We start from the raw sequence: 72,089 nt of genomic DNA, 5'->3' as shown, positions 1-72,089 counted from the left end.
CAGCAGACCCAGGTATGGCATAAGATCTCTTGGAGGAGGTCGCCATTAACCCCACCACAGAGCCACCAGAACTTGCACAGGACTGGGGAAACAGACTCTTGGAGGGCACACTCAGAAGCTTGAGCACACCAGGACCCAGGAGAGCAAGGAGCAGTGATCCCACAAGGGACTGACCCAGACTCGCCCGTGAGTGTCCAGGAGCCTCTGGTGGAGGCATGGGCCAGCGGTGGCCTGCTGCAGAGTTGGGGGCACTGAGTGTAGCAGGGCCTGCAAGGGACTTTTTGAAAGAGGTCACCATTATCTTCACTACCTCCACCATAGTTTGAAAGTGAAAGTGAAGTCGCTCAGTCGTGTCTGACTCTTTGTGACCCATGGACTGTAGGCCACCAGGCTCCTCTGTCCATGGGATTTCCCAGGCAAGAATACTGGAGTGGGTTGCCATTTCCTTCTCCACCACCATAGTTTGGCCTCAGCTAAATAACAAGGAGGGAACACAGCCCCACCCATTAACAGAACATTGGATTCAAGATTTACTGAGCATGGCCCTGCCCATCAGAACAAGACCCAGTTTCCCCGTCAGTCAGTCTCTCCCATCAGGAAGCTTCCATAAGCCTCTTATCCTTCTCCATCAGAGTGCAGACAGACTAAAAACCACAATCAAAGAAAACTAGCCAATCTTATCACAAGGACACAGCCCTGTCTAACTCAATGAAACTATGAGCCATGCCATGTAGGACCACACAGAACAGAAGGGTCATGCTGGAGAGTTCTGGCAAAACGTGGTCCACTGGAGAAGGGAATGGCAAATCACTTCAGTATTCTTGCCTTGAGAACCCCATGAACAGTATGAAAAGACAAAAAATTAGGACACTGAAAGATGAACTTGTGAGGTCAGTAGGTGCCCAGTATACTACTGGAGATCAGTGGAGAAATAACTCCAGAAAGAATGAAGAGATGGAGCCAAAGCAAAAACAGCACCCAGTTGTGGATGTGACTGGTGACCAAAGTAAAGTCCAGTGCTGTATACGTGAATATTGCATAGGAAACGGGAATGTTAGGTCCACAAATCAAGGGAAATTGGAAGTGGTCAAGGAGATGGCAAGAGTGAACATTGACATTTTAGGAATCAGTGAACTAAAAGGGATTGGAATGGGTGAATTTAACAAAGATGACCACTATATCTACTACTGTGGGCAAGAATTCCTTAGAAGAAATGGAGGAGCCATTATAGCCAAGAAAAGAGTCTGAAATGCAGTACTTGGATGCTATCTCAAAAATGGCGGAATGATCTCTGTTTGTTTCCAAGGCAAACCATTCAACATCACAGTTATCCAAGTCTATGCCCCTGATCAACAATTCTGAAGAAGCTGAAGTTGAACCATTCTACGAAGACCTATAAGACCATTTGGAACTAACACCCCCAAAAGATGTCCTTTTCATTATAGGGGACTGGAATGCAAGAGTAGGAAGTCAAGAAATACCTGGAGTAACAGGCAAATTTGGCCTTGGAGTAAAATATGAAGCAGAGCAAAGGCTAATAGAGTTTTGCCAAGAGAATGCACTGGTCATAGCAAACACCTTCTTCCAACAACAGAAGAGAAGCTTCTACACATGGACATCACCAGATGGTCAAACCAAAATCAGACTGATTATATTCTTTGCAGCCAAAGATGGAGAAGCTCTATACAGTCAGCAAAAACAAGACCGGGAGCTGACTATGGCTCAGACTATGAACTTCTTATCACCTAATTCAGACTTAAATTGAAGAAAGTAGGGAAAACCACTAGATCATTCAGGTATGAACTAAATCAAATCCCTTATGATTATACAGTGGAAGTGACAAATAGATTCAAGGGATTAGATCTGATAGACAGAGTGCCTGAAGAACTATGGACAGAGGTTCATGATTTTGCACAGGAGACAGGGAGCAAGACCATCCCCAAGAAAAAGAAATAAAAAAAGGAAAAATGTTTGTCTGAGGAGGCCTTACAAATAGCTGTGAAAATAAGAAAATCAAAAGGCAATGGAGACAAGGAAAGATATAAGCATCTGAATGCAGAGTTCCAAAGAATAGCAAGGAGAGGTGAGAAAGCCTTCCTCAGTGATCAATGCAAAGAAATAGAGGAAAACAACAGAATGGGAAAGACTAGAGGTCTCTTCAAGTAAATTAGAGATACCAAGGGAACATTCATGCAAAAATTTGCACAATAAAGGACAGAAATGTTATGGACCTAACAGAAGCAGAAGATATTAAGAAGAGGTGGCAAGAATACATAAAACTACAAAGAAAGATCTTCACAACCCAGATAATCACAATGGTGTGATCACTCACCTAGAGCCAGACATCCTGGAATGTGAAGTCAAATGAGCCTTAGAAAGCATCACTAAAGCTAGTGAAGGTGATGGAATTCCAGTTGAGCTATTTCAAATCCTGAAAGATGATGCTGTGAAAATGCTGCACTCAATATGCCAGCAAATTTAGAAAACTCAGCAGTGGCCACAGGACTGGAAAAGGTCAGTTTTCATTCCAATCCCAAAGAAAGGCAATGCCAAAGAATGCTCAAACTACCACACAATTGCACTCATCTCACACGCTAGTAAAGTAATGCTCAAAATTCTCCAAGCCAGGCTTCAGCAATATATGAACCGTGAACTTCCAGATGTTCAAGGTGGATTTAGAAAAGGCAGAAGAACCAAAGATTAAATTGCCAACATCCATTGGATCATTGAAAAACCAAGAGAGTTCCAGAAAAATATCTATTTCTGCATTATTGACTATGTCAAAGACTTTGACTGTGTGGATTACCACAAACTGTGGAAAATTCTGAAAGAGATGGGAATACCAGGCCACCTGACCTGTTTCTTGAGAAATCTGTATGCAGGTCAGGAAGCAACAGTTAGAACTGGACATGGAACAACAGACTGGTCCCAAACAGGAAAAGGAGTACATCAAGGCTGTGTATTGTCACACTGCTTATTTAACTTATATGCAGAGTACATCATAAGAAATGCTGGACTGGATGAAGCACAAGCTGGAATCAAGATTGCCAGGAGGAATATCAATAACCTCAGATACGCAGATGATACCGCCCTTCTGGCAGAAACTGAACCTCTAAAGAGCCTCTTGATCAAAGTGAAAGAGGAGAGTGAGAAAGTTGGCTTAAAACTCAACATTCAGAAAACTAAAATCATGGTATATCCGGTCCCATTGCTTCATGGCAAGTAGATGGGGAAACAGTGGAAACAGTGACTGACTATTTTGGGGGCCTCCAAAATCACTGCAGATGGTGACAGCAGATATGAAATTAAAAAAACACTTGCTCCTTGGAAGAAAAGTTATGATCAACCTAGATAGTATATTAAAAAGCAGGGACATTACTTTGCCAACTAAAGTTTGTCTAGTTAAAGTTATGCATTTTCCAGTAGTCATGTATGGATGTGAGAGTTGGACTATAAAGAAAGCTGAGGGCAGAAGAATGGATGCTTTTGAACTGTGGTGTTGGAGAAGACTCTTGAGAATCTCTTGTACTGCAAGGAGATCCAACCAGTCCATCCCAAAGATGAATCAGTCCTAAATATTCGTTGGAAGGAATGATGCTGAAGCTGAAACTCCAATACTTTGGCCACCTGATTCAAAGAACTGCTTCATTGGGAAAGACCTTGATGCTGGGGAAGATTGAAGCCGGGAGAATTGGACGACAGAGGATAAGATGGTTGGATGGCACACTAACTTGATGGACATGAGCTTGAGTAAACTCCATGAGTTGGTGAAGGACAAGGAAGCCTGGTGTGCTGCAGTCCATGGAGTCTTAAAGAGTTGGACACTATTGAGCGAGTGAACTGAACTGAAGTATAATTTCCCATCATCATCATCATCATGATTGCTAGTATCAAGACTTTTCCCCAAACTTTTACATCTATATGTTCACTATTCTACAATAAAATCAAATGCTTGAAACAACCATGAAATTGATAAAAAATTTCTACTACATTTCTTGTGAAATATTTTGGGATAATATTATTAATAATCAATCCAATGGGGGGAAAAAAGAGAGTTGAATATCATGATCAGAAAAGCAGATGGCCTCAACACAGTGCAACTTGAAGTTGAACTTTATTAAAAATACGTCTTAAGTGTTGTCCTTTGAATAGCAGACAAATGTGTGCAGAAAATATTTATATTTTCATTTGTTAATCTTTAAAATTTTTATTTTATGTTGGACTAGAGCTGTTTAGCAATGCTGTGCTAGTTTTGGGTATACACCAAAGTGATTCCGTGATACATATATATATATATGTGTGTGCATGCATGCTAAGTCACTTCAGTGTTGTCCAACTCTTTGTGACCGTAGGCGTGGTAGCCCACAAGACTCCTCTGTGCATGGGACTCTCCAGACAAGACTACTGGAGCATGTGGCCATGCCCTCCTCCAGGGGATCTTCCAGACCCAGGGATCAAACCTGTGTCTCTATGTCTCCTGCATCTGCAGGTGGGTTCTTTACCACCAGCGCCACCCGGGAAGCCAATATATACATTTACATGTGCCTATTCTTTTACAAACTCATGTGCACAGTGCTATATTCAAAAGAGATAACCAGCAGTGACCTACCATACAACACAGAGAACTCTGCTCTATATTCTTCAAAAACCTAAATAGGGAAATGGATTAGAAATGGTCTTTCTAGAGCATTCTTTTTGTGGATTTTTCAAAGACTCAGTCTCTAGAAGATATCAATTTGAATCAATCACTCTAATAAAATACAGACATCAAGGTGGGAACTGTTCAATCAACATAATATTATTATAATCATTTATCATTTCATTTTAGAATGACTCAGAATAGATTTTTGTAATCTTGACATTGTTGACATTTGGGGTGATAGAGCTTTATGTTGGGGTGACTGTCCTGTGCATCGCAGGATGTTCAGCAGCAGCTTCGACCTGGACTCAGGAGTCACCAGGAGCAACCCCTTCCGGGGCTAGTCGTGACAGCCCAAACCTTTCCACACATCGGGGAACGTCACTGAAAGCATCTTACCATCACCTGTGGAGAGCCAGTTGACAATGAAGAAGTGACTGAGAAGAACAGTAGAGGCTTCTATAACATAGAGCAAGAAAAATCTCTGAAAAATGGTTTATATTTAAGAAACTGACCTGCCAGAAGCTGTGGCTGAATATGACTTGGGATAAAAGAAATGTGCTAATTATGTGCAGTCAGTATTCTGAAGCCATTTTTGAGAACCACCTGAAATACACGTACAGGCTAAAATAAGAAAAGCAGGCAGACAAATCTCCAGAAAAAGTAAAATGGTGAATGTATTTTTAAAAGATGAAAGTCAAAGCTTTAGTCTCTCCTGTCTGACTCTTTGTGACCCCATGGACCATAGCCCACCAGGCTCCTCTGTCCACGGAATTCTCCAGGCCAGGATACTGGAGTGGGTGGCCATTCCCTTCTCCAGGGGATCTTCCCAACCCAGGGATCGCAACAGGGTCTCCTGCATTACAGGTAGATTCTTGACCATCAGAGCCACCGGGGAAGCCTAAAAAAGATGAGTGATTCTATATTTTAGTGAAAATAGTCTTAATCAGACACTTTATTTCAACACGTGTTTAAATATTGTCCTTCTTAGATTACAAATATAAAGTTATCACATAGAGATTTTGCCTATCTCTGTAATCATATTTTGACTTTCTTTTAAAAGATCAAATCCATATGTACACTAAATAGGTTATCATCACTTTTCTCAATGATCCAAACAGTAATTATGACTAAAAACTAACCTTAATGAAACACCTGGTGTCTTTAAGAGCCTGAAACAATTTACATAGGCGTTTTAAGCAATTTCAGCTCATTTCAGGTACATAAATTTCCCAGTTGGTGAGATTTATTTATGTTAAGCACGACTTTCACCTAAAATGCTGTGAAGGTGGGCAGTGGGGCAGTGTGAACTCCCTACTTAATCTTTCTCTCTTTTTCGCCCGTGCTTTGTCTTCATTGCCGCACTCAGGCCTTCTCTAGTCATGGCGAGTGGGAGCTACTCTGTAGTTGTGGTGAGAGGGCTCCTCGTTGCCCTGGCTTCTTTCGTTGTGGAGCTCAGCCTCTAGGGCGCGTGACTAGAGTGGTGGTGGCTCCCCAGCCGGAGCACAGGCTCAGAAGTTGTGCTGCATGGGCTTAGTTGCCCCGTGGCATATGGAAGTTTCCCAGACCAGGGATTGGACCCCTGTCCCCTGTACTGTCAGGCACCACTGGACCACCAGGGAAGGTCACTACTTAATCTTTAGTCTGGAAAAACAATGTAAAATGACAGCCACATCTGTACCATCAATATGAAAATGTTGAAACAAATTCCCAAAATTCAAACTATTTTCTTTGGCTATTTTTTTTTTTTTAGCTTTCCTTTTTGTAAAATGGGAAAATCCATTCTAAAAATTCACTCCCATTTGAGTTATGGGTAGAGCAGTAGCCAGCACCAACCCATTTTGAGATTACGCTCACCTGCACAGCCTAGAATTTAGTGCAGAATTAAGACTTCTCCCTGGCTTCTCTGACAGTTCAGTGGGTGAAGAATTTGCCCGCCAATGCAGAAGTCACAGGAGATGCCGGTTCGACCCCTGAGTCAGGAAGATCCCCTAGAGGAGGAAATGGCAACCCACTCCAGTGTTCTTGTCTGGGCAACGCCAAGGACAGAAGAGCCTGGTGGGCTCCAGTCCATGGGGTCCCAAAGAGTCAGACACGCCGGGGCAACTAAACACAGCACCTGTGTGCCACAGAGCCAGGCCCTGCCCCAGGCTGCCCTGCCCTCTTGGTGTAGACTTAGACTCACTCTTCTCTATCTGTCTACACCTGTCTCAATCCACTTTGAACATTGACCAGGGACCACCTAGCCACCATTTCAACCAGATATCCCTGACTGCACTCTTAGGAATCTTAGTAACGAAAGATTCTTACAGGTTTTAAAGGAGGCTAGGAAGTTTCCCTTAATTGTATTACTTTGGGAAATACCAGATGATATTAAGAAAAAGAAATTCCTTTCCAGGAAATAGAAAGTGAACTCTGTTTCAATGAGTGTAAAACTGACAATTCACGGTACAAAAACACTGATGACTCAAAATATGTAAAAAAAATTCAGACATAACATTTTCCAACATTGTGTAATAAAGCATATGGAATGCATTGACCAAAATCGCCATCAAAGAAAACACGCAAATGAGCTTAAGAAGCAGACGTTTCTACATCAGGAAAAGGATTACGGCATACAACCGGCAACCTAGTGAACAGAACTCTGATAAAAGTGGACAGACTCTTTGAGACACATGGTACTTTCAGTCCATCCATCTAAAGTATAGATCTGTACTTTTAATTAAAATATGCCTCCAAAAGCCAGCACACATGGCTTAGCATGCTTAGTATTAAGCTGGCCTTGGCCTGGGTCATAATTTACATAGGTGGTTCAAGATCTTGCCTCATTAATGAAAAACACACTCAGGTCACTGGAAGGAAAATTGAGAACAATTTCTATCATGCCAGTTAAGCCCAGGATTAATTTTACTGTAGAACTTCATGTTGTGTTAGCCAAAGGAAGTTTGTAGGTGAATAGATTAGAGCTAACACACGTATGCCTCTAATAATAGTACATGTATTAAGTATCTTAGTAATCCTATTTTATAGTTTTTGATCTGATTTCTGCTTAGACCTGGAGACAAATATTTTCTTTCTCTTCCTGAGGAAGGCAAGGAAGTAGTGAATACCAGAATAGATAGAATCATACAAAGTGAAAGTGAAGTCGCTCAGTCATGTCCAATTCTTCGCATCCCTATGGACTGTACCTGCCAGGTTCCTCCATCCATGGGATTTTCCAGGCAAGATTACTGGAGTGGGTTGCCATTTACAACTATACATTAAATCTTAATGAAACCACTAAGGAGTCTGTTTCCTTGAGTCCATTTTACAGATGAATGCTCAAATAGTAAAGGCACGTTGAGTGACCTCTATTTATTTTTTATTTTGGCTGCATTGGGTCTTCTTTGCTGTTTCTCGGGCTTCCGCTGGTGGTGGGGAGAGGGGACTACTCTAGCTATAGTGCACAGGCTTCTCATTGCTGTGATGTCTCTTGTTGCAGAGCACAGGCTCTAGGTGCACGGGCTCAGGAGTTGTGGCGCGTGGGCTGCATTGCTCTGCAGCATGTGGGATCTTCCTAGATCAAAGATCAAACCCATGCCCCCCTTGCATTAGCAGGCAGATTCTTATCCACTGCCCCACCAGGGAAGTCCCTGTGTGTGCGTGCTAAGTCGCTTAAGTCATGTCCGACTCTGTGAGACCCCATGGACTGTAGCCTGCCACGCTCCTCTGTCCATGGGATTCTCCAGACAAGAGTACTGCAGTGGGTTGCCATGCCCTCCTCCGGGGATCTTCCAGACCCAAGGATCAAACCTGTGTGTCTTATATCTCCCGCATTAGCAGGCAAGTTCTTTACCACTAGTGACACCTGGCCATGGAAAGTCCCTGAATGACCTTTGATTGTATTGCTGAGGTCACGCCAAGAACTTTGTGTGTGTGTCACCTGATTTCATCCTTACATAATTCTGAGAGATTATGTTTAATATGACAGCTGTGGGTTGGATTGTGACCCACCAAATTCACATGTTGAAGTCTTAACCACTGCCCTTCAATCATGACCTCGTTTGGAAATAGGGTCAATGCTGATGTAACTTGTTATCATGAAGTCACACTGCAGGAGGGTGAACCCCTCATCCCATAGAATTGCTGTCCTTATCAGAAGGTGGGGAAACTTCCCAACTGCCGCAGTGGCAAAGAACCTGCCTGCCAATGCAGAGGACCCAAGATAAGCAGGTTCAATCCCTGGGTCAAGAAGATCCCCTGGAGGCAGAAATGGCAACCCATTCCAGTATTCTTGCCTGAAAAGTTCCATGGACAGAGGAGCCTGGCAGGCTACAGTCCATGGGGTTACAAAGGGTTGGCTGAGCCTAAGCATATACATACATCATTAAGAGACAACGGGACACAGAAGAATACACACAGGGAGAACAGCATGTCAAAAAGGCAGAGATCTGGGTGATGGGTTTGTAAGCCCAGGGACACACTGATTGCCAGAAAATCGCCAGAAATGTGGACCCACAAGGGAGAGGCATGGAACAGATGTGAACTCAGAAGGAAGTAACCTTGCCGGCACCCTAATCTCAGACTTGTAGCATCTGGAACTGGGAGACAAGAGACATTTGTTGCTGTTGCTGCTTTAAATTTTTTTATTGGAATATAGCTGATTTACAATGTTTGTTAATTTCTGCTGTACAGCAAAATGAATCAGTTATACATATACACACATCCACAGTTTTTCAGATTCTTTTCCCATATAGATCATTATAGGAGTATTGAGTAGAACTTCTTCTGCTATACAGTGGGTCCTTATTAGTTGTCTCTTTTGTGTGTGTGTGTGTGTGTGTGTGTATATATATATATATATAGTATATATTATGTATAAACATAATAAAACATAAAAAATCATTAGATTATATATATATATATATATATATATATATATATATATATATATAACATTTTAAGACCTTGATGCTGGGAAGCTTGAGGGCAAGAGAAGAAGTGGGTGACAGAGGACGAGATGGTTGGGTGGCATCACCGACTCAACGGGCATGAGACTAAGCAAACTCCAGGAGATGGTGAAGGACAGGAAGCCTGGTGTGCTACAGTCCATGGGGTCGCAAACAGTCAGACACGACTCAGAAGCTGAGCAACCACAACCAAGTCCAGAGGCCAGTCATTTCAGCAGGAGTTCACCATTCTTGTCCTCCCCAACTCTCTCAACAGGCTTCTTTCTGCCTGACTCTGTCCACTCTCCTTGTCTTAGGAATCAGGGATTCAGAGTCACGAGTCTTTCCTCCCAGACCTGGAAGCTGGAGAGGGAACACTGGGGTCAGAGGTGTTCTGGTCAGGGAACTCTTCTGCTACATGCCACGTGGAAGCTCACTCTGCACAAAATATCTCTTACTGCACAGGAACTAAGAGCAGGGATTCCCCCTCCCACAGCCTTGCACCCATCTAAACCCCTACTCATCCCTCTGGGCTAGTATTGACCCATCTTTCACTAAGTCATGCTCCTTTGTCTACTCTGAACTGACTGGGGAGCTTAACCTGTGCCCTGCAAAGTTTCCACTTCACAAGGAACACGGGGAGGGGCAGCGGATAGGTTGTGAGCAATAGTACACTTTCTCTATATTGTATACACATAAGAGAGGGTGATGCATAAGATTATTGTTGTTTAGTTGCTAAGTTGTGCCCAACTCTTTGCAACCCCAGGGACTGTACTCCACCAGGCTCCTCTGTCCCTGGGATTTCCCAGAATACTGGAGCTGGTTGACATTTCCCTTTCCAGGGGATCTTCCAGATCCAGGGATCTAATCTGCCTCTCATGCATTGGCAGGAGGATTCTTTATTGCTGAGCCACCAGGAAAGCCTGATGAATAAGGTTAACCCAAGTCTTTTCAATGTCCTTTATCAAAACTGCTCTACAAACACCAGTAAACAGCTCAGCATTGGTAACCAGTCTGAATGATCAGCAGTTTTTGCTAACTCTTCCTGTCAAGCTTAAGTAGCTTTTGCTATCCAGCTATTCCTAGAGACCTGTAAAATCCAGTGGTCAGTCCTCTCCTCTGCATTTATTTCTGCTTTCCTTGCGGTGACATTTGCCCTTCCCTTCAATTTCCTTCTCACTGTACTCCTGTTACTGAAAGTGGGTTCTGGCTGCTTGCTGCTCTAAAACCAACACTGGAGAGACAAGGCTGGTGGAAAGGAAAGTTTGCTTCATTTCGGAGGCTGGCAACCTTGGAGGGAGAAGGGATGGGTCAGGACCACTGGCCCAGTGTGGGTGAGCGGCGGTGGAGATGGGCACCAGGCCGTGGGAGGACCAGCTCCCACTGCTAGGGATCCATAGGCAAGAGCTTTTCAAGGGGCGTTTCGGGGGTATAGGAAGGTGGCTACATGCAGAAACAGCACAGTCAGCTCTGACAGTCTTAAAGCTGGACATAAGTGGTCTAATCAGTGTCATTTTGACTGTTTTCAGTACAATGAGTCTTCAGTACAGGGTTGGTTTGCTCCCATTTTCTTGAGGCCATTTCTCAGAGTTGAGGCAGCTTATATCATGACTATAGTCTGGTCATCATGTAGATAGTTTCCTACCCCTGATGGGGGTTTCAGTATCTATAAGATAGGCATAGGATATGGCTCTGAATATTATATACAGATCATGAGGAGGAAATGAAGCTTCTTGATTTTGCTTAATGACTTCTGCTGTTCAGTGGCTCAGTCATGTCCAACTCTTTGCAGCCCCATGGACTGCAGCACGCCAGGTTTCCCTGTCCTTCACCAGCTCCCAGAGCTTGCTCAAACTCATGTCCATTGAGCCAGTGGTGTCATCCAACCCTCTCATCCTCTGTCACCCCCATCTCCTCTAATGGTTTTGTCTTGTTTGCTTTCCTTTGCTTCTGCATTTTCTCACTTCTCTGGTTAAACTTACTCTTTGTTTAAAGTGTTTCTACAGACAAAAGGCAGGTGAAAGGCATGGTGGTGGTGGTTGTGGGCCCTGGGGGAGGCATAAGTTCCTGATCCTTTTTACTCCTATTATCTGTCTGTAGCCTCTTCCTCTGCTGTTCACCCAATTCCTACTTGGATGAGCTGGTGTTGGAATGCTTTTCCCAATATCAGCAACCCTCATTTTCTCACTGCTTTTGTTGTTGATTATGTGATATTTTTTTTTTCTTAGCCCTAACCTTCTAATCAACCATCTGTGGCCAAGAATTTTTTCTGTTTGAGTAGAGGGGTGCCATTCTTGAATCCCTGGTCTTCCTGATAACTGCATCTCTGCAATGCTCCCCTTTTCCTTTATTTACTGCTAAGACTAGTGTATACGATGCTTAAAATAAAGATACTGACATCCTGAATGTGTCTTCAGTGGCAAACAGATCCTTGAAGAAAAAAGAACATTTTCACAGACATCTGATTGGATGGCCTCATCCACTTGATGTTATGGGGCAAATTGTGAATGAATTAACTATAGCATATTGCAAGGCTATTGTGCCTACATCATGATGGAGTTGCAGCGCTGTTTTCTGGCAGGTCATGCTGTAACCATCAAGTCCATTCCACAGTTTCTGGAAAGACATGGCCTTGAACTAGAGCGAAGCCAGAGCATCACTGACACGGGAGCGTCCTCAGAGAAGGCGCATGATTAAAAGTGCTCTGTGTGAGGAGGTGGGGTCGCGCAGAACTGCTGGTCGGGAGCATAGCTCTGTCTCTGATTGGCCATGTGATCTCTGAGCTCTAGTCTTCTTTACATCTGGAAAATAAAAGAGCTTGGATGAGACTGTTTCTAAAGTCCCTCAACGTGGCTGGAAAAAATCAATTTCAAATTGTCAAAACCTGTTTTTCACATGGTTTTTAAAATCCCGCCAAGGAATAATAGAATAAATATGATAAAGAAGAAAAGCCCCCAACAGATGACAGATAGTATAGAATCACTTAGACATGTTAGGTATTTCTATTTAACAAAAGTAAGTAAGAGGTCTTATACCAGGAGAAGAAAGGAACTACTCTTAGCTCTGCTTTCACTGATGAGGAGAAAAGCATCCAGAAAGTTTGGGGGATAATGGGACTGTGCTGTATGAAGCAGAAAAATGACTTCATAAATTGTGAAATGAAAACCTATGGGGAAATTGCCACCTAGATGGATTTTGAATGTGTAAGTTGTCTGACGTCAAGGCATTGGTCTGCAGGATGAATTTGATCAGTGCCATGCGTGCCAAGTCACTTCAGTCATGTCCAACCCTTTGTGACCCCGTGGACCATACCCACCAGACTCCTCTGCCCATGGATTCTCCAGGTAAGAATATTGGAGTTACTATGCCCTCTTCCAGGGGATCTTCCTGACCCAGGGATTGAACCCGCATCTCTTACATCTCCTGATTTGGCAGGCAGGTTCTTTACCACTAGTGCCAACTGGGAAGCCCAATTTGATTAGTATAGGACGCTAAGAGAAACTTTCATCTCTCTTAGAAATCCCATCCAACCACCCCAAGGCCATTTTCACAGGTCACAAAGTCATCATTAGTGTTTAGAAAAGGACCTACTCAGATGAAAGTAAAGACAACTGAATTCCTTCCGTTATGACCTTCAGAAGAGTTGTTCCCTCACTTTTGGGTCTCAGAACTCTCTGATACCATTACCATCATTGAGAACTGACTTCACAGATATTTACCTTATTAAAAATTAAAGCTGAGAAAATTGAAACATGTTTATAAATTAATTAACATAAAATAACAATAAACCCATATGATATCAAAAAATATTTTCATGAAAAAGAACTAAAAAACAATTAAAAAGGATGGAATTCTATTACATATTCGTAAATCTCTCTAATGTCAGGCTTAATTAAAACTGAGCTGAATTCTCACATTTGTTTTTCATTCTATCTGTAGCAATACATGTTTTGATTGAATTATATGATGAAACTTCAGCTTCAAGCAGATTTGTAGTATTTTAGTGGTCGTTTCAAATAGTTGGGGAAATTTTTATTTGATTCTACATCAATGTGTGATGAGTGGTGGCTTTTTAAAGGTTAGTTGCAACTAAAACCATGTTAATAGATGCTTCATATGACAATGCATTAAAATCCATTGATTTATCTGGCATTTTGGATGAATCTTGTAACCATGCATGTATTTGTAATTATGCAGTGGCCATTTGGAAAGTATTAGTTCACTCAATTATTTATAACTTTCACATGTTGACACATTTCATTGTACAATTTAAAATATTCACATTTGTTAATATCACCACTGAGCGGAAGAGTCTTCAAGTAGAAGGTTCTTATCAAGTTCATGATAGTGAGGACAAATGTTTAAGATTCTGATTTTTCCTTCTTAGTTCAAATTTTCTCATGGGTCAACCAGGCTGTCAGATACTTTTAAGGACATAAAATATGCTCATTTTGTTCATGCTTGAGAAAAAGTTTACAAAACTACCCAAATATAAATAAGCATCATCTGTCTACAATATGCTGGGGCATGGAAGCATTGGTTTAATATTTGCTGATCAGTGGGTTTAATAGGCTGGCAAGTGAAAGATTCATGGGTGGGTTGATGTTCTCTAAGTTCCAAGAGTAGCTTTTTTCTTTCCTTCCAGGGTGCTTTTCTATAATTCATCAGACTGAAAATTTCTTGTTTTTATAGCTAGACATGCTAAGGTGTTAATCTAACTTTGATCCAGAGCCTACTGTGTCACCTATTGGAGTCAGCTGGAGCTCAGAGAGTCAAGCACCTTCTGCCATGGTTGAGTGGGGATGATGGGAAGGAAAATGGGAAGAGGAAAGGAAGGCGGGAAAGAAGGACTATAAACTAGGTTGCATCTCTGTGTACAGATGGGTTGGGAGGTGGTGGTTGAGATATCGTGCCAGACGTTTTTACTTTACATCCAACGTTTGCTTGGTTACCCAAGAGGAAAAACTCTTAGGAGTCTGTGTCTCAGTTTCTTGATGTTAAAGGGGGTGCATAGTGGCATCTACTACCTGAGATTGTGTGTTAGCTGCTCGGTTGTGTCCAACTCTTTGAGACCCCATGGACTATAGCCCACCAGGCTCCTCTGTCCATGGAATTTCCCAGGTAAGAACACTGGAGTGGGTTGACATTTCCACCTCCAGGGATCTTCATGACCCAGGGATCAAACCCATCTCTTGTGTCTCTTGCCTTGACAGGCAGGTTCTTTACCACTAGCACCACCTGGGAAACCCCATATTTGACCTCAGTACCCTCTGTTTCTTAAATCACTGATTAAACATCATGTGTCAAGAGGTTCTGAGTGTGGAAAGCACTGGCTAAACTTTTTAACTCTAGTTAATATAGCGTCACTTCTCATATTCTTGTACACCTACTTGACGCCTTTTAACTGTCCATTTCATTGTCAATGTTCTGTTGATTCAAAGAGAAGAAAGCCTCCCAGCATTTGTCCCACATGGTGTATTTATTCACTTTCCTAGGAATCACCCCCAAGCTCTTGTGTCTCCTCATAAATCCCTGATTCAATTGCTCGAAACTCACTGATTTCTAATTAGCCCAGTTGATATCATTGGTATTTTCTCATTTCATTTCATTTTTCTTAAGATACAATTTTTGGAAGCACTGATCTTTCATATTTTCAACATTCACACACCTATTTGAAAACCACTTTACTCCCAGAAAAATTTCTGTGTCTGGAAAAAAAGATTGTACCCAACCTAGAATCTAACCTAAATCAAGATACTCCTTTATGTTATGAATAAATATATATGACATTTAGATGGTCATATTCACATATAACACAAAACAAACCTCTACTTTTGAATTTTTGGAGAAAGCTTGTCAACTTTTCAAAATGAGTCCATGTCCTGAATGTGCATTTCTGGGCCCTCGATATGAGATGTCTAATTCCTGTAGACCAGTGATGAATACAAGATATATGACCTTGAAGAAAATAAATTGCCAAGACTTCTTCTTTATATTGCAAGATTAATATTTCAAAATGCTTGAATTTTTTTTCTGTAGGAATATTGACTCATGAAAGGTTGATATTTATTAAATGTTTTCATTTTCAGAAAGTTTATTAAATATGGTTTTTATCATCATGATGTAGAAACCACTGAATTTCTTTTTCAGCAAAGTGCACAAATGAAAATGAATAATTGTAATAAAATCCATACATGCAAGTTCTGAATTTGTCTCCTAAAAATATTTTTGGAGAAAATCTTTATATTTTATTTATTATAAGTAAATATAATTATTGTCATTTCCCCACTAATGTAGTAGATATTATATCAATATAAGGAAACAATTATCTATCCCTATGCAAGCAATAAGTTGATCTTATTCAGAAAATTGAGTGATTGTAACTCACTCTTTTCCATCTGCTGCATCTGGTTTCTTATATATATATATATCACATTTTCTCTGACTCCAACCACATAATTTAAAGAATGGATTTCATTTGTAGACATAGTTTAGGCTATTCATAAACCTTGTCAAAATACTTTCTAAAAAAATAGTTGAACTTATCGTTAGTCAAGTTATGTACAAGAAAACCTACCTCCAGGTAGACTTTTCAGCATTTGTACATGGTTTATTTAGGTTGTAATTGAGAACTTTGATTTTTGTTATCAAAAGTAAATGAAGATGACAGACTTGTTCATTTTGTTATTTCCTAGGACTGACCATCCTTTTGGTAGTTCCTTTTGGAACTACCTACTGTAGTTTAGGTAGCTAATGTAAATGACAAAGTTTACAGGTCATTTCAAAAGTTGAAGAAATCAACATCAAAAGTGGAGGATTCATAAGATTTTGTTTTTTATTAGCACTGTATCCAAAGGCCGTTTGATGGATTTGCTTAACGGTTTTAATGGAGGTAGTATTTTTTTAATCCACTTTCATCCTAATTAACAGTTGTTCTGATTCTCTGCTCTAAGTAATCTTTCTACCCTAGTCAGTAGCAAGCTAGCTTCAGGCTGGAGCAAACTCACTGTACAATACTAAAAAAATTTAATACAATTCAAGGCACTATTCTATGGCTTCCCTGATGGCTTAACAGGTAAAGAATGTGCCTGCCAATGCAGGAGACACAGGAGACGCAAGTTCAGCCCCTGGATTGGGAAGATCCCATGGAGAAGGAAATGGCAACTCACTGAGGTATTCTTGCCTGGGAAATCCCATGGACAGAAGAGCCTGGCAGGCTACAGTGCATTGGATCGCAAAAGAGTTGCACACGACTTAGTAACTAAACAACAACAACTCATTATGATGACTGTACTTTAGTAGTAAAGATTACTCCTGAATGAAGAAGCAGTATTGTCCACCTAGTTACCCAAAATGAGTGAAATAAAAATATATTCCATGTCTAATCCACGTACACTCTATCACCAATCTTTCTCAATTCACTCTCTCTCTCTCTCTGAGCAGTTTTTTCTTTTCCTGTACACTCAGATGGAATCTGTGTTTACTCTTGGGACTAAAACTGGAAACAATCATTCACTGACTTTCAGAAGAAAAATATCAACATGATGTGACCTGTCTGCAACCTATTTCCAAAGACAGGAATCCTGAACTCTTCAGTGATGTAAAGCAATCTAAACCGATGGCGCAGTGTTAGGAAAACATGACAACATGAAATCAAAGTGAATCACAGCAGCACAAAGGCTGCAGCACACCTCACTGCTGGGGAACGCCCAAGCTGATGACTATGGCGTGCCAATTGCCTCTGTGCCCCATCCAGGGCAGGCAAGCCCTGGCACCAGCAACTGCTGTGAAGGAGCCCCAGGCCCAGTGCTTGCCCCGAAGCAACAGTTAGGTCATGGACCTCCGGAAGCAAATTTGTGGGTTTCCATCTGCTGGCTTGGATCTCTTTCAAAACAGTATAATGCTTTTGGGGCTTCCCTTGTGGCTCAGACTGTAAAGAATCTGCCTGCAATGCAGGACCCCCAGGTTCGATCCCTGGGTTGGGAGGATACCCTGGAGAAAGAAATTATGCCCTATCCCAGTATCTTGCCTGGAGAATTCCATGGACTGAGGAGCCTGTCGGGCCGCAGTCCATGTGGTTGCAGAGTCGGACATGACTGAGCGACACACACACACACACACAATGCTTTTAGTCATGTATCATCACAGAGGACTTATCTTCCAGTGTGTTATCAAAACATTTAGTGAGAATTAAATATATGTTACTAAAGAGGAAAAGATGTGGGGAGATAAATTTGTAATTTGGAAGTAACATACACAAAATAAAACAAACAGACAACAAAGACTTACTGTGCAGCATAGGGAGCCGTATTCAGTATCTCGTGATAATCTATACTGGAAAAGAATATTGAAAAGAATGCATATATGTACATGTATGGCACTGTTGTAACCCTGAAACAATGAAAATCAACTATACTTAAATGAAAAATTAAAATTAAAAAATTATATTAAAACTTTAAATGTTAATTCAGTTCCATTAAGCACTAAATAAGTGAATCCATGCGTACACAGGTACATCCATACATGTATACACGGAAGTAAAGGTGGGTCACAAATTGTGATAAGAATATTCAGTGAGCATGCATTTGATCTGCACAGTGTACACACGCTGAGAACAGGGTTGATGTGTTTCAGTCCATCTGTTGTGTGGACAGAGGAGGAACGACAGCAAACAGCGCTTTGTGCAGGAACTCAGGGGTGGCATGTTGATGATGCAGGGGGGCTGGTTCTCTCGGCCTCTCATGGAAAGTCAGCCTCTGACACACCACACCTCTGGTCAGTGGGCATGACTCCTCCTGGTGGCAGGAAACCAGAGCCCTGGGGAAACAGAGCTCCGTTCCTGACACTTTTCACATCACTTGCAGTTTACATCCAACCGTGACCCTGAGACATGTTTCTGAGTAGCTTCAGTAAAGAGGTTCTCTGGGGCATTTAGGGTCTCATCCAGGTAGTCAGCAAGCTTCTCAGAAGACCAGAATGACTCTGAAGTCACTGGCAACTGATTCAGGAAAAAAAGGAGTTCTGGCCATTTGCTTCCCGTTACTGAATTCAGATCATTACATCAGTGATCAGGGATTTAGATAAACACCTGTCTCCCACGCTGAGATTTTACTTACCTGCAAGACTGTGTTCACTTGATCCAGAGCTCCTCCTACTCAGGTTCTCCCATGGGAGGCAGCCCCCAGCTCTTCCCAAAGGTCCCAAGTGGACCATTTTTACCTCCCCATCCTCCTTCTTGAAGAGGCCATGGCAACCCACTCCAGTATTCTTGCCTGGAGAATCCCCATGGACACAAGAGCCTGGCCGGATACAGTCCATGGGGCCACAAAGAGTTGGACACGACTGAGTGACTAACACACACACACACACACACACACACACACACACATCCTCCTCCTTGGGGTTCATAAAAGTTTCTATCTTTATGAGCCGCCAAATGATAGAATTTCTGGCAGCCTTCTCTCTCCAGGTGTCCCTTGAACTTTGGGATATCTGAGCCATCCGCCCACTCTGGAATGTCATGCCCTGTGGCAAATGAGGCAAGCACCCCACACTTCCTTTCATGGAACCTGCTTTATCACAGGCTCTCCTGACTTATGGATCTTGTGAACACCTGGAAATAGGTGACTCACACTGAGCCTTCTGGAACTCACAGTGACTCACCGTCACCTCCAGGGGATGTTTGCTCCCATTAACCTAAGGGCAGTGTGGCCCATCGACCACCATGCGGCCCTGTGAATACTGTTCATTCTGATAACTAGCTTACCCTCACCCCTTGGGGATGTCTCCAGTCCTGGGGATGGCCCAGCCATGGACCCTAGCCACTGACCAAGCACTTGGCTGAGAAACCCATGGGCAAAATTTAACCAGGTGTCAGGTTCCCATTTGCTTCAAACTGTGGCTCTGGCAAAGACTCTTGAGAGTCCCTTGGACAGTAAGGGGATCCAACAAGTCCATCCTAAAGGAAATCAACCCTGAATATTCACTGGAAGGACTGATGCTGAAGCTGAAGCTCCAATACTTTGGCCACCTGATGGGAAGAGCCAACTAAACATTGGAAAAGACCCTGATGCTGGGAAAGATTGGGGGTGGAAGGAGAAGGGGCTGACAGAGGGATAGTATGGTTGGATGGCATCACTGACTCAATGGACATGAATCTGAGCAAACTCTGGGCCACAGTGAAAGACAGGGAAGCCTGGCGTGCTGCAGTCCATGGGGTCACATGACTTAGAGTCTGACATGACTTAGTGACCGAACAACAACAAAAAGGGTTCCTGCATCCTGGCATCCTGTAGTGAGCCCTAAAGGCACTGGGACTAGAGGCTCCTGGAGGGGAGCTGCCTCACCCTGCCGCTGTCCAAGGGCAATTATAACTGGGGAGCAAACATACTGCTCTCAGGTTCTCTGATCAGGACGCTGCTAGCAATACCAGCTCCCCTGAATCTGAGGGTCCCTGGCTGGGGAATGGAACTTGAACAGGACACCATGCCTGCTGGAAGGGAGCCCAGCACTCAGATTTGTAGGGATACCTAGAGATGCCTCATGGGGCAGTCCGTGCACAGAAAAATTCTACCTTTCTCTAATTAGTCACTTATGTAGGAAAGACAGTTTAAAGCACCCTTAGAAATGTTCTCATCACTGGATCACCAAAACTACCAGCCTATCTTCTTCCAAAATTATTTTCTTACCCTCAGTTCTATTGTAATTGTACCAGAGGCCAATTACTCCTCTTATTCTAGAGTTCTTATCCCATATTGCCTTCTCGTAGCATTTTCTTTGCACAGAGGAATTTCCTCTTCTGCTGCATCTCTAACTTCTTCCTCTCCAGCAGATTATCCTCATCATTCCAGAAACAAGATCCAGTATCTCCAGTCTTTAAAAAGTGAAATAAAATGAAGGACACCTCTTGTTCTTTTGAAATCCCGATCCAATTCTGTATGTGTTTCCTTAACAAAGCATCCTGAAATCTCTGCCTCTAGTCATTCCTCTGGTTCCTCTACCTCTGAACACAGACTGGGTCCTTCACTTCCACCGCTGGTCTTATTGAGGTGTCCAGATGTGTCCACATTCATTGGCCTTTGAGTTTTTCTTCAGTAAACTCTCAGCAACATACTCAAAAAGTGACTGCCCCTACCTGCCTACTCTGATCTTCCACAACATTGCATCCTCTTGTATTTCATTCTACCTCTGATACATTTTTATTTCATTCTTCTCTTCTGTTGCCTCTTACACCTTTTTAGGTGGTGCAGTGGTAAGGAATCTGCCTGCCAGTGCAAGAGATGCAAGAGGTATGGGTCCAATCCCTGGGTCAGGAAGAATCCTCTGGATGAGAAAATGGCAACCCACTCCAGTGTTCTTGCCTAGTAAATCCCATGGACTGAAGAGCCTGGCAGGCTGCCATCCATGGCATCACTAAAGAGTCGGACACAACCTAGGGACTAAACGACAACATCATGCCAGGCATTTCTGTATCTTGCCTGGACTATTCACACAGCCTCTTGTCTTTCACTCAGCTCTTACCCCTCCTCTGTACTCAATGTAACAGCCAAATGAACTTTGAAAACCACACGGAATATACCACGACTCTCTCACGCTTAAAACTTTTAGCTGGCTTGTCATCAGTCTTAGAAGACTAAAGAAAATTCCCTTCTCTTGCTTCCTGAGTGCTACAAATTCTGACCCTGTTTCATGCCATCCTCTGATTTGCCTTCTGAACATGACTTTGACGTGAATTTGTTTTTAAGCAAAATTAGTGTAGAACTGTATTTCCTAATACTAGCCAAGTACCAAGGAAGATGGGTTAGAAGCAGCCTGATGTGCTAATCCTCTGGGATTACACCATTACTGGATGGAGACCACTGTGTTCTCATTTGTCTCTTGGCTGCAGAGACAAAGTGGGCTGTGAACAGCGGTGCTATCCACCCTTCAACCTGCTAGGGATTCAGATTCCGTTACGTGCTTCTGAAGGGTACTACGACCTTTCAGAAGTAAGGAGTCAGCCCCATTCTTCAAGCACCCAGTCACTCCGCACAGAATGGAAACCTCCCCAGACAAAAGACATCTTCCTCTGTCTCATCTTGATCTGCTAATAGACTCAGCCCGGCTCTGTAGGAATTGGGATAGGAAGCTCAAGTCTACGGTGAGCAAGTCACCACTGGAAAGTGATTGTCCCTCAGGTTCGGATGTGGATTTAAAGGCAATAAAGCAAAGGCTAATGGTTGTTTTTGGACATTTCCTGATATATCAGGTATTATCCTCAGCATTCGAGGTACAGTTCTTGGTACCTACCTTAGGCCTTCAGCACGGTGCCTCACTCATAAGGTTCTATCAAGATGAGCTGTTATTGTGATAAATAATATGGGCATGTCAGCCCTGTGAAGTCAGGGCTTTATCTCCCACAGTTTGGAGAGAGGAAGTGGAGACTTTAAGGATAAGGGGATTTATTTTTGCTCCTAAGCTTTGCAATTAGGTGATCTGGCATTTAAACTAAGCTGCACTGATTCTAGACACGGCAACCCACTCCAGCATTCTTGCCTGGAAAATCCCATGAACAGAGGAACCTGGTGGGCTACAGTCCAGGTGTCACAAAGATTCAGACACAGCCGAGCCACTGAGCACACTGATCCTCGAGTTCTAGCTGTGGTCTCACCAGGATGATCTTCATTGGAATTCTCCACATATTTTCACCTTGCAAAGATGATTACCTAATGCACTGCACCACCATTTATCTCCCTGGGTATGTGAGCTTCCCCCTCACCCCCAGGACACTCCTACCAGCTCTGGAAGCTTAGAGACGCTGGCTGACTCCAACTTGGTCCTTGTCACTAGCACAGAGCCAGATGCTTGGTGTGTTCAGTAGCCTTTGATCAAGAAAGGACTGGAAATGCTGGCACACAGCCTGCAGCTCACTCAACACCAGAGCTGTGTGAGCGCCTCACGGCACCTTCCTGGAAAACAGAGGCAACTGCTTGCCTTTCATTTTCAATAATTCCTCTAATAATTGTTAGGCTAAGTCACAGCACACTCACTACATGTCAGAAATCATTCTAAGTGGTTACATATTAACTCATTGTCTATATAGTCCTCTGGGGCAACAACTGTTATCCTCCTTATTTTACATCTGCTGAAGCTGAGACAGAGACCCATGAAGTGACCATCCTAGGCGAGAAGGAAAAACAGGAGAGACCAGCCTCAAACCCAGGTAACCAGGCTCAGACTGACTCTTGCCCAGTCAGGTGGGCTTCCTGTGAAGGTGAAACAGCCTTGTAAATGAAAGAAAACTATATTCCCAGAAATGAGACCATAACTGGAGTCCCGTTGGTTAGAAATGACAGCTAATATCACAAGAATTTATAGTTATTAAAGCTGAGAAAGGGGTGTGTATCTCGCTCAGGGGTGCCTGAGCAGGTGGATCTCCCACCTGGCAGAAATTAAGTCTCTGTGAACTCAGATGCCGTTAGTCTCCTTGCCTTGATGCTCACCATCGCCGAGGAGCACACCAAGACTGACGTGGAAATCTAGAACATGTAGCCAGATACTCCACGTTGCTTCCTCACACAGCTATCGAGAAAGACAGACTCAAGTTAAAACATAGTGAAGGAGGAAATTTTTGCTGGGGATGCATTTTACATGATGCCCAGCAGAGAAGGAACACACAGCATGTGGACATTTCTTGCCCATTCTTCTCCTAGATGACCTTAGATTTAGAAAACAGCTATGCCAGAACTAAAAATAGATACTCTACAGATATCCCTCCATCAGCGTGAATGTTTACCATATTGTGTGTGTGTGTGAGTCGCTCAGTCGTGTCTGACCCTTATGGACCCCATGGGCCGTAGCCCACCAGGCTCATCTGTCCGTGGAATTTCTCAGGCATGAATACTAGAGTGGGTTGTCACTCTCTTCTCTAGGGGATCTTCCTGACCCAGGGATCGGACCTGGGTTTCCTGTATTGCAGGCAGATTCTTTACCATCTGAGCCACCAGGGAAACCCTTACCAGATGATACATTACTAAAAATAATGTATTAGCAATAAGAACTCTTAAATTGTGTTTTTATTCATCATAAAATATATATGAGTTCAATAAGCACTGCTAAACATCTTTTTTTTCCCCCAAAGCTACGCCTAAAGATTAAAAAGAAAGGAAGAAAATGTTCTACATAAAGAAATCCTCTGTGAATATGATGTATTCATAGTTTTGGCAGTTATAGATAGAACCTCTGGAACACACCTACACAACAGATGTTGTACAATGTTTTGTTTTTTTGTAAGCATAACTGAGGCCACCAATAGAAGTACATCATTAGATAGAAAATGGAAAAAATGATAACATCCTCCTTAACTTAAATAACTATGTTTACAATTTTTTATATATTCACCTTTATAGAGCTAATTTTTTATGACTGTCAGAGGCTGTGTTCTCTTTTCTGCTTTAGATTTTTTTCTTACTTCCATTTATGGGTCTGTCATCCTGGGGCCTGAATCACTAAAATAATGGAAGGTACATGGAGAGATCTTAGTGATGTAATTTAATAAAGCATATGACAAAGTTAATCCAACACTAATGTTATTTTTGCAAAGCTATTGTTGTTTGTAAAAGGATTCTTGTTCAGGTAGACATAAATAAATGTGATAAATATAATCAGCAATAGTTTTATAGCTGGAATTCAGTATTTCCAGGTTGAGAATGGAGTGAAGAGGAAGAGAAGTGGAAAGATCACATTCAGCTTTTGTTCCTTACAAACAAGTGCATCAGGTTTCTTTCCTTTTCATCTCTTACCTCCGTATCCACACCCAGGGGTACGACACTGGGATCTGATGCAGACTTCATTTCAGTCAAGGTACCATTTTTTCGAGTGGTTGAGATTCGTCTGCTTAACTCTGCTGAGGGTGGGAGGGGGAGCAGAGGGCAGGGGAAGAAGAAGAATAAATTGCCTATTTTGGCAAATGTCAGGTGGAGACCAATATAAAAATATGCAACGATCTTGCCCCCCAAATGATAAAAGATCAAAAAACTGATTAGGTCAACAGGAATGTATGAGCATTATATAAATTAAATTTTAGTCTCATATATTTTCTATATTGATCATTATGTATATTATATATCATTATATGAGGTCATCTTTTATAAATTGTGTTATGATTATATATGATGAATTATAAACCATTATACTGATATATTTGGATTAATTATCTACCTACTCATTTATCATGAGTTATCAAAGTAGAGTCATGTATCATGATTTATCCATGTAGCTATCAACTGACTTTTCATACTATCATTTACAGTAAAGAATTTAAGGCAAACTCTATACTCACATCCTAGGTACCAGTGAGTTTGTTATCCATGTATTCTTTCTTTGAGTCAACTGCCCTCTGCCCTCTATAGCACATCTTTTTAACTTTCACTGAAGTTATATGAGGAACAGTCCCTTTGGGGATCCGAATATGAGGCTACTGTGGGCTTCCTTGGTGGGTCAGTGTTAAAGAATCCACCTACCAATGCAAGAGACTAGAGTTCGATCGCTGGGTCAGCAAGATGCCCTGGAGAAGGAAATGTCAACCCACTCCAGTATTCTTGCCTGGGCAATCCCATGGACAGGGAAGTTGGTGGGCTACAGTTCATGGGATGGCTAAGAGTGGGACATGACTTAGAGACTAAGCACAACAATAATATAATAGCAAATGAAGCAACTGATAAACAACTAATCTCAAGAATATACAAGCAACTCCTACAGCTCAACTCCAGAAAAATAAATGACCCAATCAAAAAATGGGCCAAAGAACTAAATAGACATTTCTCCAAAGAAGACATATAGATGGCTAACAAACACATGAAAAGATGCTCAGCATCACTCATTATCAGAGAAATGCAAATCAAAACCACTATGAGGTACCATTTCACACCAGTCAGAATGGCTGGGTTCTAAAAGTCTACAAATAATAAATGCTGGAGAGGGTGTGGAGAAAAGGGAACCCTCTTACACTGTTGGTGGGAATGCAAACTAGTACAGCCACTATGGAGAACAGTGTGGAGATTCCTTAAAAAACTGGAAATAGAACTGCCTTATGATCCAGCAATCCCATTGCTAGGCATACACACTGAAGAAACCAGAAGGGAAAGAGACACATGTACCCCAATGTTCATTGCAGCACTGTTTATAATAGCCAGGACATGGAAGCAACCTAGATGTCCATCAGCAGATGAATGGATAAGAAAGCAGTGGTACATATACACAATGGAGTATTACTCAGCCATTAAAAATAATACATTTGAATCAGTTCTAATGAGGTGGATGAAACCGGAACCTATTATACAGAGTGAAGTAAGCCAGAAAGAAAAACATCAATACAGTATACTAATGCATATATATGGAATTTAGAAAGATGGTAACAATAACCCGGTGTATGAGACAGCAAAAGAGACACTGATGTATAGAACAGTCTTATGGACTCTGTGGGAGAGGGAGAGGGTGGGAAGATTTGGGAGAATGACACTGAAACATGTAAAATATCATGTAAGAAACGAGTTGCCAGTCCAGGTTCGATGCACGATACTGGAAGCTTGGGGCTAGTGCACTGGGACGACCCAGAGGGATGGTATGGGGAGGCAGGAGGGAGGAGGGTTCAGGATGAGGAACACATGTATACCTGTGGCGGATTCATTTTGATATTTGGCAAAACTAATACAATTATGTAAAGTTTAAAAATAAAATAAAATAAAATAAAATAAAACAACAATAATATGACACTATTACTGAAGATTTTATATCAAGCCCCAAGTGCAGATTTACATAGCATTGAGACTGTTGTCATTCATTTTATGTTGTTCTGTAAGTGTAAATTCAAATGCTCCACAATGTGAGTACAATTGTTTACTGTCTTGCTTTTCAACATACATTAAAATTCTTATTTATAATGATATCCAACACTTGAAACTATGAGCTCATCCCCAAGGGGAAAAAACCATAAATGTGTATTTGATTTCCTTGTCCCTTTTTTCCCCTGTAACTTTGGGTGACCTCTGTAAGCATTCTGAGCCAGTGTTGACTGAGGTTCTTTCAGGCCATATGTCTTCCCCCAAACAGTATTTTGTAGTTCAAAATAAAATGACTGAAAAAGTAACATGAGACACTTGGCTAAGGCCATATACTAGGCGACTTTCTTTACTGAGGGATAATTTAGACAAATGTCACTTTGGGTTTATCCACATATGAAAAGGTTTCCACGCCATCCTACCTATAATTCAACCGACAGAGGGTCATCTGCACTTCTGCACTTTGTGCTGTCTTGCACTGAGCTCAGCTGCATCTGACTCTGTGCAACCCTATGGCTGTAGCCCGCCAGGCTCCTCTGTCTGTGAGATTCTCTAGGCAAGAATATTAAAGATCTCAACGTAAGACCAGAAACTATAAAACTCCTAGAGGAGAACATAGGCAAAACACTCTCTGACATACATCACAGCAGGATCCTCTATGACCCACCTCCCAGAATATTGGAAATAAAAGCAAAAATAAACAAATGGGACCTAATTAAACTTAAAAGCTTCTGCACATCAAAGGAAACTATTAGCAAGGTGAAAAGACAGCCTTCAGAATGGGAGAAAATAATAGCAAATGAAGCAACCGACAAACAACTAATCTCAAAAATATACAAGCAACTCCTACAACTCAACTCCAGAAAAATAAATGACCCAATCAAAAAACTGGGCCAAAGATCTAAATAGACATTTCTCCAAAGAAGACATACAGATGGCTAACAAACACATGAAAAGATGCTCAACATCACTCATTATCAGAGAAATGCAAATCAAAACCACTATGAGGTACCATTTCACACCAGTCAGAATGGCTGCGATCCAAAAGTCTACAAATAATAAATGCTGGAGAGGCTGTGGAGAAAAGGGAACCCTCTTACAGTGTTGGTGGGAATGCAAACTAGTACAGCCACTATGGAGAACAGTGTGGAGATTCCTTAAAAAACTGGAAATAGAACTGCCTTATGATCCAGCAATCCCACTGCTGGGCATACACACTGAGGAAACCAGAAGGGAAAGAGACACGTGTACCCCAATGTTCATCGCAGCACTGTTTATAATAGCCAGGACATGGAAGCAACCTAGATGTCCACCAGCAGATGAATGGATAAGAAAGCAGTGGTACATATACACAATGGAGTATTACTCAGCCATTAAAAAGAATACATTTGAATCAGTTCTAATGAGGTGGATGAAACTGGAGCCTATTATACAGAGTGAAGTAAGCCAGAAGGAAAAACACCAATACAGTATACTAACACATATATATGGAATTTAGAAAGATGGTAACGATAACCCTGTATACGAGACAGCAAAAGAGACACTGATGTATAGAACAGTCTTATGGACTCTGTGGGAGAGGGAGAGGGTGGGAAGATTTGGGAGAATGGCATTGAAACATGTGAAATGTCATGTATGAAACGAGATGCCAGTCCAGGTTCAATGCACGATGCTGGATGCTTGGGGCTGGTGCACTGGGACGACCCAGAGGGATGGTATGGGGAGGGAGGAGGGAGGAGGGTTCAGGATGGGGAACACATGTATACTAATTAAATAAAAATTAAAATTAAAAAAAAAAAAAAGAATATTGGAGTGGGTTGCCATTTCCTCTTCCAGGGCATCTTCCCAACCCAAGGATCAAACCCACTTCTCCTATATTTGCTACATTAGCAGGCGAATTCTTTATCTTTGAGCTGCCTCAGGAGCCCTTATTTGTTGGCGTTCTTCCTGCTGTGAATTAGTTTAGATAGCTGTCCTCCCAATTGTCTGTCCATGAGCACTGAAGGGCACCTCCTTTTGCCAGGGCTGTGCCAATACATGGGATTCAGGGGACAGCAAGCAGATGCTTTCTTTGCACCAATGGACCCTGGGGCCCAGTAGGAAGAACACGCACTGCATACATCACCATTATTTGAATAAATACCCATGGAAGGAAAAGTGGAAGAGAAATGAAAAGGGTGCTGTGGGGTCATTTATCAGAGGGGTCTAACCTGGGGACGCAGGACAGCCATCTGCATCCTGACTCAGGCCTGGCCTCACTTCAAAACCCCAGAACCTCCTCCACACGTGACAGGAACTAGCTACTAGGCACCTCAGCTCCTCGACTTCCTCTTCCATAAAATGATGATTATAAAAATGATCACGTACGTTTAGAGTGAAGATTAATTGATTGTATGATAAATAAACATATAGCTATTTAAATGTATATCCATTTAATTTTAAATGCTCATTTAATGTTAAATGTATGTATTGGGCTGGCCAAAACATTCATTCAGTTTTTCTGTAAGATGTTACTGAAAAACCCAAACAAACTGGTTTTGGCCAGCTCAATATATGCATAAGTATGTACTCACGTCTTCCCTGGTGGCTCAGATGGTAAAGAATCTACTTGCAGTTCAGGAGACCCAAGTTGGATCCCTAGGTTGGGAAGAGCCCCTGGAGAAGGGAATGGCAACCTGCTCCAGTAGTCTTACCTGGAGAATCCCATGAACAAAAGAGCCTGGCAGAGTACAGTACATGGGGTTGCAAAGAGTCGGACGTGATTGAGCAACTAACACTCACTGATTCATGTACACGCAAAACATATGTACATATGACTTTATTTAGCGTCTATTTTATAGAACAAACCCTGATATGTTGTAACTTCCTGCAGTGTAACATGTCATTATTTAGCCCCAAAGAAGACACATTCAAGTTAAAATAAAAATCATGAGTAAAATTTATTCTTGTGGGGTGTGAGAGCAAAGAGAATTGGATTGGATTCACCAAAAGTAGAGATGGAAGGTCACATCCAGGCTCCGAGTTAGGGAATAATTAGATTGGAAGACAGCAAAGAAGTCCAGAGGACCCAAGTCAAGGGACCAAGGCAGAGGGTAGTTTGATGAGTCTTCTGGAGGCAGATAGTTTTGTTTTTGAAGTACTAGGAGCACCTAGTTAACAAAGAGGAGGATATAAAGGTGAGACTTTAAGGAAGGCGGGAGGAAATGGGGCAGGACCAGGTTAGCGGAAGAGAAAGGGCTTTCGAGGCTACTAACTTTCTCTGAAAGAAGGAAGGCATCAAAGTTCTTTGTACTTTTCCTCAGGAGGTGAACATACATGATCATCATTCTGGGTTGGCCACACCGTGATCATCCCCTTCAGTTCTTAGTTCTCTGCTTTCACTGAGTAAAGCAAGATTGCTGGTCCTTCAGGAAGCCACTAAGGGGGATTCCTTTCCCTGACAGCCTTACTGCCCCCAGGGAGGAAGCGTGAACTTGAGTGAGGTTGTGCCCTTTCCAGGGAAGACCTGAGCTGCCTGCTGACCTCAAGCCCTGTCTCTGGGGCTGAGGAGGTGGGTGCGTAGGTCCCAAAGGAGAACCCGGGTGGCTCAACACAGTGTCCACTGCAGTGTAAGCAGCTGCCTTCCTGAGATGATGTGTGAGTAGAACTCTGAATAAAGGAAGAAAACAAGAGCCTAGGAAAAGAGTTTTCCAAGCAGAGAACTGAACAACTGTGGAAGGCCTGAGGAAGGAAGAAAGCTGTCTATACGGAGGTCTTCACAGGAGAGCTTGTGACTGGAGGACTGTGAGCAGCTGCAGGGGTGTGGAAGGGAGGGGCACTGAGGCATTGAGAAACTATTATTTCACCTGGTATTATACTATTTTGTTGGATGTGTTGTTATTGTGATGTCTGTCTATTATCTCTTACCTCAACCAACTCAAATTGGCTGTAAGAAAGCGAAGGGTGAGGAAACTTCATATGTGCAACAGAGGGGCTGACTGAAACATAGGTGTGAGCTAGTATCGGATTTTACCAAGTTAGCTCTTAAAATTCCTAAGGTTACATTTTTAAGTTAGGCCCTTCAAAATCAATATTTATAATCAAAAATATTGTTGTTGTTCAGTTGCGAAGTCATGTCCAACTCTGCAACTCCATGGCCTTTAGCATGCCAGATTGCCTTCCTTCACTATCTCACAGAGTTTGCTCAAATCCATGTCTACTGAGTCCGTGATGCTATCAAACCATGTTATCTTCTGCCACCCCTCCTCCTTTTGCAATCAAAAATATGTCTGATGGTTAAAAAAAAAAAAAGGCTATTCTTTTTTACAATCTGATGATTTTCTTAAAACTTGTTAGTAAAATGAGGGTACTTCAGCAAGGAGAATTGGTTAAAACTCCAACAAGAGCTACAGAGAATTAGTGAGATGGCTAAAAATTAGTGAATTTTGGTCATTAAAAGTCAATTTCAGATCTAATTTTTTGCTAATGTCTTGATAATTTCCTATCTAAATCTTTTGCTAAATTTTATTTCAAATCTATGCTGTGATTACCAAATTAAAGCAAAAATGATTTTCATGGAGCAGAAAGACAATAAATGCTAGATGAAAAGTTAGTGAAACTCTTAAAATAAATTTTTTAGTTAATCTGTAGGCCAGCAGTGCTACTGTGCAATACTACAAACAACAAAATTCAAATAACTTCAATTACATTCTACAAACATTATTGATAGAAAATGACACAGAGCAGAGATTTATGAGCAGGTTCTTTGTGCTCAGGGGTTTGGATGTGATGAGGGATCAACATACGTGTAAATATTGATACAAATTACTGGATAGTAAGTGTTATATTAGATGTGTGACAGTGGGTGTATATAGTCATCTGTAAGAAAACTGGGATAAACTTGTAAAACAGATGGCATTAAGACTGCATTAAAACTCGAGGTTGATTAGATAAATCTGACCTAGGAGAGCTATAATTTTATATTCAGGAAAATAGAGAATTTAGAAGACATGATCTATACCATTTGTAGACAACAGGAAAAGATAATTAGATAAAATTAGCAGCTACACCGATCGCGAGGCTGTGGGTAAGTTGTTCGGTAAGACAAATGCACAGTCTAAGACTAAATGATTTTTAAAAAGAAGAGGAAATAAAATAACTCAGGTTGTCATAAGTTTTTCTTTTTCCTGTGATGAAAAGAGATAGCCACAACATACAGCCGTCTGCCAAAGTATTAAAACAGAAGCTCCCCTAAAATGGGTTTTATTCAGAGCTGCATTTCTTAAAAATGTTGCTATAATTCAGGCTATCTTGATGCAAGAGACAGCTGGAATTGATAATCGCATTTCTCAAGGCTGTCATTAGTTCTGCAATATTAGCTTGAAATTAGTATGGAGGAGAATGTAAAGTTCATACAGATTTTTGGTTCAGTTCCTTCAGTACATAAAAGATGAAATGACATATTTTAATAAGTTATTCGAACTTGTTTTCTTCAGAGTAGTCTTGATTTTCAAAAATATGTTATTAGAAATTCTTCTTTACTAAGTGTATAGAAATTAATTTATTATAGTCATGTTGAAATCTAATTACAAAAAATATTACTTCCAAAAATATAAAATGCTATTACTTAAAAATATATATTTCCATTGAATTATTTGTGTAAAAATCTTGAAAGGGAGATTTATATATGTCGGTAAAACACATATTAGTACAATGCATATTATATGCAGTAAATAAATGTTGTTGATCAAGCTAAAAATAGCAGTCTTGGTCTCCAGACAGTCAATTCTCTGTCCTCCATTGGATCCAATATGGTTACTATTTGCTGTTGCTATTATTTAGTTACAAAGTTTTGTCTGACTTTTTGTGACCCCATGTACTGTAGCCAGCCAGGTTCCTCTGTCCATGTGATTTTCCCAAGCAAGAATACTGGAGTGGGTTGCCATTTCTTTCTCCAGGAAATCTTCTTGACCCAGGGATCAAATCCACCTCCCCTGCATTGACAGATGCTTCACCACTAGCACCACCAGGGAAGCCCACGGTTACTATTTGCTCTGTGCTTAGTCATTCACTTGTGTCTGATTCTCTGTGGTCCCATGGACTGCGGCCCACCAGGCTCCTCTGTCCATGGGATTCTCCAGGCAAGAATACTGGAGTGGGTTGCTGTGCTCTCCTCCAGGGGATCTTCCCGACCCAGGGATCAAATCCAGGTATCCCGCAGTGTGGGAGGATTCTTTACCATCTGAACCACCAGGGTAGCCCACTGTTTACTACAGATCAAGTCTTTATTAGAAGGCAACCTCATTCCTTCAAGGCCAACTGTGCAGACTCAACATACTAAAGGCATGTCATCAGGCCAAGTTATCTACGGATACTAAAGAATCTAAAGAAAGAATATTTGCTTCAATGATGTAATTACATCTATCTTTTGGTGGACAGGAAGCATTCCATTAATAACAAAAGTGAGAACTATATACAAATATTTTTTTATATTTATGTTCTGTTGTTGTAGACAGCAAATTATGAAAGACAAGATCTTATGTGAACTTTACTGAAAATGCAAAAATGACATTTAATTAACCATAGATATAAAATAATGCTAATAATATAGCTGTGATATTTTCAATTTATGTAATCATTAATGTGACTTCCCTGGTGGCTAAGTGGTAAAGAATCCATCTGCTAATGCAGGAGATGTGGGTTCAGTTCCTGGGTCAGGAAGCTCCCCTGGAGAAGGGACCTACTCCAGTATTCTTGCCTGGGAAATCCCATGAACAGAGAAGCTTGGCAAATTACAGTCCATGGGGTCGTAAAAAAGTCAGGCATGACTTAGCAATTAAACAACAGGAGCATAATCATTAATCATAAAATATATTTAATTATATTTAATTGTATTTTACTAAATAAGACAGTATCTTTCTGACTTCAGGGAGAAATTTCCTTAATAGACACAAAATGTGCCAGTCAAAAGAATGAGTTGATATTCTAGACCACCTTTGAATCAGAACTTCTTTCAATAAAGCACATTTTAAAAAATGAAAAGATGAATCAAAATTCAGAAGAAGGTATTTACAATATATACAACTGAAAAGCATTAGAATCCTAAATATATTCTTTATTAAGACAGATATAGTTATTCAGTCCATATCTTGTCAAAAAATGAGTAGACACGCCATCAAAGAGAAAGCATATATGTTCAACTTCATTACTAATTACTGAAATGCACATTACAACTCAAATATGATATAATTTTATATTTTAAATTATGAAAAGAACAAGAGTCTAACACCATGAAGTGCTGGATAGCATGTGGATAACGGGAACTCTTATGCATTATCTTAGGATGATCAATTGTTAAATTCACTTTGGAAAACACTTTAGCATTTATGTCAAACAATTCAGCAATTCCATGCAGGGTTACATCCAAGATAAATTTCTGTTTATTTGCTTCAAGAGTCAGATATAAGATATTTCAGAGAATACTGCTTCATTCAGTTCAGTTCAGTTCAGTTCAGTCACTCAGTTATGTCCGACTCTTTGCGACCCTATGAATCCCAGCACGCCAGGCCCCCCTGTCCATCCCAACTCCCGGAGTTTACTCAAACTCATGTCCATCGAGTCAGTGATGCCATCCAGCCATCTCATCCTCTGTTGTCCCCTTCTCCTCCTGCCTCCAATCCCTCCAGCATCAGGGTCTTTTCCAATGAGTCAACTCTTCACATGAGGTGGCCAAAGTACTGCAGGTTCAACTTTAGTATCAGTCCTCCAATGAACACCCAGGCCTGATCTCCTTTAGAATGAACTTTTTGGCTCTCCTTGCAGTCCAAGGGACTCTAGAGAATGGATAAATCATTTGCTGTAGATGAATATAAACAGAAATATTTTATAACAGTAAAAATGAATGGACAATAGCTACATGTGTATCACAGAAAAACATTATAAACCTGAAGCTGAGAACAAAGGAATTTGCATAAGCCCATGTGCAGTGTAAGACCACATTTATATTGCTGTAAATAAAATAAAACTAAAAAAAATGTATTTCTTTACCATGCATTCATATATGATAAAATTATTTACCAAGACAAGAAAAACAGCACAAAATTCAAGATGGTGGTTATTTATTAGTGGAAGGCAGGGGATGGGAGAAGTAGAAAAAACCATGCAAGAGATTATGTTCAATTTTCTGAGTAAAGTGATAGTTTACATGTATTCTAGACATTATTTTTCTTTGCAGCTTAAAATATGCATCATGCTAGCTTTTTTGTTTGTCAGTTATTATATATCAACACATAATAAAAACCTAAAGGCTCTACATATAAACACTTGCAGAGAATTTACCAAAGATCCACAAGCAAGCACTTGCAAATGTTTTGATAAGAATCATAACCTTCCCCAAATTTTCTTCCATGAAATTACATAACATCTGTTATAGAATGTCAACTTTATTTTTATATGATTTGTCAAATGCTTTCATGTTGAGAAGCAGGCAAGCATTTTCAGGGGACCATTGGGTATAGGCTTTGTGTTAGTGGAAATTAGGCTGGACTACAAATTGGGAAACTCTGATACTTTGGCCACCTGATGCGAAGAACTAATCATTGGAAAAGACCCTGATGCTGGGAAAGATTGAAGGTGGGATAAGAAGCGACGGAGGATGAAATGGTTGGATGGCATCACCGACTCGATGGAAATGAGTTTAAGTAAGTTCCGGGAGTTGGTGATGGACAGGGAAGCCTGGTGTGCTGCAGTCCATGGGGTCGCAAAGAGTCAGACATGACTGAGCAACTGAACTGAACTGAACAAATTGGGAAAAATAGATTCAAGAGAGCTGTACAGTTAACTGTCAGTAAATTTGGGCACATCACTTTAATTTTTCCAACCTCCTCATTAGTGAAACTGGTAATTGAATTAAATGTTCTATGAAGTCCCTTCTAACTCTAAAATTTTACACAATTATGACCTTAATTTGTTATAAGCACAAAGTTTGAAATAACATAGGGCAAACTGGCTTGCTTAAGTATTAAGCTAAACTATGTATACATTTTTGTTTAAAAATATGGTGAAAATTCCTTTTGAAAATTTCCTTGGAACTTTTTCATTCAAGGATGTATAAAAAAGCCTGTTGCATAATTGAATAAAATGTTGATGAAGGTGAAATTATTAGCCACTCAGTTGTCTCAGACTCTGTGTGACCCTATGGATTGTAGCCCGCCAGGATCCTCTGTCCATGGGATTCTCCAGGTCAGAATACTGGAGTAGGTTGCCATTCCCTTCTCCAGGGGATCTTCCCAACCCAGGGATCAAACTCAGGTCTCCCGCATTGCAGGCAGATTTTTTACCAGCTGAGCCACAGGGAAGACCAATAAAATATTGATACTTGATATAAACATGCCAAATATTAAGGCAAAAATGTAAATCCCTGCTGTAGTGGCAATACTCTGAAGAGTGGCATCAGTGAATGAATTAACTAATGCACTAAGTTGAATATTTGAAGGTTAATGTACTTACCTGATGTGAGTAATTTTCAATTTGCATATGAATTGAATTCAGACCCAATTTTTCATTTACAAGAAAGAAGTATTAACAACTAAAATTTGATGTTTTCCTACAATTCAAACACTACTTCTGCAGATATTTTTTTTTAAAGGAAGCTGAACAACAACAAAAAGATTTGAAGGGAAGAAGCTTAAAATAAATGATAGGTGATTAAATGCCAGATTTCCTAATATTTCTGTCTCCAAGTCAAATAAAATATGTAACTATGGTTGATTTAATTTTTGAGATTCAATGTTATAATTTATATCCATTAAAATATTAAGGAAGTGTTGAGTGTGATATGCAAGGTATCGTAGATATCACTAAGCAAAATGAAAGTGTAAGCAGATGCATTATCCATTAAATCTAATAATTTCCCCTGGAAACAAATTTTGACAGACTTCTGACTTTTAAGAGAACCATATTATTACTTTGCCTACTATAACTGTCAAATATCTTTAAAATCACAATTCACAATTTTCTTTCACATGCAGCTTTCCCATTAGTTTGTATTATTAGCTTGTATAGTTGGTGTTTCTTCTGTAAAAAAAAAAAAAAATCAAAATATTTTTCATGAGGACACTTTGGTGATGTTTCATTTATTTGTTTTAATAATTATTTATTTTAATAATTTAATTATTTATTTTAATAATTTTATTTACTTTTGGCTGTGCTGGGTCTTCACTGCTGTGAGGACTTTTCTCTAGCTGCAGGGAGCAGGACCTGCTCTCCAGTTGCAGAGCACAGGCTTCTCATTGTGGTTTTGTTGCAGAACGTGGGCTCTAGGGGTGCTTGGCCTCCAGCAGTTGTGGAGTACGGGCTTAGCTGCTCCACAGCATGTGGGATCTTCCTGGACCAGGGATCGAACCCATGTCTCCTGCATTGGCAGGTAGATTCTATCACTAAGCCATGAGGGAAGCCCTGTGATATTTTCTTTTAATGGTTACATGTAGCTTTTGGGGCGGTGGGTGTTCACCAGTGAAAATATATGGACATTAAAAATAGTTGGATAACTTTGGTTATAATTTTAGTCTTAAAATAAGTGGTTAAACAGAGGTCACAAATATCTACTCAGATTTCTTCTGTATAAGAAGTGCTTATGAATATATCTGTAAAGGGTGGATATCGACATATAGGTATATGGATACCAACCTGATGTACTCTCTAAGGAAGCACTGAAACTACATTAAGATTTTTAGTGTTACTCAAATTCTTACACGTTACTTTTTCAACAACAACAAAAATGTTTCCTGTTGTGTTATAGGTGCACTTCTTGAATATTTTACATCCCAACTGGACTCTAAGAGTTTTGATTTTCTGACGATTACATACATTACTTTAGTCTATGACTTTGTGACATATTTTGTTACTGTAGGGTGTCAAGAGTCAGAGTCTTCATTAAAAATTTGTTAAAATATAGATGGCTTTTTTCCGTAACCACTGTGTGAATCTTAATTTTGAGAAGCCTTCTTGCAAATGCATGCATTTACATATATTGGAAGATGGGAACATTTGGTAAGAGACTATGAATAAATCAAAAGTAAGAATAAATGGGGGATAATTGATCAGAACTACTGGAAAATGCTTTCTGAAGAGAACAATACAATTATTTTCATATGCGTCTGCAATTCTTCCCATTATGTCGTTCATAGAATTTGATAAGCGAGGATTGATGAACATCTTTTCTGATGCAATGCTTTTGGAAGAATTGGAGAACTGAGTAAAAGAAAAAGGGTAAAATCCTGTTTCTGATGGTGCTTCATGTCAGTATCCTTGCAGTTTACTTATATTACCCATGAGAGCTCATTGTGAAAATACACAAGGGTGTCGTCCAGGTTGGACACGGGTTTCTGTCATGATGCCTTTAGATCAGTGGCAATAATCAGTCAGCTTCTCTACAACATCCTGCTGTAAAGAACATCCCCGATGGACCCTTAGACTTCTTTACTCTTTGGACAGCTGAGATGGTCCCTCAAAAGCAGATCACTTTGTACAATCACTTTGTTCATTTTGGTTCATCTGTGACTTCTACCCCAAACTGTTTTCATCCAAGCAATTTCTGTACTTTAACTAAAATCAATTGACACTTGTACTAAAAATTGCCTCAATAACTGAGTGTATGACATATATGATTTGTCATTTTTTCCTAATTTTCATGAATATAAGAAGCACATCAGTATGTCTAAGATGTGCTAAAAGTGAACATTACAGCCTCTAATAAGGTAGCATTTTTAATCAGTAAAAGGAAATGTTGATCATTTTTAAACTCAGCATTAGGTGCTTCTTGACCGTTTCCTGCAAGACACTTGAGAACATCTGTATAGCTATCACTATAGAGGAGTGCTCTCAAAGCCAACTCTCATCAAGCAGTTTTCCTGTATTACACTGGCAGTGTTATACCGGCATAGTAGAGAAAAATGATAAGTTTGTTGTCTATCAAAGGGTCAAATACTATGGTTGTACTTGTGACGCCTTAAATAGGTGGATGGTATGTTTTAGATGTTATATTATCCACTGTGGTGTGTGTATGTATCTGTAAAAGTTCTCAGAATTCTGTTCTCCATTTTGAAATGTGTAATTTTCCTAAACATGCAAGATGCTGAATTTTTGCTATGAAAATGTCATTGTCATATGTAATTGATAGCTGTAAACTGCTACGGAGAAGGATATAATTTTTAACGGGAATGGCTTAGCTAGAGACCAATTAGTACTAAGGCAAATGAGAAGCAATTTCACAATCAAAATGCCATCAAGGGTTTCCTTATATCTCTGGCCTTTTTTTATGAGTCTTTTAATGTGTATATCATTAAAAAGAGGCTAAATTATTCAGGTTTACTCATATTCACGTATCAGTAAGTGATAGTTATTTGAGGAACAATGTTTATTATAAAGATAGTAAAAAGAAAATTACTAAGTTTTTTAACTATATTATTTTTTTTTAGGCTATACCCTACAACATATGGGTTCTTAGTTCCCCGACCAGGGACCGAACCCCTGCCCCGCTGCCTTGGAAGCAGAGTCTTAACCACTGGACTATGAGGTAAGTCCAAAACTATGAAGTTTTATGAAAATACATTTTTTGAGCTTTGTGCAAAATATATTTAAGTTTCTACATAGTCAAACTCATTTATTATCAAGTAGTCAGAAAATATAGAGAAAATAAAAGAGTATAAATGGAGCAACAGATGCAAGAAAAAGAACTAACAATGTGATTTTTTTTAAGTGTGCTTTCTGATCCTTCTCAACAAAATTATTTCTATTTGTTAGAAAATTTGCCTATTTATTTTTTTATTTTATTTCGGTGCTTGAAATTAACATGCATACTGAATTGTATAATTAGATTAAATGTTTATATATATATTAAAAAACTTGATGAAAAATGTAAAAATGAAAATGAATTAGAGGATGACATTTAGCTCAGCATAAAAAAAATTTAAGGAACAAAATGGTTAGCTTTATCTTACTATTTCCATAAATTGGTAATGGTTAATTCTTCACAAATAGGCACCTAATTGACATTTAATCAAGCATACACAAGTGTATGTTAAATATAAATTAATTACTGTATGTTAAAAATACTGTAATTTTATGGTGTGTAAACATGTAAGTACATTTTAGTTACCATTTAATTACTGATTTCACAGAATATAAATGTATAATTACCTAACTAACAATTCTCTACCTTTCTAAGGAAAGCATTTTTCAGGTTAAATATGAAGTAAAATTAATTAGATGTTATTTCTACAATAATACATAAAAAGTTGTGATTTGGCCCATCTATTTCACTTCTGAATTAACTCATCCCCACAGTAATATATGTGGAAATTATAATGTGCAGAAAGACTACTTATAAATGCACAGTTATATGATTGTGTTTTGATTGCTTGGCCCAATGCAACAGCATACTCATGTAAAAAGCCAAGAAATATGTCCTGGGGTTATAAAATAAAATATTTTCTATTTACAAAGTTCAGTTAAAAAATAAAGGTGAGTAAACAGCATACCAAAAATATCTTTTAAAATGTCTATTTCCACAAGTAATGCAACAGTATAAATCATCTTAGAGAATTTTGAATTATTATCTTTTTCTCGATTTTACCCCATTACTGCTTTTTTTTCCCTAAATACTGGTTTTCCTCTATAATTTCCTTTTCCATTTTCTTTTATGTGCTCAAATAAGCAACCTTAAATTTGATGTGGAAGAAAATCGTGTTGCACACTGACCTCAATTAGTTTAACCCTGGATAACAATTCTTTTCTTTTTGTCAGATGTTAGAAACTTTGTGTGTAGGTTCTGGGTGTTGAGCACACAAACTCTAGAGCTGGAAGTAAGTTGTCAAGCAAGCTAATTCCAGACAAAATTCTGTCACACATGTGAGGGTTAACCAGCACCTAGGAAGGAGAAGGAAATGGCAACCCACTCCAGTGTTCTTGCCCGGAGAATCCCAGGGAAGGCGGAGCCTGGTGGGCTGCTGTCTATGGGGTTGCACAGAGTCGGACACGACTGAAGCGACTTAGCAGCAGCAGCAGCAGGCAGGAAATCCCTTGCTTCGCTGCCTTTATTGTAATCTCTAGGACTCCTAGCACAGCTCTTCATATGCTAAGGCACCACCTCGGGTGATGGGTTCACAGGAGGCAGCTGCAGCAATGTTGCAGAAGCAGGGAGAGAGTGAAGGACAGGGAAGCCTGGTGCACTGCAGTTCACAGGGTCACAAAGAGTCAGACATGACTTAGCGACGGAACAACCACAAGGGTTCAACGAACCTCACTGGAGTCAGAGTCTCTGTTGAATGACTTCATGGAATCCCAAAGCCACATTTCCACTTGAAAAGATCAAGACTTGGGACTCAGAAGAGCTCATGGATCATGGAAGATGGCTGTGATGCTTGGACAATATTTCAAGTCAGTCCTTTTAACATCCATATGGCTAATCATCAAGCCAACTAGTGTTGATCAAGATAAAGACAGCTGAAGACTTACAGTAACAGGTAACTGCACTGTAATTTTCTGACTGTAGTCTACCGACTGGGGTACATCAAATATTAACAAATATTCATAGATTGCCCATGACTGCAAATAGCCACCTGTGAATATATGGAACTGCACAATCGGAAATATTTGAAACTGAATTACAGACAGTGGCAGTATATGTTTTGTAACTATATTACATAGAAAGATCATTTTAACTTGCCCAAGTATATAGACAACTTTGTCTATAAACAAAGTTGAAATGTAGGTCTTTGCCTCATCTAAACAAAACATTCTGAAAGGTCTGAGGGGTGTCCAAAGTAAGGTTAACCTACAAGCTCTTGCCTAAATAAGTTTATTATAATCTGATTTTGGAAACAAGATTTGAAAAATAGTTAGAGGCAGAGAAAAGTAAAGTTACCTAATGAGTAATGGAAATCCATGTTTGAAGTGGTCAGTTGCTTAATATAAACATAAGCCCAGAGAGATTTCAAAAAAAAGTGGGGGGAAGTGCAATTATTTAGAAAGTCTTCATGGAATACTTATGATGAGAATTATGAAAGAACTCATGGCCAATTGCAAATCTTAAGAGGTAATAAAGCCTTTTATTTTTCATTCAGGAGATGCTTGAAGGAAGTCTTACTTCGGTAAAGATCCTGGCAGTAGGCACTGATACCACAGTGAGAGGAAGGAGTAACTGTATCTTAATGTTTAAGATGATAGAGGATGAGATGGTTAGATGGCATCACCGACTCAATGGAGAAGAGTTTGAACAAACTCTGGGAGATAATGAAGGACAGAAAAGCCTGGTGTGCTGCAGTTCATGGTGTTGCAAAGAGTTGGACACAACTTAGCAACTGAATGAACGAACAAATCTTTGTTTATTCATCTCCCCTTAATGTCGTCCCTGGTAGCTCAGCTGGTAAAGAATCTGTCTGCAATGCAGAAGACCCGGGTTGGATTACTGGGTCAGGAAGATCTGCTGGAGATCCAATAGGCTACCCACTCCAGTACTCTTGAGCTTCCCTGGTGGTTCAGGAGGTGAAGAATCCTCCTGCAGTGTGGGAGACCAGGGTTCAATCCCTGGGTTGGGAAGATCCCCTGGAGAAGGGAAAGGCAACCCACTCCAGTATTCTTGCCTGGGAAATCACAGGGACGGAGGAACCTGGCGGGCTACAGTCTGTGAGGTCTCATGGAGTCAAATACAACTGAGCAACTAACACACACATGCAATGTCTTCCAAATAGCATTTTCTAAAAGACCTTGGACATTGGAATCAGACAAATCTAGGTTCATTTTTTATCTCTTATTGAGAATTTGCATTAATTATCTAAACTGTCATCTATAAAATGGAGATAATAAGCCCTACATACAGAGTCATTTGAAATGCTAAATAAGGGATTGTATGTAAAATTCCCGGCATGCTGCAGTCCATGGCCTCGCAAAGAGTCGAGGTGACTGAGAGACTGAACTGAACTGACGTACAGTTCCTGAAACATTTAAGTTGTTTGGGTGAATGAATGAATGAGAGAGTAGAAAGAAGAGTTCAAAAGGACTTGTAGGTTTCTGGCTAATTCCGATGAGCGAATGACAAAGCTCTTTCTAAGGTGGGAAAGAAGGGGCAGGTAATACTGGGACAAGAGGGCAGTTCGTTTTTGGACATGCTGAGTGTGGGGGATTTGCAGGTCATTTGTTAGAAATGTCCACTAGGTTCAGATCAGATTAGTTGCTCAGTCGTGTCCGATTCTTTGCGACCCCATGAATCGCAGCACGCCAGGCCTCTCTGTCCAACACCAACTCCCGGGGTTCACTCAGACTCATGTTCATCGAGTTGATGATGCCATCCAGCCATCTCATCCTCTGTCGTTCCCTTCTCCTCCTGCCCCCAGTCCCTCCCAGCATCAGTCTTTTCCAATGAGTCAACTCTTCACATGAGGTGGCCAAAGTACTGGAGTTGCAGCTTTAGCATCATTCCTTCCAAGAAATCCCAGGGCTGATCTCCTTCAGAATGGACTGGTTGGATCTCCTTGCAGTCCAAGGGACTCTCAAGAGTCTTCTCCAACACCACAGTTCAAAAGCATCAATTCTTCAGCGCTCAGCTTTCTTCACAGTCCAACTCTCACATCCATACATGACCACAGGAAAAACCATAGCCTTGACTAGACGAACCTTTGTTGGCAAAGTAATGTCTCTGCTTTTGAATATGCTATATAGGTTAGAAGTGATAAAATTTAGAAGTGTGGCTTTGGATTCCACTTTCAATTTCAAGAAAATACATTTCTATTAGATTATTTGGTTATTATATATACATGGGATTTCCTTTCATGTTACAAAGTAGAAAACAAATGATTTTGAGAGAAGTTTTTAATGAAAGTCTGCTTTCTAAGAACAGGTATTTTAGTCAGGGGAGAATTTTATTTTATTTTTGATTGGAGGATATTTGTTTTGCAGTGTTGTGTTGGTTTCTGCCAACAACTCAAATCAGTCATATCCCCTCCCTCTGGAGCTGTTCTCCCCTTTCCCAGTCAGGGGAGAATTTTATTTACTGATGACTACAAGATACTTTGGGACCTTTAAATAAATTTAGTTTTGATTTCCAAAAAAAAAATAAATAAATAAAAATAAATAGCATTTTAAAATAACATTCATATATTTTAATTACATGAGTATGAAAAAACACATTTTTGTCTTCTGTTTTGTAGGATTGCTTTAGACCTGCTGTTTTCAAGCTATTTGGTCTCTACATCTGAACAAAATATTGAGGACTTTAAAGAGCTCTTGCTTTCCTGAATTATACCTACCAGTATTTACCACATAGAATCAGAAGAAAGTTAAATAATATTTTTATTTCATTAAAATAGCATTGCAAAATGCATTATGAGATAATATACATTCTTTAAAAATAATGCCGTCTTCCAAAAAATCAAGAAGAATAACATTGTTTTACATTTGTGTATATCTCTTTAATAACTGACTTAATATTAAAAACCTGTTTTCTCCTATCCACTTCTGCATTCAATATGTGGCAATTCATTGTTTTAAAGCATATGGGGAAAAATCTGGTCTCACACAGATATGTAGCTGGAAACTCTTTCAGATAATTAAGGATATTATTTTTTGTTATCACACCAAAGGCTGATAAACAGAATGTAAAAAAAAAAACAATCTAATGTATAATCTAAAAGCATATTAATACATTTTCAACTGCTTTATATGAAAAGCCAATGTTCTATCTTGCACTTTGAAGAAATCTTTTACCCAGTAATGGTTTTACAACATCACCCATTGGTCATTTGGAAAATTGGTTCACTGGCTTATATTAAAACTTTTCCACACTTGGATACAATTTACTATTTAATCCAAAACAAACATCACATTCACTTTCTCCAATACTTAAAGAAGAGCTTTTAAGTATTGGAAAGCTGTAAAGTTTATGATGATATACAGACATTTCCTAAGATTCTGATTATCCCTTGAAAGTTTTACTTTTACCCTTGGTAACACCTGCTGTGACTTGCTCTCCCCAAGTGACAGACGGACTTCCTTCATTTTTTAGGAAGTCTGCCAAATACCCAACTGTGAACAATCTTAGTTTTCTCTCAATGGTCATTTCAAGTAAAAGCGATGTTCCATAAAAAGAGAAAGGGTGACCCAGGGCACGGGTAACAGCATTTTGGGGGCTTTTCACTCCACACCTGTGTGCAGCCCAAAGGCTTTCAGATACTTTTCATTTCCCCACATATTCCTAAGTAATATTTTTTTAAAAATGTACATAAGCCTCAAGGTTAATGACGTTAAGAACTTGTATTTACTTGGTCAGGATATTCTTATGTGAACTGACACTTTGGTTTTTCCTGGGACCAAGAGGGAAAACAGAAAGTATGTGCTCACTGTTTACAAAAGCCAGGACATGGAAGCAACCTAGACGTCCATCAGCAGATGAATGGATGAGCAAGCTGTGGTACATAAACACAATGGAATATTACTCAGCCATTAAAAATAATGCATTTGAATCAGTTCTAATGAGGTGGATGAAACTGGAGCCTTTTATACAGAGTGAAGTCAGAAAGAAAAACACCAATAGAGTATATTAATGCATATATGTGGAATTTAGGAAGATGGTTACAACGACCCTATACGTGAGACAGCAAAAGAGACACAGATATAAAGAACAGACTTTTGGGCTCTGTGGGAGAAGGCGAGGGTGGAATGATTTGAGAGAATAGCATTGAAACATGTATATTACCATATGTGAAATAGATCACCAGTCCAGGTTCGATGCATGAGACAGGGTGCTCAGGGCTGGTGCACTGGGATGACCCTGAGGGATGGGATGGGGAGGAAGGTGGGAGGAGGTTTCAGGATGGGGGACACGTGTACACCCATGGTTGATTCATGTCAATGTATGGCAAAAACTACTATAATATTATAAAGTAATTAGCCTCCAATTAAATACATTAATTTTTTTTAAAGTACATGTTCAGTACAGTTGGCACCAGTTTCCCCACTCCTGTAAGGCAGCATCACTAAACACAGCCCCACAGTAAACACAGCAAGGGTGTCTTAGCTTTAGCATGAAAATAGCTTTATCCTGCAGACCCCTTGGATAGTTTTGGAAATTTCCCAGGAGTTCCAAACCACACTTTGAAAACCACAGCTGCAGAGTTACAGGAAAATGGACAAAATCACACATTCACACACACACACACACACACACACACTATATATATTTAAACAAACAATTTTTGTAATTGAAGTGTAGTCGATTTGCAATGTATTCGTTTCAGATATAGAACAAAGTGATTCAGTTATGTACCTGTATCTGTTCTTTTTCAGTCTTTTCCCTCATAGGTTACTACAAGGTATAGAGTATAGTTCCTTGTAGTAAATAGTAGGTCCTTGTCGTTTACCTATTTTATATATGAAGGTGTTAGTCGCTCAGCAGTGCTTGACTCTGTGCAACTCCATGGACTGTAGCCCACAGCAGGCTCCTCTGTCTATGGGATTTCCCAAGCGAGAGTACTGGAGTAGTTTGACATTTCTTTCTCCAGGGGATCTTCCCAACCCAGGGATCGAACCCAGGTCTCCCCATTGTGGGCAGATTCTTTGCTGTCTGAGGCTTTAGGGAGCTCCCCATATATTTTATGTATAGTTGTGGGTATATGTCAATCCCAAATTCTCATTCTATTCCTCCTCCCCTCCTTTTCCCCTTTGGTAACACAAGTTTAGTTTCTATGTCTTGTGAGTTTATTTTTGTTTTGTTCCTGTGTTCATTTGTATCATTTTGTTAAATTCACTATATTAATGATATCATATACTTATATTTGTCTAACTTCACTTAGTATGATCATCTCTAGGTCCATACACTCTTGACCACTTCCATTTCCCCTCTCACCAAAACTGTTTTTCACCATCTCTGGTACAGCAGGTTGATGAGTAGAATGACTGGGAACAATATTGAGTTTTTTTCTTCCTACAAGTTCTAATAACAGGGCTGAAAACAATTTTATTCTGATTTTTTTAAACTTATTTGTCTTTTCTTTTCCTCAGAACAAGCCCACTCAGGCAGCCACACTTATGTGGTTGCTATTTTTGTAAAGGAAGTTACAGACTCTGCCCCAAATACCAATTCTGCTAGATTTCCTGAAAACCCAAATTTACTAAAAATGTGTGTCCCTGAGATTGCCACATTACCTCCTTCAGCGTGTTGTGACAGTCTCATGAAATGATGCAAGGAAAGCTCAAACTGTGACTGAAGCTTTCTAAGCAAATCCTCCTCCCTATCCTGCCCTCCTCCTCCCCTGGCTCCTCATCCTCCTTTACCATCATCCCTTTCTCCCCACCTCCTCCTCCTCCCCTTCCTTTTTCATTCTGGAACTTTCTCTGAGCTTAGCACGGTGACTGGCACATGACAGATAACAGGGGTGTAATAACGGTGCATCCGGTAGGTGACTTCTGAATTCAGTTGGCTCTCAACTTTTCCTCATCTTATCCTTGCATCCTCTTTGTAGTACAAAGGTGGGATCTTCTCGGATTTTAGCAATGTGGCTTTTCCTCCCTTATTTTTGCTACTGGAATAATGACCCATTATATTCCAAAGTTCACGACCTGGAGTTTTTTTTCAGTGTCCACTATACTTGGGCATCATTAGGCACAAATAGAACAAAGGATCATAAATATATTTACTGAAAGTAAGCTGAAAAGGAAAATAGTAGTTTCTACACAGGATGCCACAAGTTTGGGCCCTTTGGTCAAGCACTGGACTTTGACGGGAGCTAACAGATTTTATATGCACTTTTACTGACCTTGTCTTTGAAAGGTTTTATATGAAAGCCACTCTGACATTTTTCAATACTTCAGAAGCCAGAAAGAATTGTGTGTGTGTGCTTTTCACTTGAGTGGTGAGGATTTTTAAATGTAAGTTTGTGCCTATGAATATATGCATTCTTCTAATGCAAGGATATGAATGATGCCAACGGAAAACAAAATTAGTTCATTGACATAATATTAATTCTGGAACTAACTTATTCTCTTCAGGTCTCTTGCACAGTTACCAATGCATCATGTCCCAAGGAAAAAAGGCATTTTGGAAAATGAATAGCACATGTGAAATTTGTTCTTAAATAACTATTTTAGGAAGAGTGAGAAGACACCCGAAGTATTCAAGTGGAAGAAGTACTTTAGGGCAATTTTAAGCTTCTATTTTCAGAGAAGGTATAACTGAGATAAAAAGAAACATATTTAAGTACCATGATGCAGGTATATTTGTAAATTGCCAACACCAGTGATCTGAACTTAAATTTCAGTGTATATGTTGTGTTTCTTATAATAAAATATCGTAAGTTCATCTGAATGCTGTTTTATTTTTGCAGACATGTTTATGTTGCTAATCGATGGGACTCCGAAATCATAAGGAAAAGGAATATTCAAAGGTAGCCAGTTTTATAGAGCCTGGAATGGATGTCCTGGAGCATCATCACTCTCTCCTATTTGATACGTCGGTCACACACAGAAATGTGCATCTCAGAGGACAAGCCTGAACTCCGCGGTGTGGTACAGAAAGCATGTGATTTGGAATCAAGAGACGCTGCATTTAAAACATAGCCCTGCTCTCTCGTAGTTCTGAATCCTTGACAATTTACCCTCCTTAACCATCTCTGAAGAACAAATAGTCAGAAGAAAGCTCCTGGAACTTAGTAAATACACAGTAATAGCTTGCTCCTTCTAATTCCCTTCTAGTTCCACACATATTTGCGACCTTAATTTTCAAGTGAACTATTTTAAGCTCTACTCAGTTTGTAGTTATTCTTTCAGAGAATTTCTTTCACCTTTGACAACCTAAAATCATGTTAAGTCGCCACTGTTTGAAGATATCATTCTTTAACCATTTTGTTTCATTGAATTTCTAGGATGTTTATAGTTAGCCAATGCTTTGAAACCATTGCAGTGAGCATCATTTGGCATGTATATTTCCACACTGTGCCATTGTCTCAATAAAAGAAACTCCTCAAAGTAGAACTTGGTTGGTCATTGCTTTACTCAACTACAGTTTGATTTATATAGCAACAGAGCTCTCCAAATTTGTGATGAGTTGCTCTATTTTTAAATAGTGCGTGATTTATTGTATTAAATGATGGAAGATTTCAGACTCATTTCTTCAAATGCTTACTAATTCTATGCTTTATAGGATTTTTAGATATTTGCTGAGCTAAGAGACAATTAGATTTTTAATTTAAAAATTGCTTTCCTTAGTTATTTGATTACTAGTAGGGTTAAATATCTTTTTATATGATGTTAATTTTACTTTGATATTGGTTATCCATCCCTTTAAAAAAGCTTAGTAAGACTTTTTCATATTAGAGATATAATAATTTGTCATATTTATTTTATACAATAAATGCATTTTTAAAAAATTTGGTCTTTTAACCTTGATTATGATTTTTTATGCAAACTATATTTTTTATTTTAGAATGTTAAAATTGTAAACTGTAAATTTTTATGCATCCTAATATTTTTATTATCCATTTATTCATTTAATATCCCATCCTTTTGGAATTCTTTTGATATTTTATGTTAGAGGGTGAAACTGTTGTATTTTCCATATATTCTAGAGTTCTAATGCCATTTTTGATAAATTTATTTTTTCTCCTTAAAAATGATTTTTGAAAGATATTAAATCTAGTATAATATTTTGGAATTGCCATTTAGATCTCTTCTGAGAATTCTATTAGCAGATTTCTTAAAAAATTAAAAGCATTTTAAATTGCATTTTTTATTCATCATTTTTTTCTACATCTATATGGAGCATTGGTCATAATCAGGATACTATGCTAGGTACCATGGATGGATAAGAGTCAGAGAGGAGTAGAGAAATGAATATAATGCTGACCATGTTCTCCAATGCAAATGCGCAATTGATAGATACCAAACACAGGATCAGAAACAATTCAAAGGATATACAAATACATCTTATTAGGGTTCAGGAAACGAAGAAGAAGATGCTTTGATGATAAGAAGAAAATATTTAATGTGACTTCTAAATTCTGAGTATAATAATGAAAACTAAGAGAAGGAAAAAAAATTCTAGTTAAAGGAAATGATGCAAAAGACTAAGAGGAAATGACAGATATGTTCTTGAAAACAAAACCAAACCTAGATTAGAGTTACACTCAGATGAATGAATGGCAGAGAAGGCTTAAAAGAAAAGTCTGGGATAGAGACCTGAGGGCTTTATTATGAGTATCAGATTCAGTTCAAGTTTAATTAATTAGTGAATGAGAAGTCACGGAAGTTTTATGATGAAAGTTTTAGGAATTTTGATATGCTCAAATTAACAGTTAAGACCAGTGTCAATTATAAAGCATTTGGCAAAACCAGCATAGGTTCCTAACAAACAAATTGAAGAGAGGCATAATTCCTTGACATATGACATTTTGAATGCTTTGATGACGTTTCTTACCTTCTTTAGAAACAGAAAAGCATACTTGATTTTAATATAATTCAATGTGAAAAAACTAATCAGTAAATGTTACAGAAGATTTGTCAGTGTTTCTTAAAATTTGATATCCATTGCCCTTTAGTGAATTATACATATGTAATAATTTGAAAATAATAAAGTAAAACATCTAAAGTGTATTTTAGTTAAAAGAATAGTTATTATACCAATGCAAGAGATGTCATCTTTTATAAAAAATTACCTTTGTCAGTTGTGTTAGTCAATTAGCTAAATCATAACTCATGATAACACTGATAACAAAACAACAATAAGACTTCAGTGCAAGTAGTCATTGAGTGTTTCCTCCTTAAAACGTTCTGCACATATCAAGACTAAATTAATATCCTTAGCATATATTATTTTATTTGACTTTAAAGTAAAATATCTGCTAACATGAAAGAGAATAGCAGTTCACTTTTCATAGGCATAACTACATGTTATATCTAACATTGTACCTTGATTAAAAAATCTTGCTAAGAGCCTTTTTTTCTAATTTCAAATGCTATTTATTTATCATTAACCTCTCAGAAATATTGTGACTTGTGCCTTTTAATGTATGGCAAAAACCACCACAATATTGTAAAGTAGTTAGCCTTCAATTTAAATAAATTAATTAAAAAATAAATTCAGTTTAGTTCAGTCAAAAAAAATTATTACAACTTTGACTCCCAATAATGCCTTTGTAGCTATGTTCTCTTCTCTTCCTTAAAAGATAAAATTAGTTTTGTATGAGAAATATTATTTTTAACTTATTCTTGAAAAATTTAATTGATTCTTTTTTATGAAAATGAATGCTGCAATGGATTCTTTCTGTTTGACAAAATTTTATAACACACATTGTACTTGGGATCACTGGACCAATAATAGTTTTCACATATTACCATCATGCTTTATATTTGAGATTTAATTTCCCAGAAAGTTAAATAGAATCATCACAGTCAAGTACTGAATTTATCTCACCCTATTCAAATTCACATTTCTCACAGTGAAGTTACCTTATTACTTTTACTATTTAATGAGGAGTAGTTTTAAATTATTGTTCTTATGTTTTAATTAAACACTTTAAATGATATAATCATTTTGGTAGACATAACTAATAATAATAAGCAGAATGCAAATTTAAGAAAACTAAACAATGACATCCAAATTATATTAAAAAATATTCACAAACTTACTCTTGGGTGTCAGTCATGATGAGCTGAACAACGTGGATCGTATAACTTGTATATAACCTTACAGAGCATAACAGTTTCAAAGTCTAATTGATTTTGTGAAAAACAAGAGTAAACTTTCATTCTACGATATTCAATGAAATCAGGGACATGCTTTCATCCATTTTTTTTTTCTTCAGAAGCCAACCTTGCGAGCATAATTTGAGAAGCAGTAAGACTCCTGTTCTTCCCTCAGTATTATCCATTTGCTCCTATTACTTCCTTTATGATATCAGATGTGGCAGCCAATCCACTCTTTCTAGACCACCAGAGATGTTTTGAGGCTTACTTTCTTTCTCCTTTCTTTTGACAATGACAATGTTTGTGTCATCCTCTTAGAATGACTGACCCAGTGGTGGTGGATTCCTTCAAGGAGTACAGCAACTTAAATAATAATGAACACGATAGCAGTGCTAAGGTGTAATTCTAGATGGATGAGCCCCACCTCTCCCAAGAAGTAAAAACCATTAGCTTCTAATTTCCCTTTATGGACTGGATTATAGATAACAATGAACAATGGCAAGGAAATCCACATGTCCTATGAAATACAGACGTCCTGCTAAATCTACTTAATCAGGACATTTATCCTTTTCTGATAGTATCTTCCCTTAAGTTTACAAGAATGTATTTCCTTTTATTTATCAGTTCTGTGTTTAACTAAGTAATTTATTGACGATTTTAATCTATTTATAGACAACTCATGAGTGGAAAATAAAGTCAAGCATTGACGGAATATGTCTGTTGCTAAAAGCATGACTTACTATCTTAGCATTTAGGTCATGACTGTGTATAATTTCTCCGGTGAGGTAGTGATCAAGGTACAGTCAGAATTAAGTCAGCAGATTAAGCTTTCTGCCCCCTTCTGCGAATCCCAGTGGAGCCTTACTAATGCAGATATTAACACAGGGAAAAACTGGATAGGAGGTATATGAGAACAATCTGTATGATCTTCAAAACTTTTCTGTAAGTGTAAAGCTATTCTAAAATAAAAGGTTTATTTTTTAAAAAAGTTGAGTCAGCAGAGAGTCAGGAACTTTCCTGCCTTAAATTGAAAGGGGGAACACAGGCAGAAATGAGAAAACCCTGGAAACACATTTAGCTACAGAAAATGAAACCCAAGAGTTAAAGTGGCTGGTAGAAAACACCCCTAAAAACATGGAGACACTGCAGAGAGGGGAGTGGAACTTGAAGACCAAGTAATAAGCAGTGTTGAGCATCGCAGAGCATGGCAAGCTTAGATGTGAGTTTAGTAGTGAAAATGGGTAAAAGCTTGGACAAGAGAGAGCGAGAGAGCAACCAAAAGATTAAGGAGGAAAGCTTCTCCAATGTCCAAACGGATTCTGATGAGTGAGTGTTTCCAGATGGTGTTGGACTAGACTTAGTCCATTCTGTTTGTTCTTTACTTGCTCTGGTTATAAAGAGCTTCTTTCCTGGTCTCCAAGGGGTGGTTGATTCAACTTGTAATAGCTGAACTCGTAGGTCAGGAAAGAAAAGACTGTGGGAAACTCATTAGTGATGAGACGAAGAGGATTTGAAAAGGCTACGTATGAGCAATCCACAGTGGGGAAAAAACAAAGGAAAAACAGACACAAGAAACGTTTATAATGCTGAGTTAGGATACCTTGGTAACTGCACACAGAAGGCAAGGAGAGAGCAAACCATCCTACAAGATTCTGAGTTTGAATGATGGGGACACAAGAGGGTGAAGCAAGACATTGCAGTGAGATGCAGACACGCTTCATTTAGAGTTGTAAGACTGCACCCGGGGGGTGGGGGACATCTGCCAAGCATTTGAATATATGGGTTGAGAAAACTGGAAGGAATCAGGGTTGAAGACACTCATGTCCACGATCGGGAATGGATGAGATTATTAATGCAGAGTTTTATGGCAGGAATATGATATAGGGCAGATGTTTGAAAAACATTTAGGGGCTAAGTTTATGAAGAGAAGCCAGTTGATGAAATGGAAGACGCAGAGGTCCAAGAAGTAGGAGACTCTGGAATATGCACTAACGTGCGAGTTTAAGGAGATCTTTCCAGGGCATTTCTTTAATTTCCAGGGGACGTGCCTATAGCTTTGCATGAAATCTTCACTGTGTGTGTTAGAATGAAAGAGGGGCAGTTACACATAATCATTGTATATATCATCATTATCATTATTTTTACTGTTATTATTATTCTAAGGATAAGGCATTTAAGCATAAAACACTAAACACACATCATTTGACACAGTTTGCAAACATGTAGTGAATTCCTAATTGTCCCATTGATGTAGTGGATTTTCAGTGTATCTCATGCCAAACTGATAAATGTGTTGCTTTTATCCTTCTCTCAGGCAAGAATAAGTTCATGCTGTCTTCACTAACTCACCCCGAGACCAAACCAGAGTCTCATGGGTTTGACCAGAGGATGGATGGTGTATATAATTCCAGGTGTTACATTTACCACTACTTCCCAGTTGCAAATATCCAATTCTGAAAGTAAAATATTTATTCAGTGAGAGGCAAGGGTGTCCCCAAAGATTCACTAGTCTCTGAACAAGATTCATACTAAACAGAAGAGGAGAGGAGATAGTTACAGAAAACACTCAGAGGAGGACAGTGCCTAGTGTTAATTCGCCCAGTCGTGTCTGACTCCTTGTGACCCCATGGACTGTAGCCCACCAGGCTCTTCTGTCCATGGAATTCTCCAGGCAAGAATACTGGAGTGGATTGCCATTCCCTTCTCCAAGGGATTTTCCTGATCCAGGGATCGAACCTGAGTTTCCTGCATTGCAAGCAGATTTTTTACCATCTAAGTCACCAGGGAAGTCCAGCAAGAGCTGAAAAAGAAGGTGGAGGTGATGAGGAGAAGTCTGGATTGGAACCAAGATACCAATGACTAGGGACAGAGCCTTGAGGGAAGTTTCTGGTTAAAAGGTAAAATGTCCGAGCACTCTTCATTTTAAATAGTAGCCATGGTAAAATGCAAAATGAAATTCCATGAAGGACCTCGTTTCATCAATTTTATACCAATTAACAGTCCAATAAAAAGAATGCAAATACAATGCTTGCTTGGCTTCTTCCTTTATTAATACACAGAAAGTTTGGAACCAAGAATGCCACGTCCGACTGCAAGGAAACACTTGTCCATATTGCTTTACGTTCATTTACTCAGGCTGTTGGTAATTTGGCAAGTTAATTTGGGCAAGTTAAACTTCAGGGAAGAAACAAGTAAACAAAATATTTTATGTTTTCCTGTTTCTCCCGTTACCATGTCATGATTTCCTTCAAAAGAAATGCATGTCCAATAGTTAGTTTTCATTCACACATGACAAATCTATTAAGTTTTACCAAGTTACCAATTCATATTTAGAAACTTTTGTCAAATTACCTGCATTCACTCAATTTTATGTAAACACAAAATTTATATGGTCCTGTTGAGTATGAGGGCTTGAATATATTTGGATAAAATAACAGTAATACCAATCCACAATTTTCCACTCTGATTTTTTCCTGACAATATTATTTCCTTTGCATACACGTCATCCTGTCTCTCACAGAAAGTGGCTCTATTTTTTCTTTTTTTTTTGCTTATGCTCCCACTTAACAGCAGTCATTAATTTACTGATACCCTGTCTACCAGTCCCACATCGTCTTGATTAGGGCTGTTATCCTAATCAAAAGGCTGATAATTAAGACTATCCATCTGTAGAGTTCTAAGTGCTAAGATGAGTTGAAGATCCTAATTAAGATTATTTAGGTGTTACTTAAATGCCATCATTTGATTCAGCTAATCATACCAGCAGGTACATTAGATTTGCATTAATGTTCTGCTGAAGCCAGCAGCTATTTAGGCAGATCAAAAATGTAGATTGCAAACACTATTTCAAACATCTTTATTTGAAAGTGATATTGAGACAATATGTTAAGATAAGCAGGATGTTAGAACAGTTTGGTTTTTTCAATGTTGCTTAATTTACTCTACGGTAATAAGTGGAGTATTTAAAATAAACAACCTATTTATTGAATTTGCTGTGTATCTTTCATCATCTTACACCCTCTCTCTCTCTCTCACACACACACACACAGGCCAGCAGTGATGCATTTTTACCAGGATTTCCCATCTTGTCACTGAAACTTACTGTAGTATTCTAAAAGTCTCACAAACTAAGTTCCTGAATAGCAGTTCTTATGAACAATAAAGGACTTTTGTCTCAGTCAATGCCTGATGCTACCTTGTCAACAAATAGGTAAAAGGATTGCATTTTATTGTTAACAGTCACATTAATATCCAATAATCCTGTAACATAAACACTCAAGAAAATTAGCACAGTAAAGTATAATTCATTAATACCTTGTTTTCTTGTACTTTATAGAAAATGCAAAATAGATTACTTTGTTTAAAGTTTTATAGGTATAATGGACGAAAGTGCGTTCATAGTACCTATGCTGGGTCTTGCTTTCAGCTGACTTTTCCCCAAGTTTTGATGAGGAACAATAGCACTCCTTGTAGAGAAGACGGGATCACGTTTATTTAAAAGAGGTATTCTCATCAAGTACGTGAGCACTGTTTTTGGTTTTCTTGCTCTGGTGTGAAGAGGAAAGAAAGCATGCACTTAAGTTTTCTGTTAATGTGTAACTTCTGTCATTATATTCAGACGTATTTCAGGTGGGACAAGCAGAACAGACAAAAAGGGATATCATAAGGCAAGGAAAGTGAACTACTTTTATAAAGTTCTTGCTTTGTGCTGTATACGGTTAGTAACATATATGGCAGCTATGACAACTTTTGCTCCAGGGGTATAACCCTGTGAATATCTGCTTAATATTAATATCTATATTATTTATACACTGAAGCAGTTCTAAATTCCTTGAGCATATCAGTATTTTAATGTTTTTACTACTGAATATTGGACTTTTAAGGATATGCATGATTTCTAGAGAGCATTCTTCATTTTTCATGATTTGTATAATATACTTATCCTTGTGTTTGAGATATGGCATACTTCATAAGTCATCTGATGCTCAAAGATACTGGTTTATGTTTCAAATCATAATTTAAAAATATAACTGGCTATAGTTTTATAATCTTCACTGCTGCTGCTAAGTAGCTTCAGTCGTGTCCGACTCTGTGCAACCCCATAGACGGCAGCCCACCAGGCTTCCCCGTCCCTGGGATTCTCCAGGCAAGAACACTGGAGTGGGTTGCCATTTCCTTCTCCAATGCATGAAAGTGAAAAATGAAAGTGAAGTCGCTCAGTCATGTCCGACTCTTTGTGACCCCATGGACTGCAGCCTACCAGGCTCCTCTGTCCATGGGATTGATTCTCCAGGCAAAAGTACTGGAGTGGGATGTCATTGCCTTCTCCGATAATCTTCACAGTAACCTTTAAAAATCTTAGGGCTTTCGTAAGTATCCACCTATTGTCTATATGCACATTGATGAAATGATTATATTTATCCAGATGCTCGAATGTAATTTTCTCTGCCCTCAGCTATTAAGGGGTTAGGTGTTAAACTTGAGATAGTGCTTAATAAACCAAAAGAATACAGTGGAGAACAGAGTAGCTCAGGCATCGAGAATATAGCCTAACCTGGCATTGAATAATTTAGGGATGAATATACTGGGGACTATTTAGACATTGAGGCTACTAATGACAGACCTTACTAGTTTCAATTTCCTTGAAAAGTGACAAAAATTACTTATGGCTCCATGATTATAATGGAATCAATGCATATTCTGCCTTAATGGCTTACTAAAATTCATTTACTACCAAGAATACACATTTATTGAAAATTTTATTTACATTGTTTTTTTTTAATTTTATTTTATTTTTAAACTTTACATAATTGTATTAGTTTTGCCAAATATCAAAATGAATCCGCCACCAGTATACATGGAGAACACATGTATTTACATTGTTGATATAACCCTGATTACTCTAAGTTATCCTGTAGCCTTCTTGCTAGATGTCCATTTCATTTTGTTGAATGATACTTCGCTTTGAGAAACTTACTGAATATTAAGAATTGTGAGCAACAGTGAACATAAGTTCCAAATATAAATTCAAGTATAAAATATTGCAAAAGTGCTGAGAGTGAAGTTGCCATTATTCACTGGACATCTACTATTGTGTACGAGGTACCTAATGTGTATCTCCAATTCTACACTTCATCACCCTGTAAATAGACACAGTTGTCCTCCTTTGACAGCACTGATAGAATTAAAAGAACTCAGTTAACTCTCACTGTTTCTGAGAACACCTTTCTCATCTACAAAATGGGAATAATAATATCTACTTTTTAGAGATATTTTAAGACTTGAGATTCTTGTTTTCACCCCTTAAATAAAAAAATCGCATCCTGCAGTCTTTCCCATCTCACTGAATGACAACTTGGTTCTTCCGTTCCCCAGAGTTAAAATTCCTTGGAGACATCTCTGGTGGTTCTCTTTATCCTTCATTCCACAATTATTTCAAAACAAATCCTGTTAGCATCTTTTCATGACATTTCCATCTTCCCACTTCTCACCATCAATCACTGCATTAATTCAAGCCCACACTTCACTGGCAAAATGATTGAACTAGTCCCCAAACTAGCTCCCTGTTTCTGCTCTCAGCACCGTGTCCTGCCCACCCAGAGTTTCCAACATCAGTAACCAGAGAAGCTGCAAAAATGCAAGTCAGTTAACGCTATCTGCCGTGCTTTGAATATTTGTGTTTCTCCTAAATTCATACTCTGAAGTCCTAAATCCCAGTTCCATGGCAATAGAAGGGGCTCTTTGGGAGGAGCTTAAGTCATGAGGGTGGGGCCCTTAAAAGTGGGATTAGCGCTCTTATAAACAAGACCCCAGAGAGCTGCTTGATCCTCTCAACACATGAGGATGCAACGAGAAGTCTGGGGCAGAAGAGGACCCTCACCAGACTCTGATCTCAAACGCCAGCCTCCAGAACTATGAGACATCAGTTTCTGTTGCTCCTACATCAACCAGTTTGTGGTACTTTGTTATAGCAAACTGAGTGGACTGAGACACCACCCTGTGCTCAGAACCCTTCAACAGACAAATCAAGGTGTTAGCAGGCTCCCCTTTATTACCTCACCCTCCCACCTCTCAGCACTCTGGGGCAGGACCTGAGACTGCTCCTCATTGCCAGCACTTGCAGCTCTTCCCCTGGGAGTTACCCTGGCTGTAAGGTTGGTGATGGCTACAACGGAGCACAGAAGAGTTGAAGCGCCTTGGAGCAGCCCTCAGCCAGTGACAGAAGGAGGCAGTGGGTTATATTCCAGCTTTCTGAACTCTTAGGTGAGATAGATCTGAAATGTGTTACGTTATCCCCCAGAAGGACACTAATTGGCACTCCTGCCAATGCAAGAGACCTAAGAGACTGCATTCAGTCCCTGGGTCGGGAAGGTCCCCTGGAGAAGGGAATGGCAACCCACTCCAATATTCTTGCCTGGAGAAGCCCATGGGCAGAGAAGCCAGGCAGGCTACAGTCCATAGAGTAGCAAAGAGTTGGGCATGATTGAAGCATCTTAGCACACTCATTAACATCCCCCAGAAATCCCAACAAAATGTAATTCCAGTTGCCCTGAGCAGTAACCAGTTCCCAATGTTCTCTAAATTTATACGCTTTCCCATTCCGTACTGGTATTTCCTAGAATCCCCTTCCAAATAAACACTTTTGCCACAAACCCTGATCTTGGGGATGGAATCTAAGTGAGCCCATCTTGCCCACAGTGTCTTACAAAATCTCCTCCAAAAGCAATATACTGCAATTAAATTAAACACACACACACAAGATATAAACAAATAAAATATATAAAGCTGTTAGGTTAATGTGAAATTAATTTGGATAATTAAATAAAGATTAGAATTGTGTGTGCTTTTTCACATAGACCACACTAACTAGTTCAAATTCATTTACATAGAATAGAAATGTATATGATTTTGATGCAAATGGTTTTTCTCACAATAGTAAAGGATGGTTTACTATTTGTTTGGATGGTTCAGGGTATTTGCTCAGCATAGGAATGTTTACCTAGAAGGGACATTTTAAATTTTACTCACATTGGCTAAAATATACAAGCCAATGTTTCCTACGCTTGACCTTAGAAGCTCATCTTTCTGGAATATTTCTCTAGACTTTGCCAAAGTGTTTACTTTCCTAATTACCTCCTGTGACATTAGTTAAGCTCCCTTGTGCTGGCCTAGGGAGTTCTTCTAGCCCACTGGTATTTGCACTTGGAATTTAAATATTTGTGAGAGTACTTGCCCTGTTCTTTACTCATTAGTTAGCAAAGTCAAACATCATTTAGTCTCAGACTTCACGACCATGATGGAGGGAATGCTAGCCCATCTTGGCTTTTTTTGTTTATCTGTTCTGGAACAACATTCGTTTTCAATGCCAGGGTCACCGATTATTCATTCATTCACCATCCACTGAACATCTATATGACAGGCACAACATTTTGCCTGTGAATTTAAGGAGTTTTACCCTAATGGGCAGAGACAGATGTGAGCAAATAATTACAAAGTGATTGGATGTGTTCTGGTGTGCACAACATGTAATGAGCCCGCAGAGGATGAAGAAGCAGGCTCTGACTGAGGACACTGTGATGATGCACTGGAGGTTAAGAGGAAAGCTATGCAGACAAAAATCTAACACTTAGTTTTAAAAATTTTTTAACTGTGATAAATATGCATAATATAAGACATACTATTTTAACCATCTTTAACTGTACAGTTCAGAGCACTAAGTATATTCGTATTGTTGTACAACCCTATCATCCATCTCCTGAATTTTTCACCTTCCTAAACTGAAACTCTGTCTCCATTTAACACTAACTTCCCCATAATCCTTCCCCATGTGTCACGCCCTAGACCCAGGTATCTACTAATGTACTTTCTGACTCTGTGAATTTAACTAGGCTAGGTACCGCATATACATGGAATCAAACCATATTTGTCTGTACTTAATATATATTGGAATGCATTTTTAAGGTTAACTTAATATATGCCTTACAAATAGATTGTAACTTCTTTTGTCCCCCAATACTTAGCTTTTAATCTTTGTTTAGCAGATTGAGATTTAATAAACTGTGCATGTTTAAAATATGTACTTTGATACAGGTATGTATGTCTGTATGTGTTTATATGCAGGGATTCCTGAAATCCCACCATAATTCAGATAATGAACATATCTATCACCCCAAAAAGATTCCTCATGATTTTTTGTAGTTCTTCCCTCTTACTGTCTGTCTCTGGATCCTCTCTCCTCCATTCTTTTTTTGGTGGATTTTGGGTGGGAATAGAGCTCTGACTCTCTTCATTCAGAACAAGTATTTTGAGATCTACCTGCTTGGTACCATTTATCACCAGCTTATATTTTTATTGCTGAGCAGTTACAATAGTTTGTTAATTTACTCATTCGATGTGATGATTTGGGTTGTTTCCAGTTTTGGGCTATTTCAAATGAAATTTCTGTGAAGAATTTTATACGTAGGAAATATAAGTCTTTGTAAGACTTATATGCATTTATTTCATTTCTCTCAGAAAACTATTGAGGAATGAAATTACTAAATCATATGGTAGTTTAAACCATTAAGAAACTACTAACCTCTTTTCCAAAGTCCTTATATGATTCTTTATTTCCATTACCAGGATTTAAAAGTTCCAGGCCCTTCATACTTCTGCCAACATTTGGTACAGTCATTAAAAAAAATTCATTCACCCTAAAAAAAGTGTAGTGAAATCCTATCATGGTTTTAATTAGGATACTTGTGACTAATGATGGTTAGCCTCTTTTCATAGGGTTCTTTGCCATTCATGTATCTTCTTTGGTAATGAATCTCTCTTCAAATCTTTTGCCCATTTTTTTATTGGGTTATTTGCTTTCTTAGTCTTGAGTGTTGATAGTTCTTCTTTACATATTATGGATATAAGCCATTTTCCAGTTATGCGATCAATAGCCATGTCCTCCTAGCCTGTGACGTTCCCCTACATCCTTTTTCACACTGTCTTCGGGGGTCAGGTATTTTTAATTTTGACGGTGATCAGTTCTTCACTGTTCTTCTTTGCCTTGTAGTTGGCATGTTTATTTTAAAAATGATTGCCTAACCCAAGTTGACAAAGGCTTTTATCACAAATTTTTTCTAGAAGATTTATAGTTTTAAGTTTTACATTTAGGGTTATAATCCATTTTCAGTTAGCTTGCTTATTGGCTAACAGATTCATAATTATTCAAGACATTTGTTTAAAAGACTATCTTTACTCCATTCAATTGCTTTTATGCCTTTGTTAAAAATTGTTATTGTTTAGTCACTAAGTTGTGTATGACTTTTTGTGATCCCATGGACTGTAACAGACTAGGTTCTTCTGTCCATGGAATCTCCCAGGCAAGAATACTGGAGTGTGTTGCCATTTCCTTCTCCAGGGGATCATTCCCATCCAGGGATTGAACCTATATCTCCTCCGTTGGCAGGCCATATTCTTCACCACTGAGCCACCAGGGAAGCCCTTGTTGAAAATTACTTGTCTATGAATGTGTAGGTGTATATCTGCACAGCCTATTATGTTCCAATGATCTGTTGCATCGTTACGTGTAGGACCCCCCAGCAGAAGAGTTACCGTATCCCTAAGATAAAGCAGAGACACAGTCTTCCTGTCCAGGCCGGTCCAGATAGCTCACCATCTTCCAGGTTTCTTACACATTCTCTTGCCCATCCCTAGTTCTCTTTTATGTTTCTTCACAGATTGTCTCAGAAGTTTGAATTTTTCACCTGGAAATTCTGTTAAAGTGTTTTAAATTAGTTGTGCTTGAGTGTGACTTGCAAACTGTATTCTGAGGACGTGTGTATCTGTTGCAGGAAGGGGGACCCCTTCCAGGGCCTGAAGCTGGGCTCTTGTCTAAAACTCAGAAATGAATTGTCCGAGGAAACACATGTGCTGACAAAGTAAGAGATTTTATTGGGAAAGGGCACCCGGGTGGAGAGCAGTAGGGTAAGGGAACCCAGGAGAACTGCTCTGCCTTGTGGCTCGCAGTCCCGGTTTTATGGTGATAGGATTAGTTTCAGGGTTGTCTTTGGCCCATCATTCTAATTCAGAGTCTTTCCTGGTGGTGCACGCATCACTCAGCCAAGATGGATGAGGGATTCTGGGAAGTGGACTGACATGTGATGTCTCCTTTCGACCTTTCCCGAAATCTTCCGGTTGGTGGTGGCTTATTAGTTCCGTATTCCTTACCAGGATCTCCTGTCATGAAACAACTCACGCGAATGGTTACTGAAGGGCCTGGCCAGGGTGGGTGGTTTCAGTCAGTGTGCTTCGCCTAACATAAACACCCCTTTACAAGATTTAATCAGTCAAATCCATACTTAAGAACAAAGTTCTTATTCCAGCAGATTTGTTCCAACAAAATCGGTCAAAGGAATACCACAAAATGTGAGAAAAACATTCCTAACATCTTAGGATAAATTAAATACTTGCCATCAAGTTGTTTATTTTTTTTTATCATATTGATGATTCCATCTTATGAAATCATTTATCTGTTTTGTTATAGTTATTGTTGTTGTTTAGACCCTAAGTCGTGTCTAACTTTTTGCAACCCCATGGACTGTAGCCCACCAGTCTCCTCTGTCCATGGGATTATCCAGGCAAGAATATTGGAGTGGGTTGCCATTCCCTTTTCCAAGGGATCTTCCCGAGCCAGGGATCAAACCCATGTTCCCTGCATTGGCAAGTGGATTCTTTACCACTGAGCCAGTAGATTCTTAATATGCTAGAAATCTCAACACGTATTAGGTGAATTTTAAAACTATATTAAATGGAATTATATTTTATAGCAGCTTGATTAAGCATATTCGTATCTGATGAGGGGTTAACATGTGAAGTATACAAAAAATTCATACAAATAAAGAGCAAAAACACAAATAACTCAAAATATGGGCAAAGAGTCTGAACAGACATTTTTCCAAAGAAGACACACAAATTCCCAGCAAGTGTATAAAAAGGTGCTCAGTATCATTAATCATTAGGGAAAGGCAAATCAAAACCATGAAGAGTCATGAGTTCACATCTGCTAGTGCATCTGTTCTCAAAAAGAGGAGAAAACGAATGCTGGCCAGAGTGTGGTGAATAGGAAACCCTTGTGCACTGTTGGTGGGAGTGTAAACTGGTGTGGCCACTCAGGAAATCACTATGGAAGTTCCTCAAGAAATTAAAAATAGAACTACCTCCTGTTCCACCAATCCCACTCCTCGGTATATATCCAAAGAAAAATGAAATCATTATCTGAAAAGATATCCTGTTGTTTGTAGCAGTGCTAGTCACAATAGCCAACATACAGAAACCACCCGTGGGTCTGTCAGTGAATGAATGGGTCAAGAAAACGCATACATATATTCCATTGTATATAGTTCATTGTGTGTACGGAATGGGCTATATTCAATGGAATGTTATTCAATCTTTTAAAAGAAGGATATCCTGTCATTTGCAACAACATGAATGAGACTGGAAGGCATTATGCGCAGTGAAGTAAGTCAGAGAAAAATAAATACTGGACGGTGTCACTTATATGTGGAATCTTTAAAAAGAGTTGAACTCATAGGAAGAGAAAAGTGGAAAAGCAGTTGCCTAGGGGTTGGGAAAAGAGAGAAAAGTTGGTCAAAGGGTATAAGCTCTCAGCTGTAAGATGAGTAAGGTCTGACTGAATGATGATGGTGACTATAGTTAATAACATGGTATTCTATAATTGAAATTTGCCAAGAACTTAAATGTTCACAGAAAAAAAAAAGAACATATGTAAAGTGATAGACAAGCTGATTCACTTTGCTGTAAAGCAGAAACTAACACAATATTGAAAAGCAAGTGTATGCCAATAAAAATTAATAAAAAGGAAATGTATATTTGTGTATGCTGCTGCTGCTGCTAAGTCGCTTCCATCGTGTCTGACTCTGTGCGACCCCATAGATGGCAGCCCACCAGGCGCCCCCCCCACACCCCGCCCCGTCCCTGGGATTCTCCAGGCAAGAACACTGGAGTGGGTTAGCTTCAGTCATGTCCGACTCTTTGCACCCCTATGGACTATAGCCCACCAGGTTTCTCTATCCATGGGATTCTCCAGGCAAGAATACTGGAGTGAGTTGCCATGCCCTCCTCCAGGGTACTGTCCCCACCCAAGGATAGAAGCCGTGTCTCCTGCAGCTCCTGCCTTGCAGGTAGATTCTTTGCCACTGAGCTACTGGGAAGCCCATTGTGCATACTACATTCATACAAAACACACAGTGGTTTCTGCAGCTGTAATCGGGAACCGGGGACGTTCTTCTTGACAACTGAAGGATGACTGAAGAAATGAAGGATTTTCCTGTTTACTGCAAGTTGCTCCTGGTTTTGAAGAACATTCTGCTCCCAATCTGGGAGACGGTTCCTGAGTAGCTCTGCTTTGCCTCCCTAGTCAGCCTGGTGGTCTCTTAAGTAAGTGTTAGTTATTCAGTTGTGTCTGACTCTTTGCATTGCGACCCCATGGACTGTAGCCTCCCAGGTTTCTCTGTCTGGGGGATTTTCCAGGCAACAATATTGGAGTAGGTTGCCATTTCCTTCTTCGGCACATCTTCCTGACCCAGGGATCAAACCCATGTCTCCTGAGTCCTACACTGCAGGCAGATTCTTACCACTGAGCCATTGGCAAGTTAACTCTGAAGCCCAAAATGACACTGCAATCTTTCCTCACCAGGGGAGACAATGGGAAGGGAAGAGAGAGCAAAATCTATAAACGTTATCTCTTGTTCTTCTCATTTTTTTTTTTTCCTCTTCCGAATATGTCTTTCCTCCTGCGGATTTTTTTTTTTTTTTCCTGTTGCAGTCTGTGTCAAGGAAAAGGAGAGCTTTGGGCTTCCCAGAGATTTGCACTTATCACTTTCCAGAGGAAACCCCCTACGGTGCTTCCCATCATCAATTTTCCATCTCCCCCTACGTTGCCCACAGCCCCCCTCCTGGGAAACTTCCTGTGTCATACGTCTTCCAGCCTGCCTTGTGGTTAAGATGTCAGGCGTGTTAGCAGGAAGACACAAAAGGATAAATGGTACGTAAAAGGAGCCCACAAGCACAGCGGATCTATATTCCACGTGTGCCTGAAGGGAGTGTGATGAAGATAGCATTTTACATCGGGAAAAGAAGGATATGTTCGTTGGTTAACAGATGGTATTGGACCAATCGGCTAGCCGTGTGGAAAAGGAAAATAAAGCTAAACCCCTACCTCACAACATGCACCCTAATAAAATCCAGATGAATTAAACCACAGAACGACTGAAATGAAACAAAGGTGAACATGTGCTATTGGCGTAAGGGACGCCCTGGAACACATGCGTAAAGACAGAAGGTAAGAGAAAGCAATAACTCTGACCGCAGAGCTCAAATTTTTCCAACATAAAGAAGATAGGCTACAAATACATGATTTATCATATAGAGCCTGAATATTAATATTCAATTTATAAGTATCTCCTAATATTTACTAACAGAACACATCATTGGAAAATTGAGCCTAAAGATTATAGGCAGATAAGCAATAAATGAAAGTTAATGCAATAATCAAATTTTATATTGTCTGTAAGATGAAGAATTAAAATGAATTATTCAGTGCTTAAAAGGCTGTGGTAAAATACACCCTTTCATATATATCACCTTTGGTTTTAAATTGGTTCTTCACGGTGAACAGCTTGGAAAGAAGTTTCAAAAGCCTTAAAAGCAGGTATATTTTCTGCCAAATTCCATATTTAATCTTCAAGGAAAATTGAAAGCAAAATATTGTTAAAAATATTCAAGTATTGAAAAGTATTTGCATATTAAATTATAAAGATTTGACTAAGTACATTATTGCAGTGGTCCTCAACTTTTTTGGCACCACGGACCATTTTCATGGAAGACAATTTTTCCACGGACCAAGTAGGGGGATGGTTTCAAGATAATTCAAGTGCGTCACATCTATTGTGCACTTTACATTATCAGGCATTGCATCCCAGAGTTTGGGGACCCCTGCATTATAGCACATAAAAGGTGCTGCCTCATATCCATTTTAATGTTTTTAAGACCGTGGATAAACAATTACTACTTAGGTATTAACTGTGAGTTAAAGGCATACGTGAAAGTAAAAAGAAACAAGAAAAACTAGAAAATCTTACAACGTAAAATGTATATATTTTCACATCTTAACGAAGAAGCTTTATTTTTTAAATGCACTTTGCTGTTGTTCAGTCACGAAGCCGTACCCGACTCTGCAGTCTCACGGACTGCAGCACGCCAGGCTTCTCTGATTTTAGTCTGTCAGCCATTATCCCAGAAGACCTAATACAGAGATTCTCCAGGAAGCTGTCTTCTCTTGTAGAAGCAGTGGTCACTGACCTAAAGGCACGTCCTTTTGGATATGGCAGGGGTGTGAACACACATGCTTGTGTTTGTGTATGTGATTGACACCAACCATTACAGGTTTGCTACAGGAAACGTTTTTATAGGGATTTTTGGATTCTCAAAAACAAAAACAAAAACAAAAACAAAACCCACAAGGAATTAAATGAAAGTTGTATGGAAAACTTCAAATTCCATCTCAAGTAGAAAATCATGGGAAAAAACCCCTTTGTCCATTTTTGAGTAAGGCTGTCTATGAAAGTGAAAGTCCCTCAGGTGTATCCAACTGTTTATGACCCCATGGACTATATAGTCCATGGAATTCTCCAGGTCAGAATACTGAAGTGGGTAGCCATTCCCTTCTGCAGGGGATCTTCCCAACCCAGGAATCAAACAGGGGTCTCCTGCATTGCAGGTGGATTCTTTACCAGCTGAGCTACCAGGGAAGCCCCAAAGTATCAAAGAATTTTTTTAAAAATGAAGAGGATATGATTTAATTTTCTTTTTATGTAACATATTTAGAATGCACAACTGGATTTCCAAGTTCATCATCAGACCACCTTCACAGCCTTTAAAAGGGCCACAGGTAATCTCACTAGGGTGGAGGAATATCTGCCTTATTCATATTTTGGAAGATAAGGCAATTCTACCTCTCCTTGAGTAAGGTATTTATATCTTTACTGGACTAGAAATCATGCCTTAAGCTTATCTAAATCTCCCTTGCTGCACTTCAATAGATTGATAACTAGTTCTATTTAGTTTTGGATTTATGTGTGTTCCATTTGATTCAAGGAAGTTAAAAGTGCTTATGACTATTTATCACATCCTAAGAACCTCCTGGTATCCAGGATTTGGAATCAGAATACATAAATTCATGCCCCAACTTCATCAGGCATTCACTGTATCACATTCAGCAAGTCACATCTCCCCTCTAAGCTTAATTCCTTCCTGGGCACAAGCAGAACCTTTTTTTATGCAGTTGTAAGAAATCAAATACAATAATTCATGTAAAGGACTTTGCAATTAAAATGAGATGTCACATAGATATCAGTCACTTTAAACATAGTTAAATATGATCAGTCAACAATGTCTTGGATCATTCTTTTTAATAATTAAATAACAGCAGCACCGATTATACCCGTTGGTTTGTCATACAAGATTTTGTTTCTGCAATGCTAGTTTATTCCCCAGTTTAAGTAAGTAATACATTGTTCGGTCTCGAAACATAGAATCATGTTTTAACTTCTCCCTCTTTTCATATTAGTCTGTATGTCTAAAATGACTAAATATGTTCATCTCTCCTTAAAATGTTTCTCCCATCCACCCCCCATTTCCATCGCAGTGTATTTCTTGTATCTTCAGCTTTTGCCAAGAAGGAATAGATGCATCAGACAGACTCATGTATGAATTCTCCACACGCTGGGTCCTGTTTCTGTGACCTTGTTCATATTATGTAAGCTTAAACTTCAACGATCTCACCTATGATGTGGGGATAAGGCAAACTTATCACAGCAATTAAACGGAATAAAAATTTCATTATGAACTCCTTGTGTTCAAAATCGTCAATTATTCACTAAAGTTTAAAGTTCTTTGACAGGTTTTGGAGACCAGTCTCTTACTTCCCATCTACCTTTTCTCTTAATTCTTTTCCAATCATTATCACCACCCACAAGATTTTGCTGCCTTGACAAGTAGAGGCACAAAACTTACGTCCCAAGAATACTTCTTAAAAGAAGGCAATTAATCCTTTTATTCCCTTGTTTTAATATGGATTAAGCAAAGATTTCTGCATATGTCACACAATTACTTTTAGGGAAAATACTGATCTGTGTCACAGAATATTGGAAGATTCTGATACTACACTTACTTGCCTGACACACTAATGCGCATAGCTTTTGGCTCATTGTGCAACTGGCTAAAATAAAATTTTCACCATACCTCTTTAGTCTCTCTAACTGAACATGACTGACTCCAAGTGGAGAGATAGAGTCTTTGTCATCCACCATTCCCTTTCTATCAATGAGATGCATAATTAAAATATGTAATATTCAGTCACCCAACAAATGTATTCATATAAAGGTTAGGTACCAGACGATGACAAAACAATATTTTCTGAAGTCTACTGAAGCATCAGTCTTGAAAACATTGAAAATATTTATATTTTACAAGTGTTTATCATGACCAATCATAAATAATTATAAAAATATGAGTAATACTGTAAAAATAATTTTTTCTATAAAAAATATCTATTTCATATGGTACATAGCACAGACCCTAGAAAAGAACTCTGAGTACATGCTCCTTAATGATTGAATTCAACATATTGTATAGTTTTGCTAAATGCATTCCTGCTTAATTAATTCTGTTAAAACTCTCCATATTTGCAAATGAACCTATTTACAAAGCAGAAACAGGCTCACAGACTTAGAGAACAAACTTATCCTTACTGGGGGTTGGGGGGTGGTGGAGTGAAGGAATAGTTAGGGAGTTTGGGATGGGCATGTACACACTGCTATATTTAAATGGATCACCAACAAGGACCTGCCGCACAGCACAGGGAACTCTGCTTGATGTCATGTGGCAGCCTGGATGGGAGGGGAGTCGGGGGGAGAATGGATGCATGTATATCCAAAGGCTGGGTCCCTTTGCTGTTCACCTGAAACTATCACAGCATTGTTAATCAGCTATACTCCAAAATTAAATAAAAAGCTTTTTTTAAAAAAGAAACTCTGTTATTTGGATGAGAGGCTTCATTGTGCTTAGTTTTAAGCAAAGAGCTGGAATTCAGAGCACTCAGGTAAGTCTAGGGAACTTGGGAGATGAAGAATGTTTCTAGGATGACACTAGGCCAAGAAATGCCAAGGTCTAAGAAGAGCTGGATTGTGGAACCAGGGCTACTTTGCTGCAGACCTGCATCCACTGATAAAAGGTCAGAGCAAGGACATGAAACAGACCATGGAAGGTTTAGAATGAATTCATTTGCCACCTATCAAGGGCAAGACAGGTAGCCAGATCAGAAACCAGGCAGCCAGACATGAACAGAGCTGAGACGTTAAGGAAAAAAACACAGATGGCAAGTTGGTGTCAGGAGTTGAAGGGACCCAACCAAGCTCCTTGGTGAGGAGAACATGGTCACAGTACACAGTGATTACACACAGAGAATGCCCCGTGAATGCAACAGTGAATGCCCAGTGAATGCCCGGAGAATGCCCAGTGAATGCAACAAAGAAATTAATAGAAACAAATATAGGAGCATTACCATAGAGAGGCTCCAATTAAAGTTAGCTTCTTTAGAAATGGTTCTTTTAGACTGGTGCCCATCAGAAGAAAATTTACAGAAAAAGTCTCATTTAGTGTCAAGACGATTTTAAGATTCTGTGTGGCTCGCTTGATTCTTATGCGAAACCCTCTATGTGAAACCACCCACGGAAGTGAAGAGGGTGTGAACAGGGAAAAATGGCAGCTAAAAGGGAGAATGTAAGTGCATACGTCACTTCTGTACGTATTGAAATACCTAAAAGTGACCAGAACCCAGAAAACTAACTCCTCACATCAAAGTCAATTTTCTTGTTCCACTTAGGGACTAGCCTTGTTTTCAAGAGTCCATCTTTCCAAGTGAAATGTTTTATCAATTTAATTATATCGGGAAAGCCTAATTGTTTTTAAGTTTCGTTTGTTTCCCTTTGTTTTTTAAATACTGTTAGCAAACTGCTCATTCAACTATGAATAAAAAGAGCAAGAACCTTCTCAATTAAAGCACGTTCTTTCTCAGCAATAAGCCCAGTTTCTTTGATGAGCAAAAGAAATCTTGGTATGTCTTAATGAATTGCTGGCTTTTCATAGAGTAAGCTTATGAATTTAAATTACTCAGAGACAGGTGGAGACTCCTGGTGTAAACAAGGTTGGTGTACAGTGACCTTTGCCAAGGCTGATATTATTTACGGGTTTTATAAATGATCCAGAAAGATGGCACAAAATGAAATCTCCTTCTTTGCGGATGACATTCAGCTTTTGGGAGTAAGAAAAGGCCAAGATAATAGAAGCAAGCATCTTTTATTTATTTTTTTTTTTTCCCCAGCTGCTTTGTATTCTAGCTGTTCCTTTTGGACGTGCTATTATCAACTTCCTTCGGCTTCTCTGGTGGCTCAGTGGTAAAGAACCCACTTGCGAATGCAGGAGACGTGGGTTCAGTCCCTGGGACAGGAAGATCCTCTGAAGTAGGGAATGGCTGCTTGCTCCAGTGTTCTTCCCTGGAAAATCCTATGGACAGAGAAGCCTGGAGGGTCCATTGGGTCACAAAAGAACTGGATATGACTTAGTGACTAATAACAACAGCGCAACATTGTTAACTTACTGACTTACTTAATATATAGCATTGTATCTACCTTCAAAATCTGTGAATGTGCGTTCTTACCTAATAGATATGAAAAACAAGCATCAGAATATGGTAGACATCTCTTGATTATCTGAATAAGCATTCTGACCCTCCCACTATGATTTGGAGAATCGAACTACTTTTTGAGAGACAAAGAGAGAAGATTGGAGTTTGGAGATGGTGTTAACACTCCTAAAATGCTTTTATAGGCAGGACTATTGTCATATATTTCAATCAGAGGCATATTTAATATTAAAAAAGTAATGCATAGTGGTGCCTTTGTTGAGGGAAAAAATTAACTGATTTCTAAACCTTACGCAAACTATTTAATCTGTTTAAAATTTCATGTTTTTTTTTCATTTAAAATTTTCATGATTTAAAATAGCACCTGTAATAATTTAAAGTCAAATTAATTTTTAAATTATACCTGTGTCTTCTGGTAAGGAAATGGAATCAAGAGTATGTGTCAAAAGGAACTTTGTTAATGCTATATGTTAAATATCAGTTTATTCTTCGTATTTCATCTTAGCCAGATAGTTTTGACTATTTTGTTGTATTTTGACTAATCAATTACATGAGTTTTATGCTACTTCAATTATTTTGTCATGTATTTAAAACATATCTAAATTTTTAAGAATATATAAACTAATAATTAAAAATCCTCAAAGTAACACAAGATTGAATTTGGCTGCTGCTGTTGCTGCTAAGTCACTTCAGTCGTGTCCGACTCTGTGTGACCCCATAGACGGCAGCCCACGAGGCTCCCCCGTCCCTGGGATTCTCCAGGCAAGAACACTGGAGTGGGTTGCCATTTCCTTCTCCAATGCAGGAAAGTGAAAAGTGAGAGTGAAGTCGCTCAGTCGTGTCTGACTCTTAGTGACCCCATGGACTGCAGCCCACCAGGCTCCTTCATCCATGGGAGTTTCCAGGCAAGAGTACTGGAGTGGGTTGCCATTGCCTTCTCCATTGTATTTGGCTAGGTTCACTTAATCAAATTATTTATATAATTATATAATGCATCCCCTAAAATATATAATTTTGTTAAATTATTTTTAAATTTTGGTAAAACGTGTTCCTTTTGAAAAGAATGAATCCTGTGTATTTTACATATCTTGGCTAACTCACTCTTTGCTTTTAGGAATAATCAAAGTTTGCAAACTGTTTCTACATGTGCAAAATCACTCTGTCAAAAAAAATAGCTTTTAATCAGCTCTGTACTTTTACAAAGGCCTGGGGATATTTTCAAACATTTGAGAGTAAAAACT

The sequence above is a fragment of the Bos javanicus genome, chromosome 12 (assembly GCF_032452875.1).
Source record: "Bos javanicus breed banteng chromosome 12, ARS-OSU_banteng_1.0, whole genome shotgun sequence".
In the NCBI taxonomy this organism is placed as follows: domain Eukaryota; kingdom Metazoa; phylum Chordata; class Mammalia; order Artiodactyla; family Bovidae; genus Bos; species Bos javanicus.
This window is presented reverse-complemented; position numbering follows the sequence as displayed.